The 72,089-nt window shown below is 40.2% G+C and overlaps 4 protein-coding genes across 5 annotated transcripts in view; all 4 read right to left on the bottom strand.

Annotated features, from left to right (window-relative positions):
• Positions 1-7,729, bottom strand: part of ctnnbip1 (catenin, beta interacting protein 1) — a 25,614-nt gene extending 17,885 nt beyond the window's left edge. Inside the window, exon 1 of one of the 2 annotated variants that reach the window (XM_073471130.1) lies at positions 7,617-7,729. Coding sequence is in view for 1 of the 2 variants with exons in the window: in XM_073471128.1 (XP_073327229.1) it covers positions 7,557-7,606 (50 nt within the window). In the remaining variant the exon portion in view is untranslated. Of the gene's footprint in view, positions 1-7,556 lie in introns of both variants that reach the window. The other variant, XM_073471128.1, reaches the window with a different exon arrangement.
• A 1,580-nt stretch (positions 7,730-9,309) lies between these two features.
• On the bottom strand, positions 9,310-32,682 carry pik3cd (phosphatidylinositol-4,5-bisphosphate 3-kinase, catalytic subunit delta). The gene is made up of 23 exons (XM_073470931.1): positions 32,438-32,682; positions 30,949-31,123; positions 29,953-30,181; positions 28,014-28,246; positions 27,527-27,703; positions 25,728-25,883; positions 25,154-25,243; positions 23,041-23,262; positions 20,628-20,724; positions 20,169-20,299; positions 20,035-20,085; positions 19,766-19,933; positions 19,235-19,356; positions 19,003-19,146; positions 18,812-18,911; positions 18,557-18,723; positions 16,867-16,976; positions 16,691-16,769; positions 16,412-16,579; positions 14,290-14,413; positions 13,770-13,915; positions 12,456-12,588; positions 9,310-12,368 (listed from the first exon to the last, which is right to left on the bottom strand). Exons 2-23 carry the CDS (start codon positions 31,087-31,089, stop codon positions 12,231-12,233), a joined length of 3,126 nt encoding a protein of 1,041 aa, XP_073327032.1. The 5' UTR covers positions 31,090-31,123; positions 32,438-32,682; the 3' UTR covers positions 9,310-12,230.
• Positions 32,683-39,158: 6,476 nt separating this feature from the next.
• tmem201 (transmembrane protein 201) lies at positions 39,159-51,165 on the bottom strand. The gene is made up of 11 exons (XM_073470994.1): positions 50,988-51,165; positions 50,328-50,448; positions 50,014-50,208; positions 49,736-49,915; positions 49,096-49,460; positions 48,808-49,008; positions 44,232-44,452; positions 42,911-42,973; positions 42,511-42,801; positions 42,161-42,289; positions 39,159-41,219 (listed from the first exon to the last, which is right to left on the bottom strand). Exons 1-11 carry the CDS (start codon positions 51,095-51,097, stop codon positions 41,122-41,124), a joined length of 1,974 nt encoding a protein of 657 aa, XP_073327095.1. The 5' UTR covers positions 51,098-51,165; the 3' UTR covers positions 39,159-41,121.
• A 1,347-nt stretch (positions 51,166-52,512) lies between these two features.
• Positions 52,513-53,301, bottom strand: foxl2l (forkhead box L2-like). The gene has a single exon (XM_073470978.1). It carries the CDS (start codon positions 53,299-53,301, stop codon positions 52,513-52,515), a length of 789 nt encoding a protein of 262 aa, XP_073327079.1.
• Positions 53,302-72,089: the final 18,788 nt, after the last annotated feature.

The following is a 72,089-nucleotide window of genomic DNA, read 5'->3' as shown; positions in this document are numbered from 1 at the left end:
ACCGATCAATCGTGAAAATCATCAGCGGATTAATCGATAAGGAAAATAACCATTGGTTGCAGCACTAGGAGAATGACTGACAGACAGGATTTACCCTAATTGCCAAAAGGTGTTGTTTTGTCCTGAGATTTTCAAAGACAAGGATGATACAAACATTCATTAATATTCAGGCTTATTTTGAGACTTGATAACTTAACTATTTTCATGTCTGCTACAGCACAAAAGGCCAGTATATTTCACATTCATCATGTGTATAAATAGGCCCACCACTTTCATGATTGAGGCATTTCTGATCTTCTGATGTTCGCTTTTGAAGTTTGAAAACTGGCCATATTTAGTAACATCTCTGCCCAGGCTGCCGACTGTTTTGAGGGTTGCGATTTGTAATTTTACCAGCGAATCGCATCAAACTTTCACAGCGGTATCTGCTTTGAGATTGATTGACAGAAAGATTGATTTGTTGACTATTTTGGCAGGTGAATAACTGCAGAACTAGAATCATTAGAATTCTGGTACTCTGTGAACTGGATGATAACATGTATGAAACAGTGATTAACATTGTGCATATGATTATGTAACCAGTAGTTCCACTCATGCAATCCTGCTGAACAGAACAGCTTTCCAACCACGTTTATAATTCCAGCAATGCGGCAGATGGTACTCGGGTGCCTGGTGTGCAGCGCCTCACTGCGATGGGCTTAACCTCCAAATAATGTCTTCCTGGGTATCACTGCTGGATTACAGCATTTTCAACACTTTGGGTCATGGTAAAGTCCAGTGGAAGATGATTTTAAAAGCCAAAAATGTCCTCATAGTCAGGTGTAATATTTGACAATATGAATGCAGCTATTTTTTTTTTAAAGTTTGTACTTATAAGTACGTATTACACAATATATACCTCGACATTTTGAAATCTCCTCAAAAGCACTTCATAAATAGGCTGGGTGACAGAATTGAAAATATCACATATTTTGGACCAAATACCTTGATATTGATATTGCCACAGTATTGTAGGGATGACTATTGGTACTTTCATCGATATAACTGATAAAAAAAAGATATGATGACTAAGTGGCAATATTTAGAACAAGTAGAGCAGTCTAGTAAGAAGAGAAATGTACATCATTTTACTGTAATTCAGCCTTTAAAATCAGGAAAAGACTACACTTACGCTACATCACAATATAATGATATCCACAATCAAAGATGATTTATAGTCTCGTATCCCAATAACAATAGAAAATCAACATCAAAATATTGCCTAGCTCTGGTTCAAATAGCTTGTTTTGTCCAAGAAATAGTCCAAAAACTCTAGGGTGTCCAAGGTTACCTCTTGAAATTACTTGTTATATCTGACCAACACTATCAACCCCCAAAATATTACATTTAAAATTATGTAAAACATAAAAAAATCAGCAAATCCTAACATTTGAGAAGCTGAAGCCAGTAAATGTTTGGGATTTACCAGGTTACAAGGTAAATTTAATAAAATATCAAACAATTAATCAATCAGAAATGTTGTTGATCCATTTTTTGTGACCTAGTAAGATTGTCCCTAAAAACATCTGCCTTTTTATTACACGATAGGGCTGCTAAGCGAACAATTATTATCATTTTCACTTATACTGTTGATTATTTTCGAGATTAAATGACTGATCGTTGAAGCTCTTTCACAAAATGTAGACCGACCCATAAATTCATTGCAAGACACTGACACGATTTGTCATACGTCTCTTAACATTTCAAGCTGACTTCTGTTTCAAACTCCTCTGGGGGAACATAAAACACAAACTCTTCTATTTATAGAGAGAAATGTCATGAATAACATGGCTGCCACAAACAACCAAATCCATCTAGACTGCTCTTTGACAGTTTAGACTAACATACTTTATTTGTCTGCTCTGACACATCCACTAAACCATTTTAATAAGACTTCTCAAAGAACTGAAACATGTATCATAGTTTATATAATAAAGCTATAAACAGTTACACAGCTAAAAACCTACATTAGGATTTTGTAAGACGACCCTTCCTATGTAAAGTCTGCTAGCAGCATTAAACTGATGTAAACACTCTTCTGTGTAACATGTGTTACATCATTTCAAGGACCACAATAAGGGTCCTGTCAGGCTCTTTGTCTGGGCTTGATGTTGGGTTCTGAGGTGGGCTGGCTCAACACTAATCCCCCGGGGGATGCTCAGCCAGCCTCAGACGCATGCGGCTAATATTCCAGACGTAATCAAAGGCTTTCTTTAATGCTGATCTGGGCCTAATCCCCCCTCGCTGCCCATGTTGGGCTCTTGTCAGTGTTGTGATGTTGGGTTGAGCTGAGACATCGAGCTCTGTGAGCCCCTCTAGGCAGCCCAGTTAAACCACAGCATCAATGACACTGAACTGAGAAATCTAAAAGAGACAAAAAACAACATGACACCCAGCTTATATCCTCCAATCTGTGGTGAGACTCAAAACTGACATGGAAACATATTGTGACGCTGCACTCATTTTAACAGCTCTGCTTTCTAGCAGTTGAGAATTGTCTCAATCATTGGGTCTCAATTCATTGCATTCAAGTGTATAAATTACATAAATCAAGTTTTTATAGACACATTAAAACGTACTTTATATATAAATATATATATATATATATATATATATATATATATAAATATATATATATATATATAAATATATATATATATATATATATATATATACATACATACATACATATATATATAATATTGTCTCTCCCTTGTGCATAAAATTACAGTATATCTAATCTTAAAAAACATAATTTAATTCTGCCTGTTGAAAAATTATTTAACAATTTCAGAGGTCCTTTTTTCATCTTTTCATCCACATTTAGTTACCATGACGAATCATTGACAGCTGTTTTGCAATCAGTTGTGAATCGAAGAATGACATGGTTAGTTGTTTAATCGAATAGTTGTCAACTATACAATTAATCACCAACTTCTTTGATAATAGATAAATTGGTTCGAGACAACTTTTAAGAAAAGAAAAAAAGTCCAATTCCTTTCTCGCTGCTTCTGAAATGTGAATATTTTCTGGTTTCTCTACTTCTCCATGGACAATCAAATCATTACTTTTGGGTTGTGCACAAAAGAAGACATTTGGGCATGTCATCTTTGGCTTTGGGAAACACTGATCGATATTTCTTACCATGTTCTGACATTTTATGAAAAAAACTAATTGATTAATTGAAAAAATAGTCTACAATGAAAAAATGATTAGTTGCAGCCCTATTCAAGTGAATAAGTTGCACCATTAAAAGTGTTTAATAAATAATAATACATTTTGTTTCTAGGTTGGGCATAAAAATGATGAGTATATTTCATTCCTTAAAGACACGTTTGACATTTTTGCTTGAAATTAATCAATGACTGAAACACTTATTTACTCATTCAAGTAGCTGGGAATTAATTTTCTTTCCATCAACTAAATGATTAATCGACAAATTGTTGCAGCTCTAATTGAGACAGTATTGTATCACAAGTAGCATCTGCTTCCCTGCCCTCTGAGCACATAGCAGGAGACTGAATATCTGCTGCTGTAGTAGGAATATAGCTGGAATCCATATCATGATATTAGTAGGGATGCACTATATATATTGCACAGATAAAAAATCCGCCAAATAATGGAAAATTTACATTATCGGCAGATGAAGAAATTATAGCCGATAAATCTAGCCAATAATACAAAGCAAAATTGCTTTTGTTGACTTAACAAGTGCAGAATCTAAACACAGTAGGTGGCGGTATGCACCTGTGAAGTTGTTTTGTGAGTGGCCAACAAACACACTGATGTCGCACTTGCAACGTCATACTGCTGCACCTGTGTAGAGCCACGCAATGTAGACAAGAGCCACACATGTCATCACTGTGTGGACTTTTTTTTACAAGAAGAACACAACACAAGGGAAAAAGTCTTCAAGTTTAACCATAAAATCTTATCACAGCTATGTAATATCAAGCAAACCATCTTTGCTCACTACATCTTAGGTGTGCATTAAAAAAAGCATAAAAATGTTGGTTTCTATTATCGGTTATTTTATCGGTATTGGCCATTAGAGTCAGGTAATTATCAGTTATTGTATTGGTTGAGTCCATATCGTGCATCCCTCGATATTAGTATGTTTTCTTCAGATATGCATCGTGTTATGTTAAATGTATGAGTGAGGAAAAAAGGCAGTGAACTGTGTTCCTCTGGTTCTCTGCATTCCAGAAATCTTGTGTACATTAGTGTCTCTAAGAAATAAAAACATGGAGAAGACTTCTCAAGATCATTTCAACACTGTGACAGGGCCACACAGTGCAGTGAGGATCTGCTGCCAGAGATCACAGTATGCAATGTGATAGGCCCTCACATTTGCTGAGGTGCATGAAGGGCAGAGGCTGCTGCCACAGTGCACTGGCCCAGTCACACAGGGCCCGGTTCACTTTTCGAGCTTGTTATTGCCTCAAGAATCAGCTGCTCGCATGAGTCACAATGTCTGATTGTTTTAGAAATCAAATTCCTGCAGCAAGCAGAAAAACAAGAAACAGGTCTTAGGATTGATGGACAAATTTGTCTTTGCGTGGAGTTCGGCGCTGCTAACAGCCTGAACTCTTTAAATCCCTGAGAGGTCGACAGCCTCTACAGATGGGAAAAACTGAGAAGGAAAAATAACTTGAATTCAATCATGAGCTGCTCCAACATCTCAAGCAAATGTGTGAGAAACTTAAGAAGGCTAGAAGCCTGGTGTGGCTGCCAGCTGGGCTGCAAACAACCTGGCCTGGTTCTGTTGAGCAGCTGTGTCACTGCAGGTACACACTCGCTCACGCACACATGCTCTCCTCTACTGATGATTACCCATGTCACGAAACCTAATTAAACTAGTAGTAGTCATGCTGAAATTAGGACAGAACAATAATCTCATTCAACACTGCAGTTCAGCATCAATTTCACTATTTATCTTGTCACAGAGCCCAAAGTGTCATCTTCAAATTGCTTCTTTCTTCCAACCAATAGTCCAAAACCCAAAGAATCTTCATTTACTATCATAAATGACATAGAAAAGCAGGAAATCCTAACATTTAAGAAGCTGGAATCAGCTTGAAAAATTACCGAAACGTTTAATCGATTATAAAAATAGCTGGTCTCAATTTTCTTTCATTGCTCGATCGATTAATCGTTGCAGCTCTAGACATTTTAATAATGATGTCAGTCTGATCGTCTGAGCTTATACCCATCCAAACCTGCAGGAAACATCATGAAAACTATTTGACCTGCCGCACACCCAGCAGACTGACTCCCTCCAGGTCGGGGCAGCATGGGGTCCTGAAACAGCGTGAGCCAGACGAGCAGACATCGCAGGCCAGAAAGGCTCTGGCTTGGACTTAACTGGATGTCTGCTGTCACGCTGCCTTTGTGTGAAGCCATCTCCTCACATGTACAGTGCCCACAACAATGGCTACAGTATTTGGGGACAATGGTGATGAACTGGATTGTGAAAACATGATTGATAAGTAGGTCATGTCTTGTTGTCACCACGTGAGGCATGAACTCAAACAATCCTGTTCAACTGCTTAGTTCATTGCTGGGTTTCTGGGTGTGCTTAACTGTCCTTTGACTATTGCTGTGCCACATTAAGTTAATATTAGGACCTACAGAGAGTGAGTTTAAAATAATTTATACCTTGAGTCACTGGGAAATACAAGCTTTTCCTAGATAGTTAAAAAAAATATTACCTTCAGATTATGCCAACCTAATTTTGCAAATTTCTCCAAGACACCATGTGTGATACAACAGGGTTTTCCACAGACCATGCTATATAGGCCTAACATAATTAAATCTAGTGTATGATCTCAGAACATCTTAGCTCTCTCCTGAGGGTCCCTCAGAGGAATTGAAACAGAAGCTGCTGCCTTAAGCTGGTCCCTTGGGGGTGCGGCTGCAAGATTTCAAAGGCGCCAGCGTCAAGGCAGAGCATAGAAATCTGAAAGTTATATGATCTGTGCGCTTGGAGGAATACAATGCAATGCAAATGTGCAGGATAACATGCACAACAGACAAAGAACTGCGGACAAGAAAGATAGCAATGCTTTCTTTAACACAGTTAAAAAGCCTCGCTGGTGTTATTTGGACTGGGTGCGTAAGCCATGCACGGCCGCAAGCAGCTCTACTATCATCGTGTCACAACAGGCCACTACATGGGCTGGTTAATAATGCTGACAGGCTGACAAGTTTCTGTGCCAAGTGCAGAGCAAGAGGTTGTGAGATGAACCAGCCCACCCTCCCAAACTGCGCTCGCAGGCAGCTGATGAGATCCCCTCGGGGATCAGGGGGGTTGAGCAGGCGCTGAAGAGCACCTGCCCGGAGTGTGAGGAGGCAAGGAGGGGTGGGAGGCGAGGCCGGGGGTCCTGATTTCTCTCCAAAATCCATCCAGCTAGGGGAATGTGCAAACTAAGGCGGGCTTGACATACTGTGGTTCATGACCAACTCTGCTAGTTGCCAGGAGGATTGGGAGCGCTTGCCCTGTGGCCAAGCCTTGATACCCACTGGCTGCAGCAGTCATCAATGCCCTGCTGCCGGCAGGGTGCCAGCTTCACCACTCAGAGGGTTGTCAGCTATCTGACATGTGGGGGAAAGCAGACACTGTAAAAGGCAGGGTAGCACAATGCATCCATGGGTGGTGTGATCCAAAAATAGAAAACCAATGAAGGAGTTATGTGAAAAACAAACTTGAGCATTAAAGCCAATTTGAAAGAGAGCGAACACATGAACAGGAGCAGCATTTTGAATGTTCTCTGAGTCTGAGCACTGCCATGGCTGACTGTAGGTGTTGTGAGTGGGATAAATGGGTCTCTAATTTGTATTTACATGTAGGCTTGTTTCATGTACATGTAGTCTGCTTATTTTCTTGTCAGCAGGAGACCGTAGTGTTGTTATTAAGAAGCTTTAAGTACAAAAACGTTAACATCTCCACCGCTGCTCGCCTACAAGTAACGTCAGTACAACTGTAACGTGAACGCTAACGAGGTTGTGCACTCACGTTAGCTGAGATTTACAGTTTTTCACCGGGTAATCTCTCGATGTTCCTACTTAACTTTAAAGACAAACTCGTAATGGAAAAAAAAGCAAAACAGATAAAAACGAGTTGGTTTTGTCAGAGACGGACACACATGACTGTGAACGGTTCCTGTTATCATGTTGCGGGACGCAGTCTGTTCAAACTGTAGCAGCGCTCTTGCTAGCAGGCAGCAAGCCTTCACCGCATTTTCGATATGAATCTGAACCAATATCCGTCGTGGAAAAATGTTTGGACAGTGCTCTCGCTGACTTGCGAGTCGCGTTCATTTTCACCCGACAAACATTTAATTTTAGTCTCCACTAAACCAGCGCTACCTTTGGCTAATCAGCCAATGCTAACCAGCCAAGCTAGCTCGCTAGCATGCCCGAGACAAAAGCCTGTATGAAGTTCCTATGGGTGCAAACACCATCCAGGTGCCGCTGCTCTGCCAGAAGTGTAAACGCCGGGATTCAAACACACGTACCGTTTCAGAAATCCCCTGACAACGTGCAGCTCGTCAGGAAAACGAGACATATGAGCTTACCCCTCCTGGTCCAGCTTTTCTTTCTTCTGTGCTCTGTTTGAATGGTGTGTTGTTGTAGGAGGGCGTCCTGTTCCGGGGTCACATCCCTCCAGTCGGCAGAGCTACGGCGGACTGACTCAACGCAGCCGGAGTCCTGGTGGATGTGCAGTACCGCTGCTGGCCACTGGGGCCGCTGCTGGCCCAGCATACACTGTACCTACATGTAGTACAAGACTAGACTGTCCTCTGTACACACGTCTCAGAAAACACTAATAAATACTACTGCTATACTACTAGTAGTACCACTACTACTACTACTAATAATAATAATGATAATGATAATCATAATAAAATAACTGTAATAAATTCTGTTAAAACGAATTTTACAACAAACTAAATAAACAAACTGTCTTTGTTTTCATGATTTAAGTAACTGAATAAACAAACTGTCCTTAAAGGACAGCACAATTTCTAACTGTTTCACTTTGTTTATATTTGGCGGACCCTGCCACCTTTCTAGCTTCAAACAGTGTCATGGGGACCTTATTTTCCTCTGAGGACAGCTTGTTTATTCAGTCATGAGAAAAATAAATATTTCTGAGTTTTCATTATCTTATCAATACTGTTAATATTTCTGGTTGTTTTTTTTTTCCAAAACTACATAGTGCCCCTTTAAAGGAAAACTTAGCCTTAATACAATATATATTCCCTGATCCCCAAGTCAATTATGAGATAAAATGTTAAAATAAAAGGAAAGAAAGTCAAAATTATGAGATAAAAAAGTTTGAATTGAGATACATTTTTAATTATGAGATAAAAACAGAAATTATATTTTACAAATTATATTAAATTCTTAACTATGACATACGACAACTATGACTCATAATTGTGAGCTAAAAAGTCAAAATTGCGAGCTAAATGTTGACTTTTTATCTCATATTTATGTCATTTTATTTAATTTTATTTTTATTAACTGGCTGAAATGGGCTTCCAGAGATTTGCATTTTTCTTTTCCAATTTAAAATAAGAATTCCCATATTATAGTAGCACAAATGCAGTTTCTTAATTTTTAGGCAATCTGAACACTCTGTAACTATTTCCCACATTAATTGAAATTATCAGATATCATCAATCGCAGCATCATACAGTACATAAAACATACCTGTGCTCATGATAGACATTTCACTGTGAACTTTGTTATATTATTGCTAAAACAATAAACAACCGGAAACCCACCAGACAAACACTATCACATTTGCCAAAAATACGGTGAAAAATCTGAAATGAATTTAATTGCTGCAGCCCCAGTTGAGGAAGAAACATTCAGTGTGTTTGTTAAAAATAATAGGGGCTCAGACAGGATTATTGTGCATTGATTGATACATAAAATGAATAATTAATTTACCTTTCTCTGTTCAGTTGTAAACAGACTGCACATCCGTCTGCTATGCTCTAAAAACTGGATCGTCTGATTTTCTAAACTTTACCTGAGGGAACGGGTAAAAACATGTTTTTGTGAAGCATGAACTCCCACTGTCTCATACAGGAGACCATGACATGAAATGGAAGCTGCAAACAGGTAGAAAATAAAGCTAACATATAGCTTGGATCCTTGAAAGCATCAGTGCGCTCTGCTGTTGCAAAGTGTTTATTGAGTGCACATTTCCCTCCCAACAGCAAGTGAAACAAATATAAAAACAGGATGCAGATAAAGTACAGGTCAGGAGGATTTATCTGTTTTAGCTGCACACATGAGAACAAGGCTTGAATCTGAAAAGATTTGTACCATTTGACTGAATTCATGAATTACAATCAGTCCAAAAGGCAACAGCAGTACATTTTATTTTTTACAACTTGCAAAAGTAGCTCAACTCAATAGACCCACTCCTCATGGCTTAAAGCAGCTTAAAGCAGCAGTGTTTAGCTGAGCCCATACTGAGGGACAGTGATGACCCATGTTTGAAGTCTATTCCACAGTGAATATTTGAGATCTTTTAAATCTTCTCGCTGTGTAATCTACAGCAACTCTTGCTATGCTGTAAAAGTCATCATCGTACAGAGACTCATATAAACGGTACAGACGGTACATTGACTGTCATGCCAAATGAAAAGGCTGTGAGAAACTCATCGTCTTCCTTGCAGGACTGGTGGCAAGATATACAGCATGTAAAATAATCTGAAAGCACCATAGAGTTAAATCATACAGCTTGAACAGACAAACACCATTTTGAATAGCATTAGATATGTCAAAACATGGGCGACGACACTACAAGCACAAAATCTCTTTCATGGCACCTGGCACATCAGTTTTAAAATGCAATGGGAATTACAGTGTATAACTTAAATATCAGAGAATAACACAGGCACACACACACACACACACACACACACACACACACACACACACACACACACACAGACAGACAGCATCATCTGAGATAGTACCCAAGGTCCAGATTCACACTTTTAAAAGGTCCGTGTGTAAAGTACCAGTACATGGCTTATATGAGTCCATAGATGATTTACTTATTTGGGTCTTAATGCCTCATGTATTCATTATTTTGTCTGATCCTCTGACCAAACATTTATATATCTTTGCCTGGTGCTTGAGAACGTTTAGTTTTCATTCGCTCATGATAGCTGTGATTAAAGGAATAGTCGTACATTTTGGAAAACACACCTCTTTGTTTTCTTGCGGAGAGTTAGACGAGAGAAAGCGATACCACTCTCATGTCCATTAAATATGAAGAGGAGACAGGCCAGGAGACAGTTAGCTTAGCTTAGCATGAAGACATTGAAACAGAGGGAATCCAGTAGCCTGGCTCGGTCATAAGGTAAACACTATTCACCTACTAGCCTGGCAGGTTTTAGGCACGTGCCTCGGGCCTCCTTACCACTAGGGGGCAGAGGGGGAGGAACATCAACTGCCGATAATAACGGTGCAAGATGTAAGAATTTTGGTTTAAAAACATAAAAAATGAACCAACGTACTGAAATAACCGTCTATGTCTATGTTCTGTGTTGCAGAGATATTTACTGGTCACCATGCTAACCAGCATTAGCTGCACGGCTAACTAAGCTAACTAAGTTAACTCGCTATCGGCAGCTTCAGTTAGCAAGAGTTAGCAGTTACTGCTATGCTACCCCATTTGTTGTGAGACCTTTGACAGATGGTCAATTATTGCACCTTTAAATAATGTTTAACATATATTTTAAAATATATAAAAAACATGAAAATCTTCCAGAATCTCCGATTTAAAAGTTCCCTGTTTATGTACTTATTCATTTTTTAACATACACAACTATATTTTTCCTATAAATATATGACTCGCCAAATGCGCATGACTACAGAAATATAAATAGATAAGCTGAAATATTTATCTTCCTAAATTAATAGGCATAATAATCATCATGTGGCAGTTAATTTTGTTTGTTTACCAAATATCAAAATGTGCGTGTAGTGGGGGCCCAAAAAGTACAGCCTGCCTAATGTATATGCTTCCTGCCTACCAGCACCTCTGAAGAATTGTGGTTTTATTGGTAGAAATGCAACGTGTCCTTTTTATGCATCGTCATCTACAGATAAAACAATCACGATATAACATGTTAATTCGAGGTGCTGGTAGGCAAGTTTGTTTCGTTCTGACAGAACCAGGCAGAGCTTCACATTTAACGCAGGAACATGATAGTGATCTAACTCTCAGCATATTTATCAAAATATCAAACTATTGCTTTAATGCACAGTAGCTGTTTGGTAAGAGTCTGCTGGGACTCACAGGCTGGTACAAAGGGGTGTTATTAAATTAAAGGTCCCATTTCAAGTTACTTCCTCACCTTACAATATTCTGTATAATGTTACAATGCTTCCTGTCTACTGGCACTACGAAGGCGACATACTGTACTTCAAGGCAATATTACACATCAATAAGTGATACAGCAGTAAAACACATCTCTTTAAAATATCCTTCATGATTTTGTACAAGTACTGCAGAGTTACCAAATTAAATAAAATACCACGAAATAAAAATTCAAAAACAAGACACAATTGCAAAGAGGCAGTTGAAATGAGAGGAAATGACACAGCCATCACGGGTTGTAAACCTTACAAAAGACTTGAGGTGAAACTGCCGCTCTGTTATTGTACTCCAAGACTTGTCTAAAGTCGTCATAAAGTTCGTTTGCAGTTTGCTCCCTGCTGAGTAATGCAGTCGGTGAGATGAACTTTCAGTCCAAGCTTCTGTTCCAGTGATTCATGACGCTTCTGCACAAGCAGGTGGTTTTCAAGTAGCAATTGTAACACATCAAAAAAGCATAGTTTATATGTATTTTGTTGATATGTCCTCAAGGCAAAGGCATTCCATTGTTTGACGGGAAAATGATGAGTGTGAGGGATTTCCTTCATTGTGAAAATACCGGTGTGTTGAAAACATGTTCCGTGATCGTATCATTGTCTTTGGATGCCTCCACTTAGTCGTTATGTACCACAGACAGGCCAGTAAGTTGTAAACAATTGCTGAGTGTCTTTGAATGCCATTAATAAAGTAAAATATTTGATTGTGTTTTCATCCCTTTTATCTCCATAAATTAAAATCCATAATTTTTGGTCTTTCTTCAGGTCCCTTGGTGCAGTGTTCTTCATGGTCTATTATCTTTGGCCAAGGAGTGCATCATCCAGTTGACTTTTGTCTTCCAGCTCTCCCGCAGAGCTTCGTTGAACTTGACTTTGAAATTCTTCAGTGCCTCTTCCTCTGATTTTCCCAAAGCTAAAGAGTCCTTTTGAAAACAAATAAACAAAACATTGTCAATATCATTATCATTAATATCATCATCGTAAGCATTACCATCAGAGCTGTTGTGTACCTTTAGATACTGGATGTCTTTGAAGGAGGTGAGCTCTGGCAGTCCTGCTGCCTTCATCATTGCGAAGAGGTTGACGAACAGCGTCCCGTTCCGACACAGGATCTTATAGGCCCGCTCACAGTACTCTCTGAACCTGACAACATGGATAATATAATCAGCCATTGGTTATAAAACATGTAGGGCTGTCATGAATAGTGTAACGCTTCATTGGTAAAGTTGTTATTTGAACTCTTAATCAACATTCAAAAGCTGCAGCTTTGTTTAAAAAGTGCATATTTAAAGATTAGGCTACACTGATATTATCAGCATTATACTATTTGTAGAGTTAGATTCTGGTGCTCGCTGCATATGATTGTGTGAAAACGAGGTAAACACCTGAATTAAAGGGTAACTCCACCACATTAAAGTGTGTTTACAGGTCTTGGGTGGGAGTACTACTGCATATGTGAATAAAGAGTTGAAGCCTTTTGTGGCTCCAGAGTAAGCGGCATGTAATCTGATGTGTGGCACACATTGGCTAAATTGCATTGTGGGTAATGTAGGCACCAGATTTTCAAAAGGAAGAAGAATGCAGGGAATAAGAGCTGATATTTTTATTTTTGATCATTTGTTTTCAAACTTTCCATGATGAGTCCAACAGAGAGGGCAACGCTATATGAGTGGAATGTTCTTCAAAACCTGGCGCCTACATTACCCACAATGCAACTTTTGCTACTGAGTGACATAACTGGAGGCAATTTATCAGATTACATTCAGCTTCCTCTGGAGCCACAAAAAGCGTTAAGCGCGCAGTAACACTCCTAAAGACCTGGAAACACAATTTAATGTGTAAAATAGGTGAAGTTCCCCTTAATGTGGCGGTCTAGCTGTCACCTTAAATTACATGTATATTACCACATTAACAAAAAACCTGTTACGGCTTTAACACTGTTGTAGTTAATTATCTACGTCATTCAAAAATGAGTCATTTTATGTGTTCACATTCGCTTAGTGCTCGGCGCTCCATTAAATCTGATGAATCACTTTATTCAAATCAAGAATGTTCTTTGTTTTTTCAGGTGTTGACGTCATCAGGAAAAAGACTCCCACACACTTGCAATTAATTTTAATGACAACAACGTTTCGGTACTTAGACCTTCATCAGGTTATCTCACAAGACAAGGTGTTGAGCTCATAAAATATGAAGACAGACATTCGAAGCTTCATTCGAAAACCTCAATAGTTTCAAATGTTGAAAAACGACACTCTGTACAGACCTTAAATATAAGAGCAGAATCCCAGGTCAGGAAAAAGACTAATACAAAAATATTGTACCTCTCAAACTTTTCACTGTTGTTCGTCCGTCCTTGCTGGATCACGTGGACAAAGTCGTACGTCAAGATGAAAGGCACACGCTCCCTGTTGATGCCCAGTTTCCGCTTGAAGTTGCCCAGGAAATGCCCAAAGTCAATGTGGAAGAGCTGAGGAGCAAAGGTGAAAATGAACTTCTGGCTCTGAATCCCTCAGCACAGTCACATTTAGACATAAGGAATCACCTACTGAAAATAAAGACTGTTCTGACAAAACACTCAATGGAAGTCACAATTCATATTATTACTCCTTATTAAACCTTGACATACCAATCAATATTAAATCTTAAAGAGAAGAATCATTTGTATTTTTTGTATTTTTTTATTTAGCAGTGAAAATGCTATACTTTTGATTGGGGCACTAAGTTTGTACATCATGAAGTAAAGTCAGGTTCAGCATGGGCTTAAAGGACCACCCATTCCCCACCTCATGTCTAATCACCCCTTGAGGTAGATTTCAGTGTCTTGATAAAATATCACAGTACCTGTCCAGTTTCCCTGATCATGATATTGTCATTGTGACGATCTCCGATGCCCAACACATAAGTAGCTACACAGTAGCCAGCACAGGACAGCGTGAACTCTTCTATTGCTTGATCAAGTTTGTCTCTGGTGGAAAAAAAAAAATGAAAAGAGGAAACAAGGAAGCAAAGCATGAGTAGGTTTCGTTCTTACAGTACACACAAATAGTCCTGAGGTGGAATTTCCTCACTGCTTTATGAAATATTCACAGAGGAGTTCCTGAGTCCTATTAATGATTGACCGTCACTTCCTTTCACAGTCTAGACGTGCTGGGGACTCACTGTGTCAAGCTTTTACTAATTTTCTCCGCTCCATTTTGGGTGCTGCAGCATTTCAAACTAATTACCTTTCTGTTCTGTCTTGCAGTCAGCGGGGCCTGTCTTGCCAACGTGACGTACAAAAGGCTTATTCATTACATTGAATGGTTCTCTCTCTTCGAGGAGCTTTCAGAAAAGACAAGACCTTCAGACAGTCTGGCACCAAATAAAAATCTACTCTCATTTAATGTTCCTGAAGCTGTAGTCTGCCTATGCACTTTGTGTTGGTCTGTCACGGTTTGAAAACGCTGCACATAATAAATATTTCGAAGTAAACAATTTAAACCACACGCAAAGACTTCCAGACAACATTTCATGAAGCATTAAACTTGCTTGCTCCCAACATAGATGGGAAAAAGAATTTTGTTCATACTGTCAAGAAAAAACAGCTACATACTCTGCACCTGTGTGTACCTAAAGGAGGCCGATTGCATTTCTTATTTTTTTCATTTCCTTCAGTGTTTTATATACAGTATGTTCTTGTGCATGTAAAAGATCTCGGAAGTTAAAAAGGTCAAAGTCCACACCAACAGAAGCTCCTCACTCCCACATAAAACACTGATCCTGAAACACCTTGTCAGTAGTCCCGCCTTTAATTCAGTGACTTTGTGACATCACAATACATCACCATGTCACACATTTGTATAATTTATGCCTAGTGGCACGTAAGAATTGATTTAGCTCAGCTGCTCTGTTGTTGTTAGCGGTGCTGGCTCAGGTATGTGTGTCAGACAGAGGGGGAATACAGTGCTGCAGCACTGGGCAGTATGAGAAAACTGATGTGTGTTTTTAGCACTAAAGCATGTGAATCTATTCTAGTTATAACCCAAAGTAAAATTATGAACCTGAAAATAAGCATAATGTGTCTCCTTAAGTGAAACATTTGAGGACATATCTTGTACAATTAAATTTTGTTTTACTGCATTACCATTCATTATCTGTTTTATCTATTTACACAGCAGCCTCTACGATTAAGTGCTGCACAGGCAAACCTCTAGTTGTTGTCCAATTCATAAAAACAATTGAAATGTCCTTGCATCTGCTTACAGATACCTTAGTGTGCGTTAAAGACAATTTATTACTTGCTTACATGCATTTATAAAAAAGCAAATAGGGGGAGCCTGTAAATAAAGTCTGACCAACAATACCAAAACTTTCTGTTCAAAACAGAGCTAGCGGATGTGACACATTTCACACCAAGACTGCATTTCAATTCCCTACCACACAAAAAATACTTTCAGTGCTATAGTTAGTGCACTTTCATGGCAGTTTTTTCACGTCTTGCAATGCACTCAGACAAATCTTCACAAAAACTATCTTATAAATAAAACAATACATATATAAACAATACTATCCTATTGCTCGAAAAGGAAATGACACATATTTGTACTGATGGACACCAGTGAAAACACAATTTTAAATTAAAAAACTTCACAAACAGCAATTGCAAAATGGCTTTTCTGCACATTTAATACTTTTGTTTGGAGCTACATTCCACCACTATTGTTCTCTTGTGTATAACGTTACATTACACATAACAAAAAACAACAATTCTGTATGCTGGCCTCCTAAAGCAAACTTGAGTTGCTCAGCCTGTTATCACTGTGTGACCCCAATCATGACAAACAACTAGAAAATTGATGGAAGGAACACTGTGGCTTTGAACAGCGTGTCCATAATTGGACCCCATGCTGGATTCCTGGGGTTAAAGAGCGCCATCATTCCAAGAGAGGTCAATAAAATTATCAAAGGAAATCATCAAACTCACTCAGGATTCTTCGATTTGAGCCAGTTGAGCAGGGCGTCCTTGTTGAAGGCTGCAGTGGCAGCACTGTTACTGCTGTTACGCTGGATATTGGCGATGGTGTCTGAGTTCTTCACCACCTCGATAAGACCCATCTTGTTCCCAGTGGACAAGCAGCCGTATGGGATCATCCTGTGAGTGTGTGTGGGGTGAAAAGAACAACATCAGGCTGGTCCTCTACAGGAGCTTTGTGCGCAAAAGCATCAACAGCTGCTGTAGACAACTGCTCTGACTGTACTGTACCTGAGATCCAGACCTTCCTTTTTCCATAAATTCTCCATGAGCCGGATCATCTGGAGGGTCAACATGTCTTGCCGAAGATCTAAAGGTGATGAGTGAAAAGTTGTATTTACATTTTATGCTTTAGACCCTGGTACTGAGTGTGTGTGGCCATGTACTCAGATTCTCTCGTATCTCACCGTCTCCATTCTTGAAGATGATGCCCACCATGTCTCCTTGAGCACAGTGGTTCTTATACATCAGCCAGAGCGGCTTCATCTTGGAGTCCATGAACCTGCACTTATCTGCACTGCAATGGCAAACACACAGTCATTATGAACACATGATCATTATAACTGTGTCGGGTTCATAGACTGAGCACAAACTGCACTTGAAAGTGGGGAAAATGCCTGGTTTTACAAAATACCGTTGCATTTTTGGTTTTTAATCCTGGTGACATTTTACAAATATAGTTGTTAAATATGTATGCATTAATGACTTTTGTCCCCTGTAGGCCACTGTAGGAAATTAGAACATTTTGTCCAGCACAAACAAGCCAAAATTATTACAAAAAACACTGCCCAAGGGGATGAAGATGAACAGATTGGAGACAGGGAGGAAAAATAGTACCAACTTCATATAGTAAATAGTAACAGTACCCTTTATGTAAGGTTATTAGCTGTGAGAAATATTGTAGGTGAAGGATGAGTGTTGAGGGGTGACTAGTTATGTATATGTAACAGCGTTACTTCATTAAATTACTTAACACATGTAAATGTAATCAAAAAATGTAATCAAATTACAGTTACTAATCAAATGTTGGTGATTACAGACCAGAAGGGTTTACATCTTGATATATTATTTTTAGTAAAAAGATTACATGTACAATATAACAATCATTCTGTTGATTTGCATCTTTTTGCCATGCAGGACTGTCTTCTTCTTTCAAGGGTCAGTAAAGCTGTTGGGACAGATTTGAGTGCATCACCATCAAGGGTAGGGTGGCTTACCAGGAGCTGTATATGTCCAGATAAGCTCTATACTTTGGGCAGAATGCACTCAAATTTTGAGCATTGTTTGTGTTTGGTTCGCTTATATGAATGTGCACCGCCTCTCATCAGCCAGTCAAGTCAAGGGGCACTGCTCTGAATAACCTCGGTCTGTCATGCCCGCAACCAGCCGACCACGTCAAGGCATGCGGTCATGTTGTTGGACAAGAACCTCTCTCTGTTCTCGAAATAATATTCAAGATCATTGTCTGATCGTAAGAATTGTTTGAAACACTCTTGATGAAGTTTTAAGGGGAAACAAAAGGTTTGTATTATTAATAAACTGTGTTGCTGAGCAGGAGCAATGTGCAGAATTTTTTCTCTCAAGACTGAAGTGATAATTTCCAACACACCTACATCTGAGAGTTGGATGTGCGACTGTTGCCTTTGAAAAAAAAGTGCATGGAATTCAACAATACGTTCCTTATGAAATGAGAAAAAGGGCTCTAACATTACTGTGAAGTGTATATCTTGTTTACCAGCAGTGAAAATTCTCGATTTCAAGCCTGAGACATCGAGGCAATACAATGTCTGGTTTATGCCTTTCAGCTTTATTGCTGAGTTTAAAACATCTACATTACTTATTACATTTTTAACAGGAGAACTAGTAATCTAGTAACTTAAAAGTAACCTTTCAAACACTGAAGACGGCATTTAGTATAAATTAAAATAAAGTCTAGGGTTCAATTGTCAATATTCTACATAAATGTATTATTTTGTAATTCAGTAAACCCAGAAAGGGACCAAATCTGCCCCTGGAAATCCAATTAAGCAGTGCAATCTGTAGTGTGTGTTTGTGTGTGTGTGTGTGTGTGTGTGTGTGTGTGTGTGTGGCACTAACCAGATCTCAGTGAGGACGATACTGGGGTTGAGTGGTGACAGCAGGTCTGACAGGGCCTCCAGGTAGGACTCCTGTTTGATGCACAGCTTCAGGTCATCCACCGTCATCTTCTGGGAGCCCGACTTGACGAAGTCGCTTAGAGCCTTCATTTTGCCCAGAGCCTCGTTCTGTGCAGGAGATTTAAGACAGAGGCTCAAAACAAAAACACACATTTCAGAGCTTGAAGTCAGAGGGTGTAAGTGTGTGTGAGTTTACCTGTTTGGTTAAGAGCTTGATGTGTTGGATGTTTCCCCTGCAGTAGGCCTCCAGAATCAGGCCAAAGCGCAAACTCACAGACGCCACGTGAATCTCCGACCTGCAATAAACACAAATTCTCCAATTAAACAAAAGGCTGCAGACACATGCGATCTTGATTTTTATTTTTTTACTGCTGGACTGCATCTCACCTGAGATGCCAAAACAGAAAGTGCCCTATCCTCCTGTTGGACAGAGCCCTCTCTAACAGGAAAATGGTGAGGTCACAGTCTAGATAGGACTCATACTTCAAGACCTGGACCAGCTGGATTAAGTACTGCAGCAGTTCATCATCACTGCGTGCACAGAAAATGTTCCATTAATGACCATTTTGTAACACAATGACTGCAACACCATCAAACACCATTAAACATAAATGTGTACCGGAGCTTCCTGAGGCATCTGATAGTGAAAGAACGGACCGCTGGGTCGGGGAAACTGTAGTCTAAGAGCTCCAAGGCGTGGATGGCAGGAAGGTCCGGCCAGTTCCTCAGTAAACTCACCATCTGAGGAGAGTCAAAACTCTTATGTGATTGATGACAGATTTAACTTCTCACGAGACGCGAGTGCTTTAGTGGACTGTGTTTCTACTTTAAATACATTTTCAAGAGCTTTGCTGGTTGGTAGTGCTGCAAAGATTAATCAACAACTACAACAATTAATTGTTGCAATAATTAATCAAGTAAAACCCCAAAAGGTCCATCTCTGATGGGATCATTTCCCCAATGTTGTCAGACAATAGCAGTCTGAGCCTGTTTCCTAGGACTACTGGACCAAGTCAAAAATTTTTTTACAAATTGCTCATTTAGACCCCAAAATATATAAAAAATTAGGACCCAAGTTAAATCTGTGTAACCAAGTAAAGCAAAACTGATCACAGTGGGGAAATTCTCTTTCAAAACTCTCGATTTATACCTGAACTACGTCCTCACGCTTGTTCCACTTGGTGATGAGGAGCAGCTTGGACAGACTTTCAGGAAAACGGTCGCGGACTTCTGCACGCAGCTTCCACAGGAGCTCCTTCTCGTCCTCGAAAAACTCTGTGTAGTTTTTGTTGTCCATGATTTCCTTTAGCTTCATGTACTACAAGAGAGTGACACAACATGAAAACAAAAATGCGTGGTCAGCAGGAGACCGCTTCTGCTTCGACTGTGCGAGAATTGTAAAATGTGAGAAAGTCTCACCTCGTCTTTAGTGGTGATAGCTACATCACCATTCCTCTCCACGTCACTTATCTGAAAACAGATGAGGATGTTTTTGACTAATGCATACACAAATATCAGTATGTCCTCAAATAAAGCCTTTAGGGAATAAGCACCTTGTCAAGTGGAGGGTAATAGAGAGGATGTGGCCGGATGTTGCTGAAGCGAATGAGAAGCCCGGCAGCGCTGTCCACGTTGGGGTTCTTCTCGACTGTTCCCATTGGGTTCAACAGGTCGCCTTTGTCATCTGTGATATAAATGTCAGATATGATGTGTTTTATTTAGAAGATTTGAATCCATTTAGTGAGCACAGTTTTCATTTTCAAGTCACTTTTGTATCTCCTAAAGTGTCAAAGACAATACAAAGCCCTAATTTACAGTCATTTCCACATCTTAAAAAGGTTATCTTGTGCATCAGCAAACACATCATGAGTGATTATGTGGGGTTTTGGTAGCGCCACATGTCACTTTGGGTATTTCAGCCCTCTCTGTGTGCTGCCAGGCGCTGCGGAGGAGGCTGTTAACATGTGAGGTGCTTTTGAAGAGGAGGAGATGTAAGAGGCGGCTGAAAGTACCAGGAACAGATGGCCAAGTGGACAAGAGGAACTCCCCAGTCTTCAGCTGGTCCTTGTAGTCAAACACCATGGTGTTCACCCAGGCTATGGGACAGTCCTGAAGAGAGGGACAAGGAGGATTAGGTTGGTTGATTGGCTTTGAAGACCAATCTGCAAGCAGTCACGCGAAGAAAGAAAGCGAAAGAGACGAAGAGTACTCTCGTTTGTAATCATGATTGTGTTAAGGTTTGATCAAATGCAACAAAATCCATTAATTTTGTTACAAAATAATAAAAAGATTGTTTGTTTTCTTGTAAAAATTCATATAAAAGTTAGTAATTTGTGGGATATAAAGTAAGATCTCCATCTATTTCAACATCTATCTGCTCTTTTAAAACCAAATCATTTTTGTGACATCCAAAAGACACACTTAAGATTCTTTAGAAATAAAACCTTTTCATCAATTAATCCAAAACGTATTGAATTATTAAACATCTCTTGTATAACATCTGCTTTATTTCAGATGTCGTCTGACTTAAAATCAAATAACATGAAGAGAACATTAATACTTTAATGAAGCACATCTCTATGGCAACTTTAACTTCATAATTAATTGTGTTAAATTATAAAATGTGAGGCAAAGGACCTTACAGCTTCGAGTAAAAAATGTGCTTGACAGTGAAGTTATATTATATGGTCTCAAGCGTTGGAATGTGAAGCAGCAAAAATGGAAATAAGATCCAGGCAGAGATCAGCTGAACAATAACACATTATAAATACATTTAGGCTGAATGTACCCAGCTAATAAAAGAGACGACGCACAGAAATAAGAGCGGCTACAACAGCTCAACTTCCGTCTGTATGTCTGTCTGCAGAACTTCTCTTCTGGGCAAAAGAAGAGAGAAGTGGCTAAAAAAGCGGAAGTGGCCTCGCTGCCCAGAAACCCACCTGGGCAACTTGTTTAGGCAAACATGTCACCCACAGCTGCAGAAAAAAGAGGAATTTGCTGTTGTTTACTGTACTTGTCAGCGTACAGTATGTGGGTTTTGTGGAGGCTGTTTCAAGTGCAGCCTGTCAGTGCAGTACAACTGCTGGTACATGTAGGTCCGTGCACAAAACAGGCTAAAAACAATAAGTAAATAGTAAGAAGGAGGTAAGGACTTAACCTTAGTCTGCCACGTGTGGCATTTTATTTACCTTACTAATAGTACAATAAAGTATCAAGTGATGGAACGTAACTAAATACATTTAATAATGTCCTGGTCTTTAGTAGAATTTTGATGTACTTGTACTTTACTTGAGTATTTTCATTTTCTGCTACTTGATACTTCCACTACAGTGTGGAGGTATGTTGAGATACACATAAATATGCAGAATCAAAACTTTAAAAGTTAAAACAAAAGAACAAAACTCAGTGAAACCAGTTGCACATTGAGGTGAAGTGTTTTGAGATCATCGCCTCAAAAACACACAACAGCTGTATATATATGTCCTGTATATGTTATAGCGTGCTTTTCATACTGTTGATCAGTGAATTTTACAAAACAAATTGGGTGAACTGTTCCTTTAAGAAGAATTACACTTTTCCACTGTACTGGCTCAACCTGCTTACTTACCTGGCTACTTACTGTTTACAACTCTAATATTTGCATTGCTATATATATATTTTACCGCCTGTTTATCCGTTACAATATATATTTTTCATTATTTATTATATATGTATGTGCATGCCTGTCTAAAACCCCTTCTCATTATATATATACATTTACTGCATTACTGCGCCAACCGTTAACATTTTATACATCTTACTATTAACTTTACAGCTGTCCCCCACAGCACTACATTTATTTTATATATTATATTTTATTCAGATATTTTAACTCCAGCACTTTTATATCTTTATGTGCCAAATTCTAATTTTATTTTCTTTTTTAAAATATAAACATTTAATATATTTTATATTTGTATGAGCACTGTTGGAGGGAGCCTAAAAACAACTGCTTTGCACAGTTTTTGGCTCCTACTCTAAACTCTCCAGGTTTGGCCTTAAAGCTGAGAAGTCAATTAAAAGGTAAAGTGCTCAGTGAGTGGGAGTGCTGTAAAATATGAAATGCATCAGTAAAGATGAATTCAGAATTCCTTGAAAATGTTTGCCAATTCCTTCCTTCCTTGGTGTGATGTATAGATAAAAGAGCTGCAGCGGATGAAATGTTAACCGCAGCTTTGCCACTGAACACACTTGCACAACCAGACGCAGCAGCAAAACACACCCACACAGCACACACACTGACTGTGCACACTACACACTGGAGAGGAAACAGATCTGTTTGTGCTTGCTAACAAATTCACACCCACCAGCCCAAACACTCGCCTACTCAATCACAAGTCGTACAGTGAGGCTCGAAAAACGACATTGGGTCTCTGACGGACTCACCGCTTTCTTATTCTTCTTCTTGGTGCCTCGGGGCTTCTTGGCTTTCTCTATGACAGCATAGAGAGCGAAGCACAGGCGGCTCATGCGAGGCAGGTCGGCCACGTTGATGTCAAACTCCAGCTTTTGATCCCACAGCGGCTCAGAGCACACTGTCACCTCCGAGCTCGTCACCACCTTACAGAGCAGCTCGCTGCCGTGGAACAGGCCGGCCTGCACCACCAGCTGGATGGACACAAACACACACACACACACACACAAACACACACACACACACACACACACACACACACACACACACACACACACACACACACACAAAGGAGTGATTAGGTGGAGGCATGACATGTGGTTCATGAGCTGAACAGTTTAGCACTTTGGTAAGGGAGATTGTTTGTGGAAGATTGACAGACTTCACCAGATGATTCAGAGTTTCCTGTGTAGCTCTGGCTATGAGTCAATGGGTCTACACACATTCAGAACGTAAGCAGGTGGCATGCAGAGTCAGTCAGACATGATAAACAACCAGCAGGACTCAAAATCCAATATTCTGCGACCATTAAGCTCCTGCCTTTTGGCAAATCAAGATATTCTGAATCTATATTTACAAAATCTACGAGTGGCTATTCTCCCCCAGGCTGTGTTTTCAAGCCGTCGCCTGCCAACTGCAGACATGACTGATAATTATGTGACAGGACAAATTCGCCATCAGTCATGATGTGCTCTGAGGCAGCAGCCGGAAGTGCACTTACACTTAATAACCCATCCAAACAGTAACACAGTTATGAAACTGAATCACAAACACAGACACACATTAACAGACTGCCCTACGTGTGTTCTCACTCTCGTCTTTTTCTTTTCTTGTTTGTCAAAAACTCTCTTTGCGAAATGCTTTACATCAGGGCCGCAACTACCCTCTATTGTCATGATCGATTAATCTTATTTTCACGATTAATTACAGCCAATAAAATGTCAAAAAACTGTTAAACAGTGTTTCCTCGAGCCCAAAATGACGTCCTCAAACTGCTTCTTTTGTCCAACTGGCAATCCAAAATTCATTCACTGTCATGAATGGCAAAGAAAAGCAGTAAATCCTACATCTAAGAAGCTGGAACCTGTTTGTAAAATGACTTAAAGGACCAGTTCACCCAAAAATGAAAACTCTGGCTCCATACGACTTGTCCGGCGTAATCGAAGTCTCCGGAAGCCCTGAGATCCCAAATTGATTTGAAAAGATGTTATCTACATCCTTGACATGCGGTCGAGCTTTTGCATCAGCTACAGTCGGGCTGTGGGCTAATGCTTTTAGCTCAGCAGCGACAGTGAAGATTTCGGCATAAAAAAGGGTAAAAAAATAATGTCTTTTCAAACTAATTTGGGTTAGGGTTAGGGTTGTATGGAGCCATTTTTTTTTTGGTTGTTTTTTTCGGTTTTAAAACAAGTCCCCATCCACTTCAGTTGTTTAGCAGAATGCTGCAACGCTGTTTTACTGTGCAGCTCCAGAAATGTTTTGTGGACAGTGAAGCTTCACCTGACTTTCCATCACCAGGGGGGTGAGTAGATAATGAATAATAATAATGAATTAAATTTTTGGGTGAACTGTTCCTTTAAACGAGAGTAGTTGGCAATTAGTTTGCATTCATTTTCTTTCAATTGACTAACTGATTAATCAACAAATCTTTGCTGCTCTACCTTTGACATTTGCAGGGAAACATCTTGAATTTGACCAACACTGACACTGAACTACAAATTTCGACATAGCTTCGGGCCTGTCTGCAATAGTAACACCATGCATGCATCGGCTTCAAAAAAAGAAGTGCACTGAAAGCGAGAGAGGGAGAGACACCATGAAGTCTGCCTTTTTTCTTAGAATCTAGGCCTCAGAGTGAGACGTAAAAATCAGATAGGCCCTCCCCACTTCCTGTTTTGAAGTTTAACCAACCGCCTTGATGAATTATGGGAAACGTGTGGTCTGCACCATGTGACCCCCCCTGTCACTTACATGTCAACCTCCCGCAGTTCGTACAACTGAAATAGAGATATTGGTAAACAAGTGAATGCCGCACACTTCATTGAGCAGCAAAGTCAGAGAAAACCCACACAAAACCACACCGACCTTCATTCCTTCGTCTGCGTTGACTCGGCTGCCCTGCAGCAGGTGAATGTAGAAAGGCTCATTGATGGACCAAAGAGAGGAGGTGTTCTGCTGTAGGATGAGAGGAAATTTTATTTTTCCCTCCCATTCTTTGTATTCTGAACTACATTCATGCCATTTACTGAATCTCCAGTCACGAAACTGTTGCTACATTTTCCTGTTTGGCAAAAGATAGTAACAACAAAGTAGACTTTCAAAAGAGAGTGAAAAAAGGGAACAAACTTTGAAACTAGGAGACACTGACAAAAACTTCTTCAAGCTACTTTGAATAAGTCTGAAAAACAGTCAATTTTATTGTTCTTTACTGCTAGTATTTTTTTTTCTTCTGTGAATCATGTTAGATAAAAGCTAACAAAGTAGGCAATACTACAAAAGGAGCTACAGTAAATGCAAGCAGAGGTGTAAATTATCAACACGTGTTTCACGGCATGTTTCAAAGTCCACGGTCCGGTTGAGGAACAACAGGGATGAAGAGAGAGAAAGAAAGAGTGCTGCTCTGTTAATGAAAGACGACATCCATCCGCTGACCTCTCACCTTCTTCAGGGGCAGTGGAGGAGGTCTGGACAGGGAGCGACTCTTGAATACCTGGCTGCACATTCGACCCTGCTCCTCCTGATATTTGCTGATGGTGGAGTGGTGCACCATGGTGAGATGAGGGTTTTGGCCATTTCTCAAACATGCGAAAATGTACTGAAAGACAACGGGAGGGGACAGAAGAAGGGGTTTTGTTGTTTACTGGTACAGCTATCAGTCAGTTCACCCACAGATATTTCCCAGTGTTCTGATAGCACTGGTTAACTCCTGCAGGCAGTTCATTTGCTGTAGGTTAATGCAGCCCAAATCTCATTATGTGTGGATGGATGCAGTTCCTTTCTGCAGGGCTGCTAGACAGATATGAGTCACCCCTGCAGGTAGCTGCAGTTTGAAAATCAACACTGGGGTCTCCTGCCACCAAAACCTCAACTCACCCCGCTCCTGATCTGACAATCATTTCAGCTATTATAGGGCTGACTGCCGCTGCAGGGAAAAACTCACCCAAAAATACATCCAGTGAGAAAAAAACAGCTCTAGCGCCAACAGAAAGTGACCACTGCTCTTGTGCTTTTTCATGTTTAATCGTGTCTAAAAATCTCTAGAAATGTATCGAAATCAGCTACAATTGATTGATTGTATTTGCTCACTATGATGCACCTAAAATACAATCAAGTGACAGGCAGTTTTAGGTTAAAGGAGCACTGTGTTGGCGAATAAATCAGGAGTGAAAGATCTTTTTTATGCCTAAACAAACTACATAAACAAACCCTCTTCGTTTTCATGACTGAATAAACAAACTGACCTTAAAGGACAACACAATTTCATACTGTTTTACTTTATTTATATGTGGCGGACCCTGCCACCTTTCAAGATTCAAACAGCGTTCTGGGACCTTATTTTTCTTTGAGAACAGCTTGTTTATTCAGTTATGGTAAAAATACATATTTCTGAGTTTGTATTATTACCTCATTCTTATTGTAAATATTAAAATTCATAGGTTTTTGTGTCTTCTCCAAAACTACATAGTGCCCCTTTAATGTTTTTAAAAAGATTCAATCACTGGTTGGTCAGCTTCTTGGCAAATTGTGATTTTAAACAAATCTACTGTATAACCATTAAAAAATACCAACCAGGGGAAGGACTAGTGTTTTTTTCAATACATATCAGTTGTGAATATTTGAAATAGTTTCATTTCTCATTTTCAACGGTTTTGATCCACCGGCAGCAGCTGCACTCTATAAAATGTTATGCTCTCAGTGTATCGTCAATTTTCCCCGTGATATTGAAAATAGTATCAAATATCGATATTTTTCAAGAAATTCCAGTATTGTGAACACCAGGGAAGACACAAGACAATGTCCAAGTCACTTAATATTCCTCAGTTATGTCAATGACAAAAAAAATAGCACAGTTATATCCTCAGAAATTGAGTCCACATGAGAAGACCATTAATGAGGGAATCCCCTGAGAAGCCAGCCCAAACATGAAGACAAGGCAACACAGGATATACTTGAAAACAACAATGCTAATTTCCAATTCCCGCAAATCCCAAATTTGTCACTTTCACTTTTTCTTCATTTAACTGCCTCATGCAACTTTCTCCCCACAGAAGAATGTGGCAAAACTGGAGCGTCTAAATATGCAAAAGCTGATAAAGACGTATTATTCACAGAGTCAAGGCTGAAATCGCTGCCAAAGGTGCAACTCAATACGACTCAGAAATACAATTTGAACAAAACAATAAAGTCTGAAAAGGACAGCTGTATTTCCACACGAAACAGCTCCGCTCAAAGACTCACTTTGAACTGGCACATGGGGTGGCTCCCATAGATGAACTCCCACCTCCCGTTGACCTGTAAGGTGTAGTCCTCGGGCTCCTGTCTCACAGAGCGAAAGACGGTGGCCTTCTTCTTCAGGGCACTCCTCATCAGAGCCACCGGGATGTCCTGAGGGTCCTGCTGCAGCATGAAGCTCTCCTGTGAGGGCCACAGACAAGTTAATCAAAATAAAGGTACAAGCTTAACAGTAAATCAGACCAAATGCAGCTTTCATGTCTGTGGATGTTGTTCCTGAGTGATGTTTTGAAGGTTGTGTTGTGGGAGGGGGATTTCCAAAGGTGCTCACACTTACTTAAAAATCATCCTTCTCGCCATTTGTTGACACAAGGTGGAACTACAGTTTTTCCAATCAAAGCTGTTGAGCTCTCTATATGTGCTGCCCCATCATACCTGACAGTTTCACACATACTGTGTGACTCATAAAAACTACAACAGCAGATCGACTCACATCGCAAGCCTCAAACTTGACGTTGATGAAAATCTTCTTGGCGTTTTTTGACTTCACACTCCCACACTCTGGCGGAGAGCAGCATGGCTCCAGGTCACACGGGAAGCTGAACTTCATCCACTGCTGCCACGGCAACGCCTGCCGCTCCTGAGCCTTCACTTCGCAAAAGGTGCGCATCTTCGTCCGAAACTCATTCACCTCGTGGTTCTTCTGGGCCTCAAACTCATGCAGACCTGAGAAATCATAATTAAAGGTGTAATACGTAAGAATTAGCCACCTGTCCGATTCATATTCCAAACACATTCGGGTCAGCATATCACCAGAGTTACTGCTAACTGCTGCTTACAGTAGCTGCTGTTAGCGAGTTAGCCCCGTTAGCCAGAGCCCTCTTAGCTGACTCTGCCTGGACTGGGAGCTCAGAGGACCGGGGGAGGGTTGGTGTTTTCACTGCTAGCTGGTTAGCATGCTAACTTACACATGTCTAGCGTCACATTTCGTTTTGTTGGTCATTTTTGCTCGTTTTTAAAATATTTACAACTAAATTTTTCAAAACGATTTTGGTATGCAACATTTACTGGATCTACCTGAGAGCTGGCCATGTTTTTATTCAATGAAACCCAAAAAAGCACAAAACGACAGCTATTTTGAGTGACTAAACTGAAGCCTAGTGAGGAAAGCGAAGGAGAATATACTACTGTATGAAGACATGATGAAGTCGAAATTTTTCCTAACTGGAATGAAAAATGTTACTTAGCATTAGTTAGCCTAGCTGCGCTCCAATTTTAATCTAAATTAGCTCACAGCTAACAAGTAACTTTATCTTTCAAGATGTTTCTGCCTCTAGTGCAGCTCAAACCAGACCTCTGAATCACTGTCATATTCTTGTTTGTCCAATCTTTGCTGTGCTGCCGTTGAGCTTGTTGCAATGGCTGTTTCTCTGCTTGTAAAAAACACAACCGAGCCAATCAGAGTTTTGTATGCGGGATGGGTCACCCTCCTGTGCCACAGGCTGAAACAAGGTGGCAGAAAAATTGCCAAGAAAAAGGCAAAAAGTGGAAGAGATTAACACCATTTGAGTTGGCAATATATTTATACTCTATCATCATCATGATAAGAGACTATATATCATCTTAGATTTAGGATGTTGTTGTGTCTTCATATGGCATAAGTGTTGTCTTTTCTTGGTCTTTAAAGGCTGCGTTACAGTAAAGTGATGTCATTTTCTGAACTTATCACTGTTTTACTCATTCTAACAGTTGCCTTTAGTTTTTTAACCCTTTATTTTACATTACTGATGATTATTCATAAAAAAAAACAAAAAAAACAATTGTATTCCAGTATTCCCTACAATATCATCATGGTATTTGCTCAAACATATTGATGTATTTGATATTGTCCAAGCATTAATGAAGTGATTTTGAGGAGATTTAAAAATATTGTGATATATATTGTGTATCGCGATATAGCCTAAAATATTATCCTCAGGCCATATCATCATGCCCTAAATACCTTTGTGCAGGTTGTTGAATGTTGATTTATAGAAATAACAATTATAAAAACAACATATTTCTTCAGTCAACGTCAAAAGCATTAACTGCTTCAAGCAGCCACTACTGAAGCTTCATCAGATCTGTCACTGTCAGTCAGCACTGATGGCTTAGTGGCAAACAGTCAGACTTAAAGGGGCAATGTGTAAGATTCTTAGTTGAAGACATTCAAGCGTTAACTACAGTAATCATCAGAATGTGAATAAATAGCAGTTTGGGCATCATGATGTCTTTATATTGTTTATATATACCATTTAGAACCGGCCTGTCCCGGTCCGAAGCTCCTGTGCTAGCGGTGTGAACACCGGCACTCCCCTGGTAAGCTCAGGGCAGCTACAGTACATGTCACAACCTCTCAGCCCATGGCTCAAAAACAGGAGGATGCTGCTGACCTTTGCCAATCAACAGGCTGATTTGTGTGTTGGTGAGCTTCTCCACTCGGTCACCCTCCCTCGCCACCAGCCTCAGGACGCACATGAAGGGCCGCACGTCGCTTATGCGCCTCATTTCCTCCTCCAGTTCCTCCCTCTCTGCTGTCTCGTTGATGCAGGTGAAGACGTATGCGTCGGGATCACCCAGTGCACTGAACAGCGCCTCGCTTCTGGCATTTTTCCAAACCATCTGAAACAAGAGACAAAAGCAATGCAGGAGGTTGAGGGCGCAGAGTTTATCAGCGTACAGTGTGTTCTCTGTGCATGTAAAACATATGCTCCAGGGGTCGTGCGTACACCTCGAGCTGCAACTTTGCTATTTTGGGAAGCGAGAGAAAACGCGCTGTTGTGGAACAACATGTTTGCCTCTAATGAGCTACAATGACAAGTTATTGTGCATAAATATGACCCCGGCAGTTTTTGAACATTTTCTAAAATTCCTTGTGAATTACGCCACTTGGAAAGACATTTAATCTCTTAATCATCTTAACAGCTTCCAAGAGTATCATTACTTAACACAGCTAAATCAAACAGCCTGAAGTGGCAGAACTGTTGGCATAGAAACGGGCACATTCACATTTAACAGCAGATCTGCTTCAGCAGAGAGCTGGCCGTGTATACCAAGGAGGAGAGAGAGCTGTGGCTCCTTCTCTTTCTCACAGTTGCATCAAAACTTCAAGATGGATCAAGAGCACCAGAAAGCGTTGTTCGGATTTTAATTAGTTTAATGTCTGAAGGTGATATGAAGGCGACCAATTCGCTTGAAAGCGTATCGAGTAAATATTGTAATAAACAACAGCATTTCGCAACCGAGGTCGTCAGAGCCGCAGCGCAGCAACAGATATGATGCAATAACACCGTATATCATCTATCAGCGGTGAAATTGATTCTATCAAGGTTTACTGGTCTCTAAAAGCAGTAACTGATAATTTAATCGAGATTTTGAGGTTGACGTACTTTTTTGATGCTCTTGATGGTGTCATGTCGACGCACAGGGAATTTGAGGAAGATCCCAGTAGGCAGCAGGAAGTCCATCACTATCCCCTGGTCCCCCTCCTTCTCCCATTCCTCCTGCATCCCATACTTCCCCGGGGGCATGGTGACGGCCTCTCATTTACCGTCAGCTCCTCTGCTGCTCACCGGAACACACACGCACGCACACACACACACACACACACACACACACACACAGAGGAAACACAGCCGGGGTTAATAAGTCCACTATTACCATGTGTGTTACTGTACGTGTACGTGTGCAGTGTGTTAGGTGCTGTAACACTGTCGTTTCTCACTGAAGCCCTGAGGGATTTATCTTTATGAGGCTGTTTAAGCACAGAGAGAGTGTGTACGACATGAATTGACACTGATAAACAGGAGCGTGTAGTTGAACAGCCTTGCGTGCACCTGATCCCTTCTTTCATCTTCTCAATGCAGTTTAAAGGTGCATTATGTAGTTTAGCGGAAGAAATTTTAATCAAAAGACAAAGATCTTCCTTGACTGATTTTTATTTTCGTGCCTGAACAAACAAAATAAACAAACTCTTTGTTTTCATGACTGATTAAACTGAATGAACCTTAAAGGACTACACACATTCATACTGTTGTACTTTGCTTATATTTGGCGTACCCCGCCACCTTTCTCGCTTTAAACCTTATTTCCCTCTGAGAACAGCTTGTTTATTGAGCTATGGGAAAAATAAATATTTCTGAGTTTGTATTATTACCTCATTAATATTGTAAATATTAAAATTCTGACTTTGAATTTAATCTCCTAAACTACATAGTGCCCCTTTAATGCATGAATATTAATATAGGGTATGAAATACTAAACCGAGGCGATTTTCAAGTGTGTTTTTCAAGTGCTGCTGTCAGTTTATGATCTGCAGTTTGGTATACAGACTTAAATCATGCGTCTCCACCCTCACACACTGAATATTCTGTCAGAAAGAAGTGCCCGGGGGTCAAATGAGGTGAAGACACACTGAAAGGAAACTTAAATTGACTGACTAACACGCACCACAAAAAAACACAGATTGTCTGGGACATTTTACGCCCTGTTTCATGTCAGCCTATTCAAATGACTGTGCAGACAGAACACGGTGTATTTTAAATGCAATCTCCAGTAGTTTGCCATAAAGTAATTCTACACTATTGATTTCAGTAAGAGGAAACTTGTGCTGTGTGAGCTGCAGTGTCTGCCAGATGTAGGCTGACTTACCATCCCATTAATAAAAATGTATTTGAGTGAATTTTGTCACACCTAAAGTGTGGATGTAGCCTACTGACACAGGCTGATACATTATGTAGGATAAATGAGAAACATCTTTCCAAATCCGAAAAGAAAACAAGAATGTGCACACGCAACCAAACTCCGTTCATAAAACGACACATTTAAGCTGCCTGATTATAAACTAACACACATATCATAAGCGAGAGCCTTTCCAACCTGTTAACGCAGACAGACACTTGCCTCAGGGCTCTACACGCCGGTCATCTCCTCATGCTCCTTATTACAGCGAAGATGGAGGCTGGAACATCACGGGGACATGTCTCTCTCTCGGGCGGGCTGGGTGCTGCGGGTCTCTCGGCGGAGAAGCGAGGTGAGGGTGTTGTAAATCCAGCTCAGACAGAAGAAGCGCCGGCACGGCTCGTGTGAAGCGGCGAGGGGGCTTCCCTGCGTTGTCATTCATGCAGTGGTGTTGTCGCACTGAGCCGGACTGACTGAGCGGCTGCGCTCTGCTGCCTCTCCTGCCTCTCCGGCTCCCTGCGCGCCAAGGGACCGTCCACCAAAACTTTAGTCAGCGCGAAGTGAAAGTAACGTTTTCTCTCTCTCTCTCTCTCTCTCTCTCTCTCTCTCTCTCTCTCTCGCTCTCTCTCTTCAACTTCCGCCCTCAGTCCCTCCGAAATACTTGTGTGTTGGTGATCTTTAGCGTTTCATTTTTTGTCTTTGTGGTCTAATATTTGAAGCGCTAGTCAATTAATCAATTAGTCAATTGAAAAGAAATTGGCAACTTTTTCAAGTTTCTTTTTCATGCTATTTGTCAGGTCAAATGTTTTCACATTCATTCTTTTCAACATTTTTCTCACAAAGCAATCATGATAAATATATTTTTTCCTGTAGCCTAAGATAAAGGGGCACTCTAGTTTTCGGAGAAGAAATTCAAACTCAGAATTTTAATATTTACAATATATAATGAGGTAATAATACAAACTCAGAAATATTTATCTTTAACTGAGTAAACAAGCTGCTCTCAGAGGAAAAATAACGTCCCCAGAACACTGTTTGAAGCTAGAAAGGTGGCAGGGTCCGCCACATGTAAACAAAGTAAATCAGTATGAAATGGTGTTGTCCTTTAAGGTCAGTTTGTTTATTCAGTTTATTCAGTCGTGAAAACGAAGAGGGTTTGTTTATGTAGTTTGTTAAGGCATAAAAAAGATCTTTCACACCTGATTAAGATTTCTACACAGTGCTCCTTTAACCCAAAACTGCCTGTCACTTGATTGTATGTTAGGTGCATCATAGTGAGTAAATACAATCAATTACTTGATTTCGATACATTTCTAGAGATTTTTTCACTGTCACACAAAAAAGATCTTAAATGTCGGTCAGTGTCAAAATGTCTAATTACACACGATTAAACATGAAGAAGCACAACAGTCACTTTCTGTTGGCTCTAGAGCACAATTTTGAAAATAACTTACACTTACCTTCACTGATTGATTTTCATGACTGAATAAACTGACTTTAAAGAACAACACAATTTCAAACTGTTTTACTTTGTTTATATGTGGCGGACCCTGCCACATTTCTAGCTTCAAACAATGATATGTGGACCTTATTCAGTTATGGAAAAAAAAAATCTCTTTCTGATTTTGTGTTATTACCTTATCAGTAATGTAAATATTACCTTTCTGAGTTTCTGAATTTCCTTTTCAAAACTACAAAGTGCTGCTTTAAATAAAACTAGAGAAGTATTATGAGCACTAATCACAAGTGACTCACTGCAGAGATCCTGGACCCCTATGAGTGTTGGAGCCTACATATTTATATATAGCCGACTATTACTGGTATATTAATGTGCAATTGACATTTTAGGCTTGTATTTGGTCTATGTGATGTTACTTTTTATCTGTTTTATACAGCGATGGAATGTAACTAAGTTCATTTACTCAAGTACTGTGCTTGAGTATAACTTTGAGGTATTTGTACTTTACATGATTACTTCTATTTTCTAGTACTTTATACTTCCACTCCACATCTACACTTTAAAAGCAAATATTGTACTTTTTACAGACAAAATGAATTTGATAACTTTAGTTACTAGTTACTTTTCAGATTGCATGCTGCATCAGAGCCAAATGTGTTCATGTTTAACTGAACTTAATGTATTTTATCGACAATCAGAAAAAGAAAAAGAAAACAAAACACTGACTCTAATTATCAGAAAAATGCTGAATATCAGATCTGATAATTGGCCAGGCTGATAATCAATAATAACTGTATACAGTTTATGCATACATGTAAATATATGTATAATTTACTTTTAGTTGTACTTTTGATGCTTTTTTTTACTTATTTCTTTGCTGGATACTTTGGTACATTTAATACAAGATTCTTTAAGACTTTTACGTTTACCAAAGTAAGATTTTAACAGTATGACTCTTGGGTACTTTATACAACACTGATTTCATAGATTTATCACAAAGAGATCACACGTTTTGTATGTAAAAGTGACATCAAATGGAAATACCCAAGTAAAGTACTAGTACATCAACAGTACTTAAGTAAATGTGTTTGGTTCCTCCACCGTAGTGGACTGATGGTTGGAAAAAACAAGCAATTTGAATATGTTACGTTTTAATTATTATTGTTACTTAATTGAAAATAATGAATCAATGAATCAAGAAAAAAAGTGAGCTGTGAGATAATAATAATAAATCATTTCTATTCAGTGATCATCATCATCAAATCAAGAAAGCTTTGTCACTTTGTAAATGACTCAGTAATAAAACTGTTAATTGATTAACAGAACATTTGGTATGTAAAGCGTACAGTAGGTACTTTCTCCTCTTGTCTTCCTTCCACTATTGCAAGTTTCACATGTCAAACGCGCTCCGACCCAAAATAGACCTGAAGTGTCTCCTAGTTTTCAGAGTTCTTGTAAGTCAGACGGAGGTTAAGTATATTTCCTGGTACTATAGTGTGACTTCAGAGAGTCCAGCCCACTGCAAGGTGTCTATTTTGGTTAAAAGGAAGTTAAATTGTGCATATGAACTTCTTGCTAATGTACATTTAAGAATATGCAACCCTTCATGAAGCTTTCATAAAAGAAAATGTTGCATTGTATCCATTTATGAATTCCAAAAATGTAAATATGTAAATAAATAAACATGTAAACATAATAAATATACAGTGAGCTTTACTTTTAATATCAGCCATTATTTATTTTAAAGAGTTGTATGTCTGTATTTGAGCTGAAACTCTGGTGGGGAACCAGCCTTCCTTTTTCATATTTCCATATGGTAGCCATAAGACATGTGATAATTTTAGGTTTGCAACAATACTGAACAATGATACCACTCTCATAGAAGTGGAACACAAACCACAGTAGTGCTCCTGTTAAAAAGGGGAAATTGAGGGGCCACCAACAGCAGCACTAAATTACTGCTGCTTACTCTCAGCTGTGTGATGCATAAAGACTTGATATCTTTGCCAGATTATGTCTTGGCAAGACACGTCACAGGTGAACAAAAACATACTACATATATTTATCTGTGAGTTGTTTGTATTTCAGTTTGGTTTGCAGGTGTTAATCCTCCATACACGCTCAGAGCCTTGGTGGTCTAAACCTCTGAAAACTTTGGTTTCCTGTTGAATGCTGTCTTAGAGGCTACTGCCATGAGCACATTATATCTGGCAGGCTCAGTTCATGTATTTTGAAAAACACAGCATGTGTTTGTGAGTGCACTCTAGACCAGCTGGTAAAAACAGGAAGTGATCGTGCAGAAGAGAAACTTTTGGCCAGAGCTGCAGACTCTGAAAGTACGAACCTGCTTCCCACCCTTCACCCCTGAACAGTCAGTCAACTACACAGAAAACAACCGAGTCAGTAAACAAGTTACAGTTGAACCGTCCGTCTGTTGGTTCTCTATCTGCTGTTGATAGGAGCTCCAGCTCCTAACGATCAAGAGCCCCAAAACAGTAAGGGTTACAGAGTTTAGATCATTTGAACTGGGGTTTAAGTGAAACTGCAGGTGTAACTTAACTAATTTACCGGTAGTTAATAGCCTAACTGGAAACCAGTGGTTCTATAACACACAGAAATACAGCCATCACCAGAGGCAGCGATGTTTTCAGTGCAGCTAAACACCAAATATTCAAATATTAAGATTTACCCTGACAATGAGTGAACACTTATTATTAGGTTGATCATGTGATGTTCAGATGTGTGACCTGTTTACTGTTTCTTACCCGCAGGTCTGTCGGGGGACTGACATGGGGGTCTTCACTTCCTGGAGAAGAATTGCTTTGGCCCCAAAAACAAAAGAGAACAACAGACAAGAGTTCATAAAAAAGTTTGCGTTTCGCTGTTCAGATGCTTTTGCTTTTGTGCTGATTTTGATAAAACATTACAAGAAAAAGAGATGAGATCATCCACATAGGGGTAGAAAAGCCCAAGTTAGTAAAAAATAAAAAATAAAATTTAAAAAATGGATACAATGTGCTCCTTGTTTTCACACATACTGCAGCCTTTCACATCCTTATTGCTCACAGCAGATATTGTGAAGGTTCGGCATGACTGTTAAGATAACTGGTTTCATGTAAGCAGTGAGGAAGCCTGACGTAGCCTGCACTCATCTGAATCATTTAGTACTCTACCTAGGAACAGCAATGCAAATGTCCAGAACAGATAAACACCTACACCATGAAATGTTTATCAGCAAGAGTCTCCTCCGTATAAAAACGTGGTTAAAACAAGGAGCACATTGTACACTTCATGTCTTACATCAGAGGTTACAAAAGTTAAAATATCATTTTAAATGAATTATTAGTAAAATGGTAATTTCAAAGAGGAGAGAGTGTGATAACTCAAAAAAAGCAGTGTCATTCTGTGTGGGTGTTGACCTGCGCTCTTACTAGACATATTAACAATCTTGCAGTTTCCTTTTTTATGAATGAAACAAACAATGTGTTAATTAGTGAGGTCTACATGTGGAGGTTAGAGAATTTGGTCACCTCTTGACAGAGCCAGAACCTGATTCTAAGCTAAGCTAACTGGCTGCTGGTTCAGCTTCATACTGAACATACCGATATGAAACATATCTTTCTAATCTGATTCCTTTAACATTGTCATTGTTAGCATGTTAGCATGTTAGCTCAAAGCACCACTGTGTCTAATTGTGCTTACCTTCTGTGCCATCACTAATTTTAAACAGAGAGTAATTCAACACCTGTTGACAAGACAGAGAATCGAGGGCAACGTATCCAGAAAGCAAGTTTTCAGTTTCACAGACACTGGCTCTAAAGACAGACATGGGTTTGAAGGTCAGTTTAAGAAAAATTAATAGGCATCAGACAAGAATCAAGGCTGGAGCTGTTTGAAGGGTGTAACAACCAAGTTATGTGAGACTTTTAGCATGTCCCTGGTTTTATTTTAAGATTTGTCATTTATTCTTTTTGCAGATTCACTCAGCTTTCTCACGCTCCCTTTGTAAAGGCTTAGTGGTATCATTCTGAATGATACCACTAAGGTTGAACATAAGGCTTGGGCTCTCTCCTTTGGAGAGGGAAATGTTGATCAGAGAGTGAAAGGGTGTTCTGAAGGTCACAGAGGAGGGGAGGCTCTAATTGAACAAGCAAAAGGGGAACCTGCAACAGTAACTGACACCTAGTTTGAAATGGAAGAACTAACAAAGAGCACAAAAACCAAAAGAGCTCTGGTTAGGGTGAGGGATAGAAATTTAGGTTATTAAACACAGCTGAAGTAGATAGCCATTTCATAATTTTCAAGAAGAAAACAGAATAAATCAGATAAAGACCTGGTATTTGTATATCTGACCGTGAGCAAGTTTGACAAAAACAACAAAATGTTTTCTTAAAGGTGCAATATGTAAGAATTTTAACTAAAAACATAAAAATTAAAATTATCAACAGAATGTGAACAGTTATGACGTCTATGTACTGCGTTGCAGAAGATATCTACTGAAGATAGCATGCTAACCAGCTAGCACTGAACCATCCAATCCAAAGCTGCTAGTGTTGTAAACACCAACACTCCCCCTGGTTCTCTAAACTCATAGTCGGGACTGCTAGCTGCACGGCTAACTGAGCTACCTAGCTAATGGCAGCTACAGTAAGCAGCAGTTAGCAGTTACTCTAGCAATTTGCTGCCCCCGTTTGTTTTAAATTTGACAGGTGGTCAGTTGTTGCATGTCGCACCTTCAGTGTTTTAGTTTTCCACCAACTTCATGTGATGAAAAGTGTTTATTTTACATTATTTCATTAGATTGCAGGGATGCGCACACAACTTACAAAACGGAAAGACTGTTAGTAGTCATGTAACCACTTTACTGACGTGCACAAGGGGATTGTATTGTTGAGGAAAAAAAAAACACTATATTCTTACTTTTATAGCAGCGACATACAAACATTTCCCAGCTTTAAGTTTACACAATAAACTGGACTGTGTTGAGTTTGCCAGCATCAGTGATGTGGGAAAGAATATTTGTGGGTACAAAGAGTGAACCTCTACACCTCTCTCAACAAACAGAATGATTGTGATATTTATCTAAATCCATACAAGCCTCTTTTGTTTGTCCTTGACTGCTTGGTCAATAATGCACTTCTACTTGTTCCCTCATTCACTGTGTCAAATTCAGTCTTTCATCGCTATGGCAACAGTTCAGATGTCTGACTTCCCTCAAGGCTTCAATGTACACTGGGTGATGAAGTTTACCAAGCCAGGCAGCATTCTGAAAGATTCAACAAAGACTCTTCAGACTGAAGAAAAGGCTAAAGATGGAAAAGCTGCTGGAGATAAATTGCAGGTGCCATCAGTTCCAGAAGGGGGCGAACTTAACGAAGCTTTAGGTCAACACATAATCTAGAAAACAGATTTTTATACCTGCACAGAGAGAAGTTTCTTAATAAATTACAAAAAAATAAATACATTAGGAGAAAAAATACTTTATTAAAAAAGTATGGGTCCAGATGAAACAAGGCAATGTTGTTTCTTACAATCACACAGACCAAACAGCTTTTGCAGACACACATTTGCATTGCAGAACACAGTGGTATAACAACCCTTCAAACAATCAGTGACAATATGTAATAATATAAATTCATACTTCTAGTCAGAGACTCGTAATTTGACATAATGGTGATGTGAAGTCCAGTGAAAAAGGACAATATTCTTCAACTTCACTTTGAATTTAAATTCAGAAATAAATTAAATTCATCTTTAACTGAAAAACATTTAGGTTTGTCTCATTCAGGAAAATTCAGCATTTTCAGATCAACATGTACATTATTCCTCAACGAATGAGCCTTCATCAGAAGACACTAGGTTACACATCAAGTACAAACAAGCCTGTATACAGTATGTTAAAGGTCACAATAGTTTAATAACTACTATTCATTATTGTCTTATAAGACAATTCCCAGTCATTTAGATATCTTTCAGTAGCAAGTTTCAGTTTTTTCAGAAACTGTCTTTTACATTAGTTTCATTAATTATTACTTTGGCTCAAAATAACTTCAAAAAAACTGGCAAATGCATTTTAAATTAACAAATTTAAATTTGCATTAGGTGTGTGAGAAAACCACATGACCCAGTAGATACTCAAAATTATTCGTCTCACGTTCAGTCAACAATGTGAAAATAAACATCCAAACGTCTAACAACATGTGACTTTTACACGAAAAGCAAAACAAGCTAACTGTAAACTGTTTACACATATCTTACACATGTCCAAAATGTACAACTTTGTTACTTACATGTTCAACATACACGCACAATAATCAAAAATCTGTGCTCTTCATCTATAATAGAACAATTCAAAAATACGACACAACCAAACACAAAGGAAAGACAAGTGCAAAATCATTTTAATTTAATATGCAGGTGTTTGACTAAAAGTTATACAGGAAAAATTAGTTCACAGCCCAGTTAGAAGTAAATCTATCAGAAGCCTTTCTTTTGCAAATCTCATGTAAATATGAACATGATTTCTTGTTAAAAATTGGAAGCAACAATTTGTTATATTGCACTTAAGCTTGGGAGTTTTACCCCTAACAAACGAGCTTGTGAACAAGATATCTATAAGATATAACAGAACGTTAAACGGTTTACTTCTGTAGTGATTGATTGTGACATGTGTCATTTGGTATGAGATATAAATGACCTTAATATTAAAAATGTTGGCTGGAAACCGTGTAACAAAACATCAGGATGGGGTTTGACAAACCACTTTGTCCGAGCTGAATATACATAGAAAGGCAATGGAAAACACCAGCGCTGTGAAAATTTAACACTACAAAGAAAATCTGTACAAATTTCCAAAACTGCATCAATACAGCACAGGCTTAACATGCTCCTCTATGTTCTCAAATTTTTGGCTAACAAAAAATATTTTCCACTTGGGAGAATCAATGTACTCCCCACAGTCACAGTAAGTAGATAAGACATGACCCTCTGTGTCTGAGCAGCATCGACTGAACAGTACATGATGATTGCACATTTCACAGAACGGTATTTAAAACGCCATCGAGCATCAGTGCAACACTTGGGCCTTTTAAATCAATTACACATGCACCTATGTTTATAAGAGGAGCAGTGACAAACCAAGGCAAACCAAGGCCACATCACAGAAGCCAAAATATTTTCAAACCGTCATGAACTACTTGATATTCATTTTTACCATACTGTCTTCTTGAAACTCCAATCAAATAGAGGTACAGTGCTGAAAATCTGTCAGCTGACATCTGTGTTTTCCCTAAGAAGTAACTAACTGCCAGAAAGATGATGTTTTCTGGCGTTGCTGAATGACCTTGAAGCCAGTAGACTAGACAGAGGCCAACTCACTCTGTGCAGATCACAAGAGAACAGCAGCAGCAGACTCGTGAACCTTTCATCCCCAGTTGTGGTACATGTAGAGGCCAGCAAACAACAGGTTGGAAGTCAGGCTCATCAATAAAAGCCCCGGCCAGATGAGACGCTTCACAACACCTGCAGATGTCACAAAAAAGCTGATTAATGTCATCGTCGTTATTGCATTTTGACTTCAGAGCTGATACAGGTGTCTCAGCTAGTTCAAGTTTAGGTTCATGTTGATAACACCATGACAGTGTAATTTAAGACCAGTGTATTTTGAGCAAATTAAGATTACCTACAAAACAGGGAAGCACTGATTCCATCCCGGCGTTTTAAAGCAGATCTGGTATCAGACAAATGTCACTGATCCACATCAAGCAGACCTTTTGTTCTACTCTGTTCACTTAGAGCAGTAAGCTAATGCGTGTAATGCTGTTGTAGCTATAATCACCACATCATGCGTGTTCAATATTAAAGAAATAAATTATTGAAACTCTTTCATAATAGTTTTGTTCTGACTTGACTTTTATTTGGTAACACTTCATAATAACCATATTTAATAAATGCTAAACTTATAGTTAATTAAAGTGTAGTTAGTTGTTTTCCGGTTAACAAATAATGAATTGCTTTAAAACCATTTCTTTGGCTTAAAAGTTGCAACTGATGTTAACAACTTGTAAAAGGTTAAATACTGCACAGTTCATTGATCAATATTTGGATGCTGATTATAAAGGTGAAACTGATGTCTATAGACCTTTAGAATTACTCAATAACATATAATGTTAACAGTTAAATTACTATTAACTCAGGTTTACTTAACTATAAATTTACCATTTACTTATGATTGTTATTGTGAAGTGGTACCATATATGTCACTAGAGACCGTTTTATTGGCTCCTGATAGCCTTCTTGGCAAAATTTCCCTCCAAAATGATTGATTAAACAAACAAACAAATGAAGCCCCAGGACCAAGATGACGTTACATTACACAAAAGTAATGACACCAAAATTTAACGTGATTTCGGACTGATCTTGGACAAAGTGTCTTTCGGTCATATTAAAATCAGGCAGTTTACCTTTTGGAGGAGGGGTGCTCTCCAGCCCCTGTGTAGTAGTACCAACCAGGCATGCTGAGGAGTCTGAGGAGCTGCCTCGCCTCTCGTCCTCTTCAATCACTGTGCCGTCCCTTAACAAAGAACTCAAATCTGCAAAGAGATGGAACCAGTAAATCATGAAGTCATAGATAAAAACACCTAAACATGAAGTTAATGAATGTGAAGTCTTTTCTCCCCATTAGGTGTAGGATTTGAGAATGTTTTACTGTGCCATCTGGTGGTGGTATTATGAATGACACAACAATGTATTTTACTAAAACCAATCAACATAAACCTTTTACTTTTAACAGTTTAGCTGCAGCTGTACATACCATTTTGGCTTTGGAAGGGTGATATGTCACGTGAAAAGCAGCCGCTGTAGATGGAAGAGCTCTGCTCCACAAGGAAGTGTGACGGAGACACGGGTGGGGACATTCTCGTGGGTTCTGGCTCTGTTGAAAAAAGCCGGAGCCTCTGGCCACTGATGTTGAGGCGAGCAGGGCTGATGAGGGGGCGTCGATGTCTGGCAGAACCTGAACTGGATGTAACCGACCCGGCTACTGAAGGAGTTGGAGAAGGGCCCGGGGATGACGGGCGGCTCCCAGACTTCAGGGAGAAGTAGTCTGGGCCAAGAAAAGCAGTGAAATGTCAAACAAGTGCTCTAAAAGTGTTAGGAGTTTTTTTAAATACAGGGATGAGTTGAGATCACATAATTATCTGAAGTTTTAATACCTGAAGATGGGGAGTCTTTGTACTGTGAAGCTGGTCTGCTTCCGCTAAACAGGAAACCAGAATCTGAAAATAGGAAATACAATATACAATTCAGCACAACAATGATCCAGGACTTTCCTTAAAAAATATTAGTCAGTCAGTCAGAAACCGAACTCCAAATAAAAGCTAAGCTAAACCCACTTAAACCTAAACATAGGCAGCTTTATGCTGACACGTCATGCCATTACAACTTAAAGGTTAGTGGTGACATGTGGTGGTGGTCTGTCAGTCAGGTTATGTTGATGATATTCTGAGCTCTAGTGGCAAATATTTAAAATAATTATCTAAATAGTTGATTAATTTTCTGTTGATCATCTAATTGATTCATTGACTAATTGTTTCTGGTCTAAATGCAGCTTTAAGAGATGGGCTATGGTGCTTTACTGTAACATCACATTACTTTCATTATAAATGTTAAATGCATTTTCTTATCCATCATGCAACATGCAAAATAGAGTAAATATGATAAATTAGACAAGCAGAACTTCTTAAATGTCATGAAAATGACATTCCAGGCCCAATATCCTTAAATTCAAGGACCCAACATAGTATTGTTTGAGACACGGATCATGAATAATTACCGTACAACACTGAGAATTTTTATGAGAACTATCGGCTTTACAGAGGCTCTGAGCCAACACTTAAATCAAAAGAACTCCAAATGCTATTCTCGTACAAAATGCATAAATTCAAGCACTTTCAATGACCCATTTCTATTTATTTCAAAGCCTTCATTTTTAAATGTATTTGTCACAAATTCACAAACTCTGAACAATTTGAAAATTTGAACAAGGACCAGTGGGAATGCTGACATACAGAAAGTAGAGAAATTGCAGTGAGTTAGAAATGAAATGATGCTTCCATTTTTTTTACTGAAGAATTTTGTTTTTTAAAAAGAAACAAAAATAAAGCAACCCAGCATGAGCGCCGAGGAGCCAGAAATGAAAGTAAAGCTAGTGAATCTTATCAATTATAAATCATGTCAGTATGCAAGAAACCATACTGAACAAGCAACTCAAGATAAAACGTGTCTGAGCAGCTGCGGGAAGTCATGCAACAACAACAGTAGGCAGAAGTGGGCTGGATATTCCCACCTGTGATGAGTGACTTGAATATCTTTTGTTTGTTAGAGGAGCACAAAATGACATGGCATACAGTTCCAATAAACAAATCACAATGCATAGAAAGATCTGAAGATCAGAAGAAAGAATGCATAGATCTGCTAGCATCAAATTGTTAACTTTTTGTTCACTCAAACTGAAAGAAATAATTATAGTGTTACCTGTCCTGCTGAGGGAGGGGATCGTGCCGAGGCTGAGGGCTCTGTTGAGGCGCCCAGGCAGAGAGGAGGGGGACGCCTTGCGCTCGCGAGGACTCTGTTGGCGGTTGATGAGCTGTGAGAGGTTGGGGGGCGGGGTGGGGATGAAGGAGTCTGCCAGGTCCGGAGACAGGAAAGGAGGCTGGCTGCTGAACGGGGGGACTGCAGAGCTACCTGCAAGGTATCTGCAACACAAGAGCAATGGAACGGTCTACTACCTGAAATCAAATTTCAATTTGTGATTTTATGTATAAAGAAAGTATTTTTTTCAACTGTGACTCATAAGCTCCACACAATTGTCAATATTCTACATTAAATATAAACTCTGCAATTCATAACAAGTACAAGAAGTGTCTGAAATCAAATCAATGCACAAACTAAGAACCATACAGCTCTGACATCCATTTAATGCAAGCACTTATTAAACGACAGTAGCTACAGCAAGGCTGTCGCGGAAATGTTGCTGCAGCTGTCGGTACAACACGCAGCAGCTGACAGTGCCTACAGTCAGACAGCTCCAAGAGAAATGCTGCCCAGCAATACAGCTCAACTCTCTCACATTTTCATAACACACAGACATAGCTTAGTAGTTTCTATTCAGTGCAGATCAAGCTTCATAATTCTCGGGGAAAAAAATAATCACAGCAGCCCTGACTAACAATATGCCGATGTTTTCCTTGAACCTAAATGCTGTGTAGAAAAGCTAACACTGTCTGAAACTGAAAAACCTACACAGGTAGATCGGATGGTGTGTTTGTGTTGAAAACAAACAGAGAAGTCATATCCTTTCACTAGTAGTTTATTAAATTCCATGTACAGCAAGCATTCCTACAAAGTGTTCAAATTGAAGCCTCGCATTCAAAGCAAGACACTCAATTTCAGCACCCAACACAGTATGTTTCATTGGGTATGTTGCAGGAAACCTTTTCCACGTGGACGGAACTCCAGGCTGCTATAGAATTTATACAAACACAGTTAATGATCAAATTGTGATACATTTCATTAGCTTATTTATACTTGGTTTGAACGGCAAATTATTGTCCCAAAAAACTACTCAAATTTGGCATAGTAACCTTTCGAAGTACTGAGTGTTTCTGCAACACACACATTTCTAAAACACACACACTTCTAAAACATTTAGGTATGACACGATCACATTTGTTAGCTACATATTGGATATCATTGATAACACAGTGCGGTAAAAAGAGTAACATTCACAGCTCTAATAGTAAAAAGGTTCTACAGCTATCACTAAAACACTACAAATATGTTTGTTTTTATATGGCAGCTTAAACTTATTGTTAACATACAAGTTTGAAGGTAGTGCTTCTCGAGCTAAATGCTTGACACAAATCAAGGTCAACAGTCATACAGCTCATCAGGTAGATACAGGAGTTCTCTAAAACACACACATATAGGCAGATTATCTGGCTAGATATTATGCATATTTCAAAGCATAACAAACATGCACACTGAAGGTTTATAGCAAACACAAACTTTTTTAGCACAGCATGACAAACTCTGGCAAAGATAATACTTGAAAATACTTAAAAAATGTACCTTACATAAAACCAAAAAATATCATGCACACACAGCGAGGTGCCGACCAGTGTGAGCTTCAACGCAAGTAAAAACACACAACTCTTCTCCAGTACGGTAGGCTTTACTGACCTCCATCAGGGAGGATGAAGGCAAGAGAGAATAAAGCATGGGGTACTAGAGAACAGTTGTGAAGTGTGTTTTAAATTTGATTAAATATAATCATTGTCAAGAGATTAAGATGCAGCTTGTAACATGCGGTTTATAAAAAAGGTAAAAAAGAAGGCGATTCCAGGTCATTACTGATTGATCCTATAGGACTATTAAGCACTGCAATGCTTTCATGAGATGTTTTCGACTTGGAACTGCCTTGGAGTTACTCTGTGTGAGTAGTAAAAATCTTACTATACTTTCCTTATAACCTACAAACAGCATCTTTATTATATTACATTTGGCAACACTTTTTTTGCAAAAATTCACAATTTAAAGCTTTGACACTACTGCACGAGGGCGGTGGTTTGAGAACGTAACTACCTACAGGACAGCATGAAATGCAGTTTAACTGCTACAGTACTCTACCCACAAATACAATCTACACACTCTACAGCCATTAGTTTGTAATACCTTTTCACATTACTGTATAAATATCCCTTGACTCACTACATTTTAATAAAGTAATACAAAAGAGGTTAACAGAAATATTTTGGCGAGATGTTAGGGCATGCAACAAGTACGTTTAGTGTTTTCAACACATCAACATGTTAGACTGTTGGCAAAGGAAAGTTAACTATAACTGGAAGTAAGCAACCAAAGAGGTAAACAAATCTAATATTTTAGCTGCAAATTTAAACCAGCGCAAATTTGTTTTCAAATAGAATATGAAAAATATGACAGCCCTTGAAACTGTAAAAATTTGAGAAAGAAAGACATCCCTACCTGGATGTAAACTGGAGTGTTAACCATGCAAGTCCATGGTTTCTGAGTTTGTAGTGGCTTATCTTGCATGAGTGCAACATGTGAGGGGAAAAACTTATATCACACATTAAACTAAACAGACTCTTAACTTTGATGCTCATGCTGTAATCCACTGAACTCTGAACTAAAAAAAATGGACCTTAAAACATGAAAAAGTGCAGTGGAATGGTCATCTAAATCAGAATTCAAGTGGGGAAACTTGGGCAAGGTCCACAAAGCCCGACTTCACCAACAGAAACACACGTTACAGGAGTATTGTGGTGCATAGTGATCAATTACCTTTTAAACTTTTCATCACTTTTTCCTCTATGTCGTGTTTGTGCTACATGCTGTCACAAAAACTTTGTCGTCCCCATTTTCATTTCCATTCAGTTGACTTATGGTTGATACAAGTCTTTGAAAGCATGCCGTACAAGGCTAGTCCTCCTGTCTCTTTTTCAGTGGCCTAATCTGTTAAATGAGCTTTTCAGCATTTAGATTCGAAGTTGAGAATACCAACTTGGAAGTATCAACTTCCAACTTGACTTCCAACTTGTCTAATGTCTGCAATGGATTGCAGACATTAGACTCAAAATAACACTTGCATGACCTACATACGACCAGCCAATAACCAGATATAGTTGCAGAGTTAAGCACTTTTAAATGTTTGCATGTTCAAGCACTGGTACAAGGCCACCGGAAACTACCACTTAGACATGGTTACCTCACACAAATGTCAAGACATGTCAAGCACCTCACAGGTAGCCACCTAGAGGTAACACTGTTAGGCATCAGCTTACAGCACAGAGGAGAGCAACAGACACATAATACAAGCGCAGTATAAAAAGTAAAAGTGTTTTGCAGGGGTCACTGACTTACAGTGAAAGGCCTGAAAATGAAGCATGATCCAATAGAACTCACAGAGGCACAAGACCACAATAATGGCAACAGGAGAAGATCTGCAAACAACAAATCCTTTGAACTATTTTTAGAAATACATTGATAAACTAGTGACTGCTTTCCCAGGCAGCTAAGTGTTTTGGTTTTCAAATGGAAATTAGCACATGGACCAGTCCTCACACAAGAAAAACAACTATTTATCAAGATTTGCAAAGTCTGTACCTAGTCGGTTGTCCGGATGAAAATGTAATGGCAGCCACTACACTACAAACGTAATCACGTCACACATGAAAAAACTTTCCAGCTGTGCTTTGGGAATCGATCAGCTGCTTCAGCACTGATGTTGTATTCCTAAAAGATTCCTTACAGACATCAGTTATAAATAATGGCTTCAGAGGACTGATGAAATATCCAGGGTCACTCTTCGTTCAGAAATTAAAGATGATGTAAAGGAATGCAGGAGGGAGAGATGTGACTATTCAAAAAAAAAAAAAAAAAAAAAAATCAAATCTCGAGTATTATTTCATGCAGCTGTAGTTAGTAAATATAGGTAGTAAATAATTTTCAGCCTACAGCTTCAACAGCATGTTAATAAATAAATGAGTACAATCAAAAGGCTGTTATACATTCCAGTACAGTAAAGAATACAGAGTTTAGTACTCGTTAGGTGCTTTAACATTAAACTCCCACTTTGTAGTTTATTACTGTTGGGTTCTTTCCGATCACATGATTCCTGACAGATTCCCTGTCAGGTCCAAAAATAAGAAATCTCTCACTGACACCTTCTTATCATTCCATCTTATTTTTGTGCAGTAATATCCCCAACTGCAAAATGACGTTCACCTCCAAAAAATTAAATACACCAGGCAACTGTAACCAATGAGTGTGTCTGCTTGAAGGTGAGGTTTTGATGTGACGACCAAACAGTCTTTTGTTCATATCATGGACCACACACACACACACACAGTCCTATGCTTTAAGTTCAGACAGTGAATTAAAAACAGCATGATCTTTGTACAGTTGTACTTGGACATTGGTAACACTTGTTACTTTTGTTTTGATCTGGTTTGAAATAAATAAAAAAAAGGACTTTTTGCAAAATCCAATGTTTCAAACACAATTATGACATTACTGCTCAGATTCTGACCTTCGATATCTGGTTCTTCTTGGACCCAGCGGTTTGCGAGTTGCCACAGCAGCGGCAAAGCTGACGAGGCAGCAGAGGGAGGAGGCACTGAGCTTGGCTGTGTCCATCCAGCCAAAGGCAGCAGTAAAGTAGTTCTCAGCCAGGTAGAGGCAGAGGATGACGAACCACAGGACAGAGGCCACCGCATCAATTCTCCTCAACCTGAAAATGCAGCGACACATGAGCCTGCAGAGTTTGTCTGACAACCCTTGCAAAGGAAAGGAAATTACAGAGGTGGTGGCCGCTTACCTCACAGGCCCTGCAAAGAAGATAGCAGTGAGACAAGTCAACAGGCCAACAGACACTATAGCCAGCTGGTTGTCTCTTCCGAGCTGCCACACCAGCTTGGCATTTTCTTGAGCCTTGTCTGGGATCAGCTCCAGCAGATTCTGCCACACAGGCACGCCTCCACTACTTTCCTTGTCAGGGGTGGATTCGTTGGAGGGTTTGGGCTTTGGCGGAATGACCCCACCACTTAGTGTCTGTGGGCCACTGGGTGAAGTGAGCTGGTCCGGCAATTCACCGAAAAATGTGGCAACTAGGAAAGCACATATCAGGAAGCCGAGGACCCGCAACAGGATGACCCCCATGGGAGAAGACGTAGAATAGGAGCTCTGTGTGCGAGAGAACGTGTTTTAATTGAGACCCCTGACATTTTTACAACACATGAAAATCTACAAACTGCAAAAAAATTAATGTTGACATATTATATTAAGAAAGGGCAAAAATACATATTGGGAAAGTAAAGCAGATATGCGTTTTCACGTAACCTGTCAAAATATCTCAAAAACATGACTACACTTACAGACTATACTTACTACTGGTGTAGGGGAAGAGAATCACAACCTTTTCTGTGTTTCATGTAAATTTGACTTTGGAGCGCACTGACCTTTACAAAGCCCTTGTCTGATTCCCGGCTGCGTCGAAGCTGATGGTTTAGGAGCACTGTTCGAAGTTGCCTGTTTTGATATTTGATGTAGTACTCCACAGCTGTCTGACATGGCCTGCATAATTTATAGGTCTGCTCAAGGTGGTGCTTGTAAGCCTCAATTTCCTCATCGTAGTTCTCCTACAGAACAAACAATGATACATTGAGTGTTTAGAGTTGTCAGTCATGGTAGCGATAAAGATGGTGTCGTAGTGAGAAGAAAAGAGCACAGTACTTACATCGTCCCTCGGGATAAATGAGGCCAACTGCTTGATCTTTACAGACTGGTTGGTATTGCACTTCCTGCAGAGCAGCATCTGACAGTTGACAAACTGCAGTGTCTTGGGTGTCTCAGTTGAGGGAAGGCCACCAGATACTCCATGGTTCAGATGCTCCATGTACTGAGCTGGGATGGGCTTGTTGTAATCCCCATTCTGAAAACAAGACAGATCAATAAAAGATTGATGTATAAGCTCAAAACTTACAGCACTTGCATCAAGAAGAAATCACTGCAGTTTACGGACATGCAAAGACTTCAACTTTGGAAACTCACCTCCTGGAAGCCATTATACTGGTCACAGTTGGGACAGTCCCAGCAGTTCCTGTTCCCATAGGGCACAACTGTGTTCTGATTACAGAACCAGCAGTTCACATTTGCATGGGTCGGTTTCTTCCTGTAAAAAAAGTGGAGTTCTTACACGATGCAACATAACACTGTTAAACCTGGAGATGCATTTATGACGTGCAGATATTTCCCACAATGTGTGTCGCTGAGGTGGATAGTTGAGTGGACGGTCTGAAATCATGTCAATCTCGGAAAAGTTTGGGGTGTTACTTCGGTAATGCATAGAAACAAAACAACACGATGAGGCTATATGTTATAAATTATGCACACAGTACACAACAAACAGTTAAAATACGTGCATGCACAATGTGAAAACCATTTGTCGTAACGTGAGCGGCACAAAACTATCTACCATCAAGTTAGTTAGCACCACGGCTAGCAAAGTTAGCAGTCGTGCTAGCATAGACAAACGGACCCCTCTTACAGCAAAGGAAATGTATTTGTACGTTCACAGTTAGCAAAATTATCTCTTGATCGTCACATTTATGAACTACCGGAGATAATTTTAAACACTGTTTGCTAACTTGCAGGACCGTTAACGTGGATCTAGCTAAACACATACGCCGCGGTGCAAAACCTTCAAGTTACCTGGTGGCAATCTTGTATATCAACGCTCCACCGGCGACGACCGCCGTAGCTCCGACCCCGCTGTACATTAGCTCAGGATATTCCAACAGAAGCTGGTTAAACGCCTCCATTTCCACCGAAATTAGCAGTAAATAAACTAGCAAAACATGAGAAATGTAGTGTAACTGTACCGCTAAACACGGCGCGAGAGCGCACGCGGCAAGAGGATCCCCTTTTGTTAACGCCCATGCAACGGAAACGGAACAACGTCATCGCTTGGACGCGTTCCAATATTTTTATTTCATTAGTCCTTTTCGACTTTACTGTTCATTAAAGCACTCATTATTAAATTATATCACGTAAAAATAACAATTTTAGCCATAATATGAGTGTTTAGGGTCATCGCTATATTCAAAATAGATATCGACCACATTGGTTTGTTTCTAAGCAACACGTAGTGTAGTAGACGGGGGGTATGATAGTGTTGGAACGTGGCAGGGGACCGTTCCTGTCTTATTTTCCCTCGCTCGGTTTAAAATCCTGATAGGGGATTTTCTTAATAATTAAATTATTATTTTCAAGAAAATTACCGTCTGACACATTAGTTACATATTTAGCTGCATCCTATCAATGTGATAAAACACACATGATATCTAATGTCATGACAAAAACACTGACATGACTGACATTAGTATCCTCAGGTCAGACAGTATGCTTGAACTTTAATGCTAGACCTGCTCTATGTAAAATAAATCTATTTAAAAATGTCAAGAGTTCACTTTTATCGTGATTTGGAATTGTAATAGAAATAAAAATGGACTGGGCTTAATGGAATATTGAGAAAAAAGAGAATAATCGTTTACCCGGGAAGTCTATGCTCAAAAAGAGGTAATCTTTTGTTTATTACTAAGGTACTGGGCTGCATTGAATGACAACACAATAATAACAACAATAATAATAATTCCAATGAGAGTATTTGATGAAAAAATAGCATTTTATTTTAACAAACATGATGTATTTTACATCAGCTAAACATTCAAATAACACAGAAAAACTGATCAGTGCTTCACTGTCACAACTGTTGCATAGCAGCTCGGAGAAAGGAATAAAACCAGAGAAAAGAAATAAATAACATAAAAATACAAACATATAGGCCTGTCAAAAAATATTATAAATACTAAAATAATCAAATGTAAAAAAAAAACAACAAAAAAAATTAAGTAAAGTAATTGTTTAACCTATGGGGCATAAATTAAGCCTCAGACTTAAACCGGCTGTCTTCCTGCAGTTCAAACTTGATCTGTGACATTTCTGAAGCATAATGCAGAGTGATGACTAATTCATCTGCACATGAAACTGTAACTTATCAGAAACAAACTCATGACCAGCTTCTTTAACAGTTTTTTAACAGTGAGGACGTTGACAACTCATCAAACTACCAAACAATTAACTTTACCTGACACATGAATGACAGCCGAACTGAAATGGTGAAACAGAAGAACTTTGAGTCAATAATGGCTGTCAGTAGCTTGAATAAGTCAAAACCTCACAGGTCAAACGAGTGAGCGAGCGGTCCCTCCGCCTGCCTCGCGTAGGAGGTGAACTGCTGGTAGTTGCACGGCACGGAGACGGTGCCTCCGTCGGGGCTCATCGGCTGGGTCACTCCGCCGTAGGGACACCCGTTGTGGGGGACCAGCACGGGCGGGTGGCGGTGGTAAGCGGCGTAGGCAGGGTGGTGGAAGTGGGGCGGCGGACAGTAGGAGCTCACCGGGACGCTGGGTGACACGCTGCGGGGTGCTGGGTATCCGGTCTGCTGGGACGAGCCGGGCTGGCACAGACCCCAGGAGCTCACGTAGGGCTGCAGGTAGAGGTGCTCGGGGTAGTCCGCTGCGCTCGCGTTCAGGTAAGGCACACTCGCGGGTCTGAAGGGCCTCCTCACCCTCCTCCTCCGCCGGTAGTTCCCCTTTTCAAACATGTCCTCAAACGCGGGGTCCACCATCCAGAAGTTGCCCTTCCTGTCCGCTCCGCTCTCTCTGGGCACCTTGACGAAACACTCATTAAGCGACAAATTATGTCGGATGCTGTTCTGCCATCCTTTTTTATTTCTCTCAAAGTATGGGAACTTTTCGATGATGAAATCGTAAATCCCGGCCAGGGTCAACCTCTTGTCCCGGCTCTCCTTGATGGCCATGGCGATGAGAGCCACGTAGGAGTACGGCGGCTTCTCCGGCTGCTCGGTCCCCTGCGCACCTTCGGGCTCAGGAGGGGGCGAGTTGGAGCTGATGTCCAGGAGCTGCACGCCCTGGTCTGCGGGGGATTTCTCCTCTGCGTCCATGGCTCAGGTATCCGCTTGTGCTGGGGCAAAAAAGCTGCAGTCTGCCGCTCAGCAAGGCAGCGCTGTGAGTGTCCGCAGGTGCACACACTCCTCCCACAGGTGCAGAGCGCAGCGCCCAGCTCCCGCTTTCATCTCGCCGGTTTCTCACACTGTTGATGCCACTGTGTGAGACTACTGTGCAGCATGTTTATACTGACACACCGGTCACACCGCTGTGCTGTAACATTAATCTAAATATTCCCACTTTGGAGTGAGATCATCAAAGACCCAGAGCCCTTAACATTATTGCAACATTTGCATCTGGAGCCTCCAGGTGCAAATGTTGCAATAATAGTAAAGTCAATGCATGTGACCTCCAGGCTGGAGGTCACATGCAGTGACTTTGTTTGTGATCTTCAAGCAGACATGTGACTCAAGTCAGTTAGTCCAGGTCTCAAGTAAGTCCCAAGTCATTTTGTTTTTGGGCAAGAAACCTCAGTCTTACCTGCAGTATCCAATCTTTATAAAAAGAAAAGGCAGTTTTTGTCAAAAACCCCCCAACTTTTCTTACAAATAGGACTTTTAAAGGGTGAAATACTGACAACCAGACTACAAAAACTAAACAGACAACAAAATGAACACAGTTAGGTCGTTCAAGTCATCATGTGTCAAGTCAGGTCACAAGTCTTTAACTTCCAAGATGAAGTCGAGTCACAAGTCATTTCTTTTTTGTTGTGTCAAGTTGCAAGTCAGTAAAACAGTAACTTGAGTCGACTCAAGTCATGATGTCTCAAGTGAGGCAGTATTATATGCTTTTAATGATTATCATTTAAAAATCTAAACCCTGAGAAAGATAAACACTTATCATAATGCTCTTCAGGCTGCATTCATTCATATATAGTTTAACCAAGACGCCTGTTTTAAAGTACAGTATGTTTGATGCACGTGTCCCATAAGCTTCCAAATGGGGAAAACTTAAAAAATTATATGAAATTAACAAACCATGCCTTATATTTTAGGCTATGTTTGCATTTACAAAGATTTTCTTTAAGCTGTTTTTATGAGATATTTTTCCTTATAGTGAACTCAAATAACTCACTGAGCAAAAAATGTAAAAGAAATCAATTCAGCATTTTTGTCAAACATTCAGAAGACGTCTATTGAAGAGTCAGAATGAAAGTTTAAGTGACGTGTTTTTTAGATGTCTCTTTTGAACCTTTGTAATCTCTATTGATGTCCTAGTGACAACCCTTGCAGGGTTCAGAATGAACGCTTTTCATCATTTAAGACATCTTTTCAACTTCTCAAAATGAAAGTTTTTATGATGTCTTTCTTGGACTCACTTTGGCAAAAGTCACAGAGTAGAATCAAACCTCCAGCCTCAGCCTCAGTATATGGGGCAGACACTCAACAAGGTGAGCTACCAGGGCATCCTCCAGCTTCACTTCTAAAATGATCCCATAAAAACTTTCATTTTGAACTCTGTCAGGGTGTCACCTGGCTGTTAATAGTGAAGATTAAAAAGACATCTAAAAAAGACTTTCTGGCTCCTCAATCGATGTATTGTGAACGCTTGATTGGCCCTGAGGAAAAACTTGTAACACTCTTACTTGTATTACAACTGAAGAGTACACTAAAATGTGTTTCTGAAACATTCGAAGTAAGAAATAGACAATGCAGTAAAATAATCTTGATTTATTGCTATGTTATCACTGCTGAGTTTGACAGTTTGATCTGAGTTTCATGAGCTGGTGCTTTTCTCTCGAGTCATTTACATAAAGCAAATCATGTTTATGCAAAATACGGATACGGTGAACGGTCCGTTAACTTGGACCGGATCGCACTCTGTCTCCCTTTTAAATTAAAGTCTTATTGATAACATTTTGACAAAGGATTTTTAAGAGAGACTCAAAATCCGGCATGTTAAATGAGTAGGAGGTGAACTTCTGTTTTTTTCATCACAGACATGATTGTAAACGTATAGAAAATATGGAAAAATACATAAATTCAAGGTTTCAATGGCATTCCTGTTTTAGGAAATTCTTGTTTAATTTTGTTAAAATATAAGGAAAATTAAATATGTGATTTTGCAAGTAAGAAAATCATATAATATTCATATTTGGTAGTAAAAAATGCTCCAAAAAAATATTTTTTCATAGGAAAGGGAAAATTTAGAACTTAATATAGTTTTGGGAAATAAATGTACAGACATCTTGCCAAAAACACAAGAATGAGGACAAAAACAAAATAAATGGAATAAAGCAGCAGTCCACACCAGTGTCCTATTTTATCTTTGTAGAAAAACCCTGTAAAGATATCAACGATGACTCATTTTAAAAGTCACTTCCTTGATCCCATTTACAGTACAATCAGATATCTAGAAGGCAGAAGGTCCTGCTTTCCATAGAAAAATGAATAGCATCCGTCTGTCTGCAGCTACAGCACAGAGAAGTATTGAGGCTTGCAGGTCGTAGCCCAGCATACCACCCACATACAGTGAGGCATGAACAGCCGGCCTGGAAGATAATGATCACCTGCTCTCACTAGACAGTCTGTCTCCCGTCAACTGATAGTGAAACACAGATCTTAAAAAGAGAGCACCCAGAGGAGAGGCAACTTTAGCAGGAACTGCAGGGCGTTTTGAGTGGACAATTGATATCGCTGTAAGGGTTTTATTTAAAGTTACACTGAATATTCTTCTTAAACAAGATATATATGTATTTGCAATTATAATTACAATAATTATATGTATCATGAAACCTATCATGCTGACAGGATAAAGAAATGCATATCAAATTATTCTTACTCATTTTCTCTTCTCAATCTCTTCTCAATTTTTCTGCAAATTACAGTTAAATACTACTAAAGTATTTCACAAATTAATTTATAGGAGACATGTTTGCAGTCAAACAGTGGGGTGCAGGCGGGGCCACCCATTGTTTTTTAAAAAGCGCTGGAAAAGTGCATGCCTGAATGCTCTATCGTCTGCTCTTGTGATCTTCCCTCACTGATTTTTCAGTTTTTAAAATAACTAATAAAAATGACAGCACACTCCCCTTTTTTCTCAAAGCTAGATTTACCTCCTGATGACATATGAGTGGTTAGGCACCAGGCTAAACACAATCTGTGTAGTTTAAGCCATCAGAAACTTATGAAGAATGCAGCCAGATCTGCCATATCCTCAAACAGCCCTCGAGTGTGACCCAGAACAAAACAAGGTTTTCAAGGCTGTAATCAAGTGCTCAGGCTGTGCTTTCAAGTGATACACAGCCTTCACATTTAAAGTGATTAACTCTAGTGTACTATGAATTATAATTGGTCCAATGTGTTCAGAACATGCAGAATTTTTAAAGAAGTAGTTTAATGAATGAATATAGCACTCTCTGTCTCTCTCTTCCCACATCAATCAAAGCTCGTCGTAAACAGTTTCAAGGGTCCTTGTGTGTCCTTGATGCTCTCTGGTTATTTCTCTCTAATGGAGAGATACAGCTCACACACCGTTGCTATTACCTGGGAGGACGAAAGATCTGAGAAAGATATCAAAATACCAGTGAAACATAACTCGATGATGTGCACTTGTGTTATCACCTAATTTGAAAATATGCAAATGTAAATAACTGGTCAGGGACTGAGAAGCTATGTGTTAAATAAGAACTTGACAAAGCCGATAAAGATGTGCAGCTCTGTGGTTTTATATGCAATTCATCGCAAAATGTCTTACGTGTTATTGTGTTCTTGCAATCCAATGTAAAGCACCTGTAAAAATACTTCCATACAGTCAATTCAACATTTAATGTAACAATGTAATAACTGAATACTAGAAATGAGCTTGTAATGAGTTATATTCCATCGATATAAAATGTATTTTTCCTGTAAACCTGATTGTGATGATGAGAGGTCTGTATAACAACTGTGAGATTGTAAACTATATCGTGTTGGAGGACAGTTGTCATTATTCAATTAAATATGATACGACACGACATGATGCGATATGATACAACACCACTAGACACAACACAATACAATACAACGTGATATAATAAGATACTACATGACACGATACGACACAACACAATACAATACGACACAATGCAATGTGATATGATATGATGCGACTGACGGGCCGTTCTTTTTAAAATATACTTTAATTTGTATACTGGAGTTCAATTTGCTGCTAATATGTCAAATAAGTAAGTAAGTAATTCCATATTATTGACAAAACTTTATTTATACGGCACTTTTCAAAACAAAGTTGCACAGTGCTTGAACTGTTTCTACTTGTTATGGAGTATTTCTTCATTTGTGAATGTTTTTTCTTCAGAACCCTTTCGCCTGCACAAGTTTTTGGCAAATAACCAGACTTTCAAACTGCTACAATCTTCCCTGTAGTCATACCCCAAATACCTTTTATGCACAGATGGTGACTACACAGCTGCACTGGTCCAGAACACTGACTCGTCTTAACAGATCAGGTGGCTCAACACCTCTACTTGGGTGCAAAAGGTTGAAGGGTGTGTGTGTGTATCTGTATCTGTGTGTGTGTGCGCCCCACAGCTGTAAATGGCTCTGTTGAGATTTAGGCAACAGGATACCCTGATGTTTGTAAGTGAGATGAGTGATGTCCAGCTGCAGACATTTTCTCAGCTCAGTTGTTGCTTATAACATTAACGATGGCTCTGCTGTATTCAGGTGTCCCAGTGAGCCCTGACAGTGAGAATTCAGCCATCACTGACTTTGAAATTCACAACCATGCTTTTCCTATTATGATGTGTAAAAACGTCCTCAAAATCTTAGTTCGGTTTGAGTCCCTCCAGTGGTGTTTAAAATGTTTCAGCAGGAACTGATTACATATTTACAGGAACATACACGTGTAGTTGTACCGCAGTGGAGAGAGCAGGTATGAAATCTGACTCATACGACACCTGCAAAGCTGTGATCAGTGATAAAAGGAAATGACAGTATGTGTTGTGGCTTCTGTCTAAACACAAGTGCGTGTGGCAGACCACAGCCGACTCCTCAGTTTACAGTAGTCATTTCAGGCACCACTCCCAGGCCTCCCTGATCCCTGGATTACAAGAAACCTGACTTCCCCCTGTCAGTGAGAGACCAATCAACACGCTTGATCTGATTTGATGGCCAAAACAAGAATGGCTGAGTGAGAAGTTTTGAGGCACGAATGTTGCCACATTTCACATATTCACCAACCAGGAAAATGGTGTATATGTATGGATATTTTACAGGTGATACATGTGTTCATTTCCTTCATTCCTCTGACACAGCTTGTTGGCTGGATTCCCATGTGAGGTGCGGCTCTGGCGCAGGTGATGAGATACAGGTTCCTTGTTCAGTTCACGATGCCACTGAACCGTGCCTCCTTCCACAATGCATCCCTTTGTAGGATTCTACATGACAGCCTGTCAACCAGTTCTGTGCCAGTTTGGCCCTGCAGCCCACATCTGCAGGAAACCACTCCCAGCTCCGACCTACACTTCTCTTTGTTCGTACAGGCTGCCTAAACTGAGAATATCGCACTAAATCAAAGGTCAAAGAAGATGATAAATGTGTGTGTGTGATTGCAGCTTTTTAGGATCTTTGTTCTTTGCTGTTTCACATACATCCACTCATGTAGTTCATCTTATGAACGACTCCACTTTGGTGTGTAAGATTTTCTCTGGATAAGTCTCTTGTAATAGCTGTTATCAATCAAAACTTGTCTTCACGGTGGAGACTTAATGTCTCAAAGGTTTAAGGTAGAAATAACACTGTTCCACTCTCCTGTCAATTACCTAAATACAATCTCTGCCAAGATAAAGTCAGCAAGGATTCCTCAGTGACAGATTGCATGCTGACAGGAGCAGGTGAAAAACCTCACAGTGACACAGATTGTGTTTTATCATGCAGTGTATCTGTGAAAGCACTTTACATTTGGAGCGCTTTAATGATGTTATTATCACATCGAATAATTACTGGACACTATCAAACCAACAAGCTTCCTGTTTGGCTTGTTTCCTCAATCCAGATCAGCCTGTTGCCACATGCGCGCCCTTCGTTTAAAACAGCTATGCAAAGTCTTGTAACAGTCTTGCCTCTTTCCAAATAACAGCTGCAAATTCAAATGCATGATCTTAAGATAGCTGGGAAGTTTGCGACATCTTTTTGACAAAAGATTTCTGTCGAACTCCACTGAGCCTCTCCCAATTAGGTGACTGACGTTATGTGATAACGAAATACCAACCCAGCTTGAATACTATGCATGTTCCAACATGAGGATACTTTTGTATTTTTCATGTTGCGTAGCAATCTTTTCTGCTTCTCCTCGCATTTTGTTACTTTAATTGCAATATTAAAAATAGATTGCAGGAAGCTAGGATATAATTCCTTCTACTCTTCTTACAATTCCCCCGTAGATATAAACTCTGGTACAAGTCAGTCAGGTAAACAATGTGTGAACATAAGCAGGCAGACAGAAAAATGACAGCTCAACCTACAATGAGATCACATAATACAATAAAACACTAATTATCCCAAAACAATTTACTAAACTCATAATTTCCTTGAGAAAAGGACTCCTGTCCATACACAACATTTGATATATATTTTTCTTCCAACATTTTCATATTTTCTTCTTACAATAAACATTTTTCGAATGTTAAAGAAATAGTCTCCAGTCCTTTCTGCAACAGATTTGGTTGGCATGCAGACACTTTCCACCTTCTCTGTTTGTCCAGTATTGTCTTTGACCTATAGAATGCATTCAGTAATTGTCCATTTGTTTCTCCCCTGTGCCATCTTGTGGAGGTGACTGGAAAACACAACTACAGTTCACTTGAGGTAGATCACTGTGCCATGGATGATGGAAGGTCAGTAAAGGCCGCAGTCTCAACACCCATTAAATCCATTCGACAAACTGGGTAAAAAAACGAAGAAAGAGTAAGTAAAACAAAATTATAATATTAATTAAACATACAAAATAAAATAAAATAGAAATTAAAATAAGGATTATACAAAAGCAATTCAAGTCACAACTTTGTTTTAAACTACAACATAGTTGCATACTATAGCCACATAGTTATAAGACAAGACATACCTTACACAAACGTGACATCAAAAGTATAAATAACAGTCAATAACAAAATATATGCATATGTCTACATGTATATATGAATTACATTGAAAAAATAAAAAGTATAGAAATAAAACAAACGTTTATGAATCATATAAAATAAGATAATTTGGGGTAGGAGCAACATTATCCTAGAAAATGCACATAATCACATCAGTTCAAGAGGAACTTTAAAGTGGCCCACAGACAATCACCAGCAAAATTACCTTGTGCTATTTATTCATTATCTTAATTTAATCTTTTCAAAATTAGTGCCATGCCTGAGCAAATCAGTGATCATGTGTAGTCCTCTATAACTGTTAACCAGATCACTCATGGATTCCCATTGGAACTTATATTAATAGTGCAGTACTGTCTATAGTAGTTGTGTGATTAGTAGCAGTATAGTATATTAAACATATTGTGATAGAGGATCACATATTAAATATTTTAATACAAAATAATGCAAATCACTTGCAGAAATATGTTATCTTATGCAATAAAATTTTATTTAGATGATGATTATTTAGAGTTTTTGTGTTAATACAAGCGGAACAAAGTTGAGCATACACATGCAAAACATGAGGTAATTTGCTGCCTCAGTGCTATTCTGCATTCTTGCAGCAGAGGGCAGCAGACTGACACTCTTCAGGGCTGCAGAATGATTTCATGGATCTTTTTCTCAGTTTTTGCAGAACCTGTTGACATGTTGATGAATGTGAGGATGTTTCCATACTACCATGTGTTACCTATATTAAAATAGTGTAAGGTGCCTGTTGAAGTGTAAAGCATTAACTTCAAACTAAAACTTTCAGGAGCCTTAAACTTAAACATCCAGGAGCCTCAGTGTTATGATGCATTTTGTTATTACAGGATTGGTTTATCTTGTGGTGTCATAACCAGTGAATGCAGAAAAACAGACGTACCGTAAAAACGGGCAGATTTTCAAGTTTTTCAACATACATTTTTATGCCTTCTTAACTCCATAACATGACCCCAGACATAAAAAAACTTTTGTTTTGTGACTTGGGATGTAGGCAGGATGTTCCTTTATGTGTTGTTGAACACATGAATTAAAGGATCATCAAAACAAAGGGGCTTTCGTATAATCCAAGCAGTAGTAGGAAGAATGTTTGCCCATTACATGGTTCCAGCCCTAAAAAACGCTTCAATGCTTGAAAAATGTTTTGTGCTCTGCCGCGTGGTGACTCCATAGTTTTAATGCTCTGTGACTCTGTGAGAAGGCTGGTAAACAACATCCAATGTTGGACCTGATGACCCTTCAGAGTCGTCATTCCGACACGTCCCGTTCCAGATAACTTTGAAGTCAAAGACAAAAAGAGGAAAATGTATCCCCGGGGTCTTTGGAATTCATGTGAGGAACCACAAAAACAACACTTCATCAGGGGCACCATTCAGAATGGTGATCAGCAATATATGGGCGAATTCAAATGAGAAGCATTGTGTGAGGGAAAAGCCAAAGAGATTTGTCTCGTCCCTGGCCCCTTCCTCCTTTTTACCATCCTCTCATGAGTGACTTTGATGTGGACAAGATGATTGAAAAACAAAGCGGCGTGGCTCGATTTAATCCCAGTGGAGAATAGGTTAGTGGGATGAGTGGGTGGGGAGGGGGAGGCGAGGGGGAGAATGCAGTTTCATAAGGGGAGACAGAAGAAAATCACATTTCAGCCAGTGTATCAATCTGCCAAGGAAAGGAAAGGAGGGGAGGACAGAGGAGAGAGGGAGGGTGAGGAGGAGATCCAGAGCAGGGTAAAGTGAGCGGGGTGTGAGAAAAGGAGCTCCAGTTGATCGCTCTTTAGAAAAGGCCCCCCACTCTCCTGCTGGGTCCTGCTCAGCTCTTGTCCTCCTGGTACAATGCTGGTGGAGCAGCTGCCCCCCACCACCACCACCACCACCACCAAAGAACACCCCCCCAACGTGCCCCCCAACTGCCCTCCATGTGCTGGAGCTCCACTGACAGCCTGGACCCCAGACCCCGGCATATGGAGGCCAGACCCAGAAGCCTGTGCTCCAATGTGCTCCACAGCTGGGGCTCTGCTGGAGTGGGCAGCACAGCTTCATGAAGCCACATGCTCTCTGCTGACTCTCTGCACCCACATGTTACACTTCTTGATTGGTGTAGACAGGCTGAAAATTGGCAGAAGTACGAGGTCAGGAGAAGTAAAACATGGATTCTCATATATGTCTGGTGATATCAAGCCAAGCAGATGCTGCTGGTTTGGCTACTTGAACAGGTTTTAAGATATCTGTCTTTGAGATTTCTGCCACAAATCTCTATCATAATACATCACTGGATGGATTACAGACCTGGTAGCTCACTGCTGTTACTTTAATATTATTCCAGTTATTCCCCTTCCACAGCAAGCATTTTCACTGCTTATAGCAGGAGAAGTGCAGGTGTTTCTAAAAACATAGATGACTACATAAAACATAAAACCTATGCTGGGCGCATAAGAAGTTTATTTTAGATTCTGGTCCCAAGATCCAAAGGTTTATACGGATGCCGAATATGTCATGCACAACTCCAAACAAGAGTCAATAGCAGAATAAGCTGTTTGGCAGAGAAGATTTGGCAAATTTTTCATGGGCGCAACCCACATACTCAGCTCTGCTGCTCATCCCACACATGCATGTTCCTTACAAATGTGGCTCCATTTAAAAGGGAAATAAACAGGCTTTCCAATGGTATAAGATTTATTGCAAAGAAGCATAGTTACAACAAAGAAATAATCTACCAAACACAACTTTAATTCCAACATTTTGCTCAGGAAAATACTAGTAATATTTGTGTTCAAAAAGTTAAATATGAACAAAAAAATACAGATCAATATCATCTTTCAAGTGAAACTGGATTTCATGCCACCATCACCGATACAACCACCGACAAACCACAGCCGACCCACAAACCGAGCTCCAGCAGCTCTATTAATCACACTTTACACACTTTATACAATTATCATCTTGACCCCATGAATCAAACTATGAAGCGAGTACACTTGTTGGTTGCAGCGAGAGCTTTAGTTTGTGGCTCCACCTCAACCCCTCAATTCTGACATGAACTAATGTTGACTCATGGCAGGAATATGTGGCCATTCTGATGCTAATGTCAGCTTTAACCACCTACTTAACCACACAGCCCTCACTCTCCATACAGCTCCACTCAACCTGATCCCAGTGTGTCTGTGTGCCAGTCTGCGTGTGTGTGTGAAGAGAGAGAGAGAGAGAGAGAGAGAGAGAGAGAGAGAGAGAGAGAGAGAGAGAGAGAGAGAGAGCTTTCTCCTACAATGTAAAGCATTCAACGAAACAAGGAACATTTATTTTAAGAAATTCAATTCGGTAATCTCAGAGTTAAAAGAGCTGAACAACATATCAAAATTAAAAATGCTCCTGGGAGAAGGAGACAGGGCATATCTTGCTGCCCAATATGTGTCATGCCACAACCTGAGGGACAGTGAGTGACCGACACACACACACACACACACACACACACACACACACACACACACACACACACACACACACACACACACACGCACACTGTATATACTGTATACATAATTAATGTAAATCAATCTTGGTGTTGTGTTTTGTTGTTATTTGTTGTGTTCTGTCCAAGTGTTTGGACAGATGCTTTGGCAAATTTGTTGTTAAACTTTCATGCCAGTAAAGCCCCCTTTGAATTGAATTGAATTGAATTGAATCGAATTGAATTGAATTGAGAGCAAAGATAAAAAGGGAAAAGGGAGAGGATGCATTGTAGCTTTATGAGGGTGTGAGGAGGGGGAGCATTATGAGTTTTATACACATAAGCATTTTACTAAAGGCAAGCCAAAGCTACTTTTGTTCATCATTCTGCATCTTAAAGGAAAAGTTTACCCTCAAATCAAGAATACAGATTTTCCCTCTTACCTGTAGTGCTTTTAATCTATTTAGATTGTTTTGGTGTGAGTTTCCTAGTTTTGAAAATATTGGCGGGAGAGATGTTGGCTGTTTCTTTAATATAACGGAACTAGATGGCACTCGGCTTGTGGTCATAATCATGACCCGGTTACTCAAGGTAATCCACAGATCTTGTTGTGAAAGGTTTCATGTAGGAACTATTTTCTTTCTACCAAGCTACATCCGCCAACTGTATCACCGTGCAGAAGGACGCATACATCTACTCACATAATACAGGCTAGCTAGCTAAGCTAGCTAACATTACAGTTCGGCAGAGGAGGATGTCCAGTGAGGCTTTTCCACGGGATGGTTTGGCTTGAACTGGTTTGACTCGGCACGTCAGCCCAGCGCAGCAGGGATTCACATTTCCATTACAACATGGCTAACTGCTTGAAGGTGTGTCTTTAACTGATCACCCACTTGTCTTACGAAGAATAGCTGCTAACAAAGCTCAGCTCGACTTAGTAAACACATTTAACATTCTTCACAATAAAAGCAAAACGTTACTTAGTTATTTAAAAGCTTTTATTATGAAGCAGCATAATCAGAAAATGTTAAAACTTAACAGGACTCCCAAATCAGCTGAAAAGCGAAGACGCTGGAACAGAAATGCAGTAGACGTCTGAAAGTACAAACAGGGATGCTGGAGGGAAACTAAACTTCAGACCATAAAGATTCAGTTGGAAGCTACAAAAGTAAAGTAAAATAAATAAAACACCTTCTTGAGTTGAGTATCGCAACACAGGCTTGTTTGAGGACGAGAAGGGGCTTATCCTGTGTGGGCTGCGGTCACGACACATCACCGCAGTCCGCTTGCAGGTGGTTTGGCTCCACTCTGGAGAAGGTCCATCTCAGACCTGGCATAGTTTGACTCAGCTCAGCCAAAAGGGCCAATGGAAAAGCCCCACATTTGTAGATGCATGCTTCCTTCTGTGTGGTGATACGGTTAGCAGGTGTAGTTTGGTGAAGAGAAAATAGCTCCTACATGAAACACGCTGGGCTGATGTGCCAAGTCAAACCGATTCAGGCCGAGCTAGCCTGTCATCTGTGAGTAGATGGATGCTTCCTTCAGGTGGTGGGTGTTTTTTGGTTTGGTTGTTTGGTAGAAAGAAAATAGTTCCTACATGAAGAGGCTCACAACAAGGTCTGTGGATCTTTTTGAGTAACAGGGTTGTGATTGCTGCTGTTGAGTTTCTCAAATCTTTTTTTTTTTTTGTCCTTTGAGCACATCGAGCCGAGTGCATCCAGTTCCAATATATTTGAGAGAAGGCAGACGTCTCTACGACCGATATCTCCAAAACCTGATAACTCAAACCAAAACAGCGACATGGATAAATATCACTACAGGTAAGGGGAACGTTTGTATTTGTGATATTGAGTTGAACTGTCCCTGTAAAGCTTTGTTTTTGTTAAGGTTAAGTTCGGGTTGATGAATGATCAGAGCGATTGTGCTCGTTACCTGTCTGGGTGGCTGTGGCTGTCAGGCCTGTGTTGGTGGAGACAAGGGTCACCAGTTAGCGATCTGACCCTTTAATACCAGGGGGATGCTTGCTGCTTGGCCTGGCATGGCACAATACAGTGCTGCAGCAAAGACAGGTGGTCATTAAAACTGCTGTAATCCCCTCCATGAATAGCTCATGGGCAGGAACAGAGAGAGAGAGAGAGGGAGAGAGCAAAGGATGGAGAGATAGGGAGAGAAAGACAAAGAGAAAGAGACAGACAAGGGCAGCAGGGGGAGAGAGAGGTGAGGGTGGGGAGCGTTTGATGCTCGGACCGTGGGGCTCTTTAGCACAGTCTGCGGGCCGTGCTTCAGAGCGGATGTGTTAACAGTTTCAGGCTCAATGGAGGGAGAAATCCCCACAAAGGGAGGTGTACAAATATTGTGGGAAATCCGTCCGCTCTTTAATATTTCATGAAGGCCCACAATCTATTCATGGGACTCCATTCCTTTGGAGGGGCCCACATTCAGGCTCACTCCGCAGGCTCAATGGGTAGCCCTTAATTGAGTGCCCGCTCATTCTTCATCTCCCTGGCAGATTGTTCCCCATGAAAGCCCCTGCCTCTTCATCCTCCTCTTCTTCTCCCTGAGAGTGGCCAAAGAAAAGGGGGCATGCCTTGCTGGTGGTGCATGTGGGAGGGTGAATAAGTAAAGGGGGAGGGGGGGGTGGCGGTGGGGTAGTTGTGGATCAAATATGATAATAGGGCAAGAGGGGATGGTAGTGTGCAGGCAGGTGGGGGTAGGGGGCTAATCCTTGGGGTGGGTGATGGAGAGAGGGCGTGAGGAGGGGGATGCATTCCCCTAGATGGCAGGAGTGTGTGTGGTAGCGTCTCAGTGGGTGTATGTCTATGGGGAAAAGTTGTGAGTGTGTGTGTGGGAGGGCAGGGCCAGGTTAATGCTGCTTGGCATGGAGAGAGCTAGTTAGGGTGAATTTTCTTGTCATTTTCTTAGATACAAAGCTCGGGAGAGATTTTAAGAGGGAAAGGAATGACATGTCAGGGTTGGATCCAAACCACAGGACCAGAATGTGCCGGTTGAGAAAAAAAGAATTCACAAATAATTTTTCATCTGTCATTTTTCTTTTATTAGATTAACAGCAACAGCCCGCCTCGACACTTGGGTGTTCTGCCTTCTATGTGTAAATCAAAACCTGGGTACGTCTGAGGCTGCAGTCCATTGCATGTTGAAAGACGTTGTTATTATTCCCTCCTGCAAATCTAAATGAGTCCCAGTGCATCTACTTGGGAAATCAGCTCAACACTACAGCAGCTGATTTAACATACTAAGGCTCCTGAAGGCTTCTATCACGCATAAAGAAAACTACTGAGTTGTAACAGCATGTTTCACAACACAAAGTAATAACTGATTAACAAGTCATTCGGCTCACAAGTAACTGTATTACTCTGACGTCAGGTGTGTTTATGTCTGCAACTCGGCCGAGATGGATCTTCCTTGGGTATCCGACTTGGATTTTTGTCCTTTCTGTTGCACTAAAGACCGAATCGCAATATTTGAGAAAGAAATGACACACAATAACTATTACAATTACAATAACTTCCTGTCAGAAAACCCACGCATTGTGCATTAACGTACATGCAATTTAACTGTCCACTGTGTTTTACTATTCATCTTTAAATGTTACAGTAACGGCTTCAAATGACGACAGAAAAACAGATAGAAAGGTGGAAAACTGGCTGTCTATTTGCAAGGCAAGGAGATATGTGAATTCTGCACACATCTCCGCATTACAAATAGACGTCCAGTTTTCTTCCTGGAAGTAACTGCTGTTGTTACGGTGTCACTGTGAATCCATCTATTTCATGACCAGTGGTTTTTTCAATGTTCTGACCACAGTGGATTGCACATTATAAAAGAAGCTAGTGAGTTGTATCAAGGGAAATGTAGGATCTATTATGTTTGGAGCTTCACTGAAGCTAAAGGCTAAAACTCTGGATATTTTGGCCTCTGCTGCTTCGATTTTGACAATGCCCTTAAAAGTATTTATTTTCTGAGTCCCGCAACTTCATGGAGGTGTAACCAAATGTGTGAGTGCTCAGCCCAAATGTTGAGAATTCAATGCTGACTGAAGTGCCAAATATCTCGGCGTCCAAGCAGTGGAGCTCTCATTCCTTCCATTTTAACGTCTCATCACTCCGATGCATCCAACCGTCTTGGCGCTACCTTCAGTCCTTGTAACAATGAAAGCAAGTTCACCCAAAAGTTTTTCACTCAATCACAGCCAGAATATTTGATTTATTGCTTTTGATCTTATATTGTGATAAGTTGAGTAAGTCGAGTATGAGGAGTCATAAATCCAATAAAACCCTCATGTGTGAGTGCGGTTTGGCTGCAACACAGAGAATCTGATCGCTGGTATCAAACTCGTGTCCTTGGATGTTATTCAGACCATGTGGATGAAGATCTTGTAGATCAATGTTAAGACTTCATCATAAATGTACACCTCATGCCTGCACTGAGCGCTTCATCCGGCCTAAGGCTGCCTCCGTGTCCTGGCTCAAGGTGGATGGCCAGCTGGGAGTGTGACCTGAGGGCTCTGGTATAATCAGGGTTCCTGTGGGCCTCCAGCTGCAGTCCAGGCTCCTGATCCCTGATTAAAGGTCATCCTGCTCCTTCTAAGGGCCTGTAAGACCCTGGGAGCCTGGCTCACTCCCAGTGACTCCCCTTCACCCCTCCGATGTGTGTCCAACAGGCTTATGCTAGCTCATGAGGGACGGAGAGGACCTGCAGAGAGGAGTCCCAGAAAGGGGAAAATCCTCACATTCACACACACAGAAAACACAAGCAAGGATGTACACACACAAACAGTGGCTGCATAACTTATCCCTGTGGTACCACGCCTGGTATCCAGCCCCAGCACCCCCCTGGTGGAGTGTGGCAGAGCCATACTAAATGGATTCTGCAGAGGAAGAGATTTAAAGCTTTCATGGCGCTCAGTGTGTTCCAGGCGACCGCATCTCAGGGCTTTGATGGATTGTTCTCAGGTTCATTTCTGGATTTTCTGAGAGATTTTGCTGCGGTGACCCTGCTATGACTCAGTGCTGCCATGGTTTAGTGGGATTTGTATGAACACAGGATGCAATTTTGTTTAAGGAGGGAATGTCCTGTATGTCATTTGTATAGCCACACTTGTGGTTGTGGAGTTTTGCTGAAGTTTTGACCTTTTAAGACTGCTTTTCTACCAGCTTAGTTAGTTTCATGTCACAAAGTTGAGAGGATGGTGGTGGCATGTAAACGTGAAACCACTAGAAATCTTTGCAGAGACGTCGGGACTTTTTCCAGCCTGTTTGTGGTGATGGAACCAGATATTTTAAGCCAAAACAAGATCTTTTCATAACCCTAACCAAGTGGTTTTGGTGCCTAAACCTAACCAGACCATAAGCACAGCGTTGTCACAACATGAAATTGAACAGAAAGAAGTGCTGCAACATTTATTCTAGCAATTGGGTCGTTTGCCAGAATAAGGCAATGCAAAGTTGCCTTGCCTTATTCTAAAAAGTAATTTTAACCTGTATTGAGAACCTCAGTTGTTATTTGAGTTTCCTGCAAGACAACCTCAAAATACTGGGATAAACATAACATTTCTTAGGTGAACGACATGTACACAGAAAGTATAGCTAATACTGTGAATTTCAGGACTAAGTCTGGAACTCGCTGTTGTGCAAGAGCCCGAACAATGAAAGGACTTTGCCTGAATCTTGTAATATGATTGTACTTTGCTTGTTAACCTAACAAGTGCAGATGATTAAATTCGCTGACATAATCCCCGGCGGCCCATGGGCTCAGGAGGAAGTGGTTCAGGAACAGTCTAATCCAGCCATGTCCGGATATGGGACACTCTCACCACGCCGCTCCACTGGGCTTTTGTATCAGCAGGTATTAACACCACAAGTGCCGCCCGAGACTGAGATGGGCACATGATTAGAAGACCTACTGACCGGCTCGGCTGAAAGGGGAGTTGATGGCGGGTTTATTCATCAGTGCATAACTTTGCACAACTTTGGTTTTCCTTGAGTGCATCTCAGAATACATTTTAGCTGATAAAAGCAGTACTTTATATTTCATTTCATTTCATATCCTAACTCCTGATTATACTCAGCCTTTTCATTAAATGCTCCATCTTGTAAGTGTTAAAAAGCTTGACCCGCCGCAGCCCTGGTCTATAAATTAATTCTGCTAAGTGGCAGCACACAAGCCCCCGAATTATTTATACTTTTACTATTGGTCAGGGTGTCACTTAGATAAACACAGCGGAGGTTCATCTCATCTGATTCACAAAAAGCCAGAGTGTGCCGCTACCAATGGCTCCGCTGAACTCTGACCCTGATGGGTCACAGAGAGCATTTGTCCCTCAGTAATTGGACAGAAGGGCCCTTTCGCTCTTCATTTAACCTCTGGGGTCCGAATCTTTATTCCTCGACTACCATAGAGCCCCCGGTCCTGACCCAGTGTTTTCAGGCCTATCTTTCCACCCCCATCATAGGCCTTTGAAAGCTGGAGAAAAGCTGGAGTGTGCTTGCCCTGTCAGAGACAATGGCAGAGTTAGTGACCCCTGACCTGGCAGGCTGGGGCCATTCTTCCTGGATCAGGCACTGCCTTTCGCTACGGTAGGTTATTGCTCCACAGCTTGGCAACAGAAAGAGGGTAAACACTTGTTAAGATTCTTCTTCTCCAGGCTCACCCCCAGCTTCTTTTCTCTCCCGGTCGCCAGGCTTAAATTTTTTTCTCTTTTGGGGGTTTGTGGTTCTGTTTAAGGATGGACTGGAGTTAAGACAGGTCCCTTGTTTGAAATTCAGGCAGCAGCTTCATAATCCATCATTCTGACAGCTCTTTGTCAGCGGTCCAAAGGGGACAGGAGTCACAGTTGCTCTGAGCATAGAGGGAAATACACTAGCTAAAGTAATGTAAATGGTTTAGACATGCATCTGCTTGTGTTTAGAAGCATTTGGACATTTCTTGAAAAAAAAAAGCTTTTCGGGTAAAAGCTGTTGTATAAGTGCTTGGCAGTCTGTCCAATTTGGATTGTGTCCATGTCCATGAAAAAAAAGCTAGTGAGTAAGAAGCATTATTGTTCTCAAGTTGGAAAATTATCTTTAAAGGGGCACTATTTAGTTTTGGAGAAGAAATTCAAACTCAGAATTTTTAACATTTACAATATTAATGATGTAATAATACAAACTCAGAAATATTTGTTTATTCCATAACTGAATAAACACACTGCTCTCAGAGGAAAATAAGGTCCCCAGAACACTGTTTGAAGCTAGAAAGGTGGCAGGGTCCGCCACATGTAAACAAAGTAAAACAGTATGAAATTGTGTTGTCCTTTAAGGTCAGTTTGTTTATTCTCTTCATTCAGTCATGAAAACAGAGAGAGGTTGTTTATTTAGTTTCTTTGGGCATAAAAAGTCAGTTAATGAAGATCTCTCTCTTCTGATTAAAATTTCCTCCCCAAAACTGCATAGTGCAACTTTAATATTAAATATTACAGTGTTAACTTCTGTAACTTCACATTATATTTAAGCGAAAGCAGCATTTTCATCTGCACTCTTGAAAAAAGAAACTTTCTACAAAGGTTTGTTTGGATGTATTTGTGAGCCTCTTTTGAATAAACCATGCTTGCTATCTGCATGGGGATGTGCTGTGTGACTCTAAATCCAACAAAATTGGGATTTCACTCCATCCAGAAGTACTTCCTTTCCTTAATCTCTTGAGTGCTGCTCTGAATCCTTGGGTGTCGCGGCAGTGTTACCATGGAGACCCTGCTGCCCTCCCTGACGCTGCAGTGGTCACTGAGGAGAGACGGTGTACCTCATGTGTCCAGATGCTGAGCATGCGGCCACGGCGTGAGGAGCATCCTGTGAGGCGGCCGCAACCATATGGGCTGAAAGGGAGGACTCCTCTGGAGCTGCTGGCCTTCTCCTTGGGGACAGAAGCCCATTGTCCCGGCCCTGCCCTCCATGCCACTTAATGGTGCAGAACAGCACTGTACAGGATTGTAAACTGCTCTCTGCTCCTTTTGCCCTGTCGGGCCCTCAATAGCAGGGCCCTCTCCCTCTTTCCCTCTCACTCAGTAGGGGTTTTAGTGCCCTCTTCTTTCATCCCTTTCTTCAGCTGCCTCCTCCCTTTGCTACTTTTGCTGGGTTGCTCAATGTTCGCTTGAGTGATGGTCTAATTGTCAAGGAACAATTAAGCCATCTGATTTCTCCCCTCTCCTCTTGTCATGTCCGCTTT

This window comes from Pagrus major, chromosome 7 (genome assembly GCF_040436345.1).
Source record: "Pagrus major chromosome 7, Pma_NU_1.0".
NCBI classification, from domain to species: Eukaryota; Metazoa; Chordata; class Actinopteri; order Spariformes; family Sparidae; genus Pagrus; species Pagrus major.
Note: the sequence above shows the minus strand (reverse complement) of the source record. Positions and strands in the feature narration are given on the sequence as shown.

Excerpts from the sequence above, each read along its gene's own strand:
- foxl2l (XM_073470978.1), bottom strand. The coding sequence starts at position 53,301 with ATGGACGCAGAGGAGAAATCCCCCGCAGACCAGGGCGTGCAGCTCCTG.
- pik3cd (XM_073470931.1), bottom strand. The coding sequence starts at position 31,089 with ATGCCCCCGGGGAAGTATGGGATGCAGGAGGAATGGGAGAAGGAGGGG. Across the intron at positions 28,247-29,952 it reads CAGCCTGTTGATTGGCAAAG|GTCTGCATGAGTTTGAGGCC; the intron begins GTCAGCAGCATC and ends ATGATTTCTCAG. Across the intron at positions 16,977-18,556 it reads ATCGTCCTCACTGAGATCTG|TGCAGATAAGTGCAGGTTCA; the intron begins GTTAGTGCCACA and ends TTGCCATTGCAG.
- tmem201 (XM_073470994.1), bottom strand. The coding sequence starts at position 51,097 with ATGGAGGCGTTTAACCAGCTTCTGTTGGAATATCCTGAGCTAATGTAC. Across the intron at positions 50,209-50,327 it reads AGTATAATGGCTTCCAGGAG|AATGGGGATTACAACAAGCC; the intron begins GTGAGTTTCCAA and ends TCTTGTTTTCAG. Across the intron at positions 49,009-49,095 it reads TTCTTTGCAGGGCCTGTGAG|GTTGAGGAGAATTGATGCGG; the intron begins GTAAGCGGCCAC and ends CTGCATTTTCAG.